Below are 67470 nucleotides of genomic sequence, written 5' to 3'. Positions count from 1 at the left end.
AATGACAAACCGTGGTTGTCCCCCCATGTGCAGTAGCACAAACGCACTTTTGCGCACTGGAAAAGAGCCCGTGGCGACAAAAGGGTTTGTCCTCTGGCAAAACTATGTAGCTGTGTGTGTGTGTGTGTGTGTGTGTGTGTGTGTGTGTGTGTGTGTGTGTGTGCGTGGGTGGGTGGGTGTGGCTGTATATGCTTCTCTCTCTCTCTCTCTCTCTCTCTCTCTCTCTGTCTCTGTCTCTCTCCCCTCTTCTCTCCTGAGTTACCGAAGCACATGTGTATTTGTGGTGACAGATACAGGCACAGAATACTTTATTTTCTCAAAAAGAGAAGTTTACTACATAAACAATGCACAGCATGAATACATTTATATATATATATATATAAATCCTTAGATGCTAAGATAGTTACGCCAATCTCATTATTCATTGAAGTCCTCTATGACAGGAACACAGAGGTAGATATGCATGCACACTCAAAGGGCGGTTGTGTTGTGGGTTTTGGTGAGGCATCTGTTGAGTAGAGGTGGGTTGGGTATAATTATATAATTATGGGTTTCGTGTTTGAACGCAGTGACACCCTCCTTGAGATACTGAAAAAGGAGACTGATACAGTGTTGAGTTGTGTTGTGTTGTGTTGTGTTGTGTTGTCTTGTCTTGTTTTGTCTTGTCTTGTCTGGTTTTGTGTTGTGTTGTGTTGTGTTGTCTTGTCTGGTTTTGTGTTGTGTTGTGTTGTCTTGTCTGGTTTTGTGTTGTGTTGTGTTGTCTTGTCTGGTTTTGTGTTGTGTTGTTTTGTGTTGTCTTGTCTTGTCTGGTTTTGTGTTGTGTTGTCTTGTCTGGTTTTGTGTTGTGTTGTGTTGTCTTGTCTTGTCTGGTTTTGTGTTGTGTTGTGTTGTCTTGTCTGGTTTTGTGTTGTGTTGTCTTGTCTTGTCTGGTTTTGTGTTGTGTTGTCTTGTCTGGTTTTGTGTTGTGTTGTGTTGTCTTGTCTGGTTTTGTGTTGTGTTGTCTTGTCTGGTTTTGTGTTGTGTTGCCTTGTCTTGTCTGGTTTTGTGTTGTGTTGCCTTGTCTTGTCTGGTTTTGTGTTGTCTTGTCTTGTCTGGTTTTGTGTTGTGTTGTCTTGTCTGGTTTTGTGTTGTGTTGTGTTGTGTTGTCTGGTTTTGTGTTGTGTTGTGTTGTCTTGTCTGGTTTTGTGTTGTCTTGTCTTGTCTGGTTTTGTGTTGCCTTGTCTTGTCTGGTTTTGTGTAGTGTTGTCTTGTCTGGTTTTGTGTTGTGTTGTGTTGTGTTGTGTTGTCTTGTCTTGTCTGGTTTTGTGTTGTGTTGTGTTGTCTTGTCTTGTCTGGTTTTGTGTTGTGCTGTCTTGTCTGGTTTTGTGTTGTGCTGTCTTGTCTGGTTTTGTGTTGTGTTGTGTTGTCTGGTTTTGTGTTGTGTTGTGTTGTGTTGTCTTGTCTGGTTTTGTGTTGTGTTGTCTTGTCTTGTCTGGTTTTGTGTTGTCTTGTCTTGTCTGGTTTTGTGTTAGTTGTGTTGTGTTGTCTTTTCTTGTGTTGTGTTGTCTGGTTTTTGTGTTGTGTTGTGTTGTCTGGTTTTGTGTTGTGTTGTGTTGTCTTGTCTTGTCTGGTTTTGTGTTGTGGTGTTTTGTTTGTGTTTGTGGATGTGGTGAGGTGTGTGATGTTTGTGTTGTGTTTGTGATGTGGTGTTTTGTGTTGTGTTTGTGGATGTGGTGAGGTGTGTAATGTTTGTGTTGTGTCTGTGATGTGGTGTTTTGTTTTGTGTTTGTGGATGTGGTGAGGTGTGTAATGTTTTGTGTTGTGTTTGTGATGTGTTGTTTTGTTTTGTGTTTGTGTTGTGGTGAGGTGTGTAATGTTTTGTGTTGTGTTTGTGATGTGGTGTGGTGTGTTGTGTTGTGTTTGTGGATGTGGTGAGGTGTGTAATGTTTGTGTTGTGTTTGTGATGTGGTGTGTTATGCAAAGTTTTGTGTTGTGTTGTGCTGTAATGTGTTTGTGATGTGGTGTGGTGTGTGATGTTTATGTTGTGTTTGTGATGTGGTGTGGTGTGTGATGTTTGTGTTGTGTTTGTGATGTGGTGTGGTGTGTAATGTTTTGTGTTGTGTTGTGTTTGTGATGTGGTGTGGTGTGTAATGTTTGTGTTGTGTTGTGTTTGTGATGTGGTGTGGTGTGTAATGTTTGTGTTGTGTTTGTGATGTGGTGTGGTGTGTGATGTTTGTGTTGTGTTGTGTTTGTGATGTGGTGTGGTGTGTAATGTTTTGTGTTGTGTTGTGTTTGTGATGTGGTGTGGTGTGTGATGTTTTGTGTTGTGTTGTGTTTGTGATGTGGTGTGGTGTGTAATGTTTTGTGTTGTGTTGTGTTTGTGATGTGGTGTGGTGTGTGATGTTTTGTGTTGTATTGTGTTAGTGATGTGGTGTGGTGTGTGATGTTTTGTGTTGTGTTGCGTTTGGGATGTGGTGTAGTGTGTAATGTTTGTGTTGTGTCTCCGTTTGTGTTGTGTTCTTGATGTGGTGTGGTGTGTAATGTTTGTGTTGTATTGTGTTTGTGATGTGATGTGGTGTGCGATGTTTTGTGTTGTATTGTGTTTGTGATGTGGTGTGTTGTGTAATGTTTTATGTTGTATTGTGTTTGTGATGTGATGTGGTGTGTAATGTGTTGTGCTGTGCTCTGTTGTGTTGTGTTGTGTTGTGCTGTGCTCTGTTGTGTTGTGTTGTGTTGTGCTCTGTTGTGCTGTGTTGTGTTGTGCTGTGCTCTGTTGTGTTGTGTTGTGTTGTGCTCTGTTGTGTTGTGTTGTGTTGTGTTGTGTTGTGTTGTGCTCTGTTGTGTTGTGTTGTGTTGTGTTGTGTTGTGCTGTGCTGTGCTCTGTTGTGTTGTGTTGTGCTGTGTTGTGTTGTGCTGTGTTGTGTTGTGTTGTGCTGTGCTGTGCTCTGTTGTGTTGTGTTGTGCTGTGTTGTGTTGTGTTGTGCTGTGTTGTGTTGTGTTGTGCTGTGCTGTGCTCTGTTGTGTTGTGTTGTGCTGTGTTGTGTTGTGTTGTGCTGTGCTATGCTGTGCTGTGCTGTGCTGTGCTCTGTTGTGCTGTGTTGTGCTGTGCTGTGTTGTGTTGTGCTCTGTTGTGTTGTGTTGTGTTGTGCTGTGCTGTGCTGTGCTATGCTGTGCTGTGCTGTGCTGTGTTGTGCTGTGCTCTGTTGTGTTGTGTTGTGCTGTGCTGTGCTGTGCTATGCTGTGTTGTGCTGTGCTCTGTTGTGCTGTGCTGTGTTGAGTTGTGTTGTGCTGTGCTCTGTTGTGTTGTGTTGTGCTGTGCTGTGTTGTGCTGTGCTGTGCTGTGCTGTGCTGTGCCGTTCTGTGCTGTACTCTGTTTTGTTGTGTTTTGCTGTGCTGTGCTGTGGTGTGCTGTGTTGTGCTTTGCTGTGTTGTGCTCTGTTGCGTTGCGTTGCGTTGTGTTGTGATGCGTTGTGTTGTGTTGTGCTGTGTTGTGCTGTGTTGCGTTGCGTTGTGTTGTGTTGTGTTGTGTTGTGTTGTGTTGTGCTGTGCTGTGCAGTGCTGTGTTGTGTTGTGTTGTGTTGTGCTGTGCTGTGTTGTGTTGTGTTGTGCTGTGCTGTGTTGTGTTGTGTTGTGTTGTGTTGTGCTGTGTTGTGTTGTGCTGTGCTGTGCTGTGCTGTGCTGTGTTGTGCTTTGCTGTGTTGTGCTTTGCTGTGTTGTGCTCTGTTGCATTGCGTTGCGTTGTGTTGTGTTGTGTTGTGCTGTGTTGTGTTGTGTTGTGCTGTGTTGTGTTGAGCTGTGCTGTGTTGTGTTGTGTTGTGTTGAGCTGTGCTGTGTTGTGTTGTGTTGTGTTGAGCTGTGCTGTGCTGTGTTGTGTTGAGCTGTGCTGAGCTGAGCTGTGCTGTGTTGTGTGGTGCTGTAGTGTGCTGTGTTGTCACAACAGATTGTGACAAAGCTACTGAATCACCAGAGTAGGTGTTTTGATAAGAAATGGGGGTTGGGAGACAGAAATGATAATAATCCAAATAATAATAATAATATCATTTATTTTCAGTCTAATTATCATCATCTTAGATGAACAGACTATATATAAATAAACGAACGGGGGTTGGGAGTGAGAAGTCAAAAGAAGAGGGGGATGGGAGGTGTTGGGGGTGGGGGGTTGCGGGGGGTGGATGGGCTGGAAGGTACAAAGTATGAGGCGAATGAGTCATCAGTTTCGTTCGAAGCATTTCGTTTTATGATTTAATTCTTCTCCCTCTTCTTCTTCTTCGTTCGTGGGCTGCAACTCCCACATTCACTCGTATGTACATGCGTGGGCTTTTACGTGCATGACCGTCTTTTCCCTGCCATGTAGGCAGCCATACTCCGTCAGTTTCGGGTGTGTGCATGCCGGGTATGTTCTTGTTTCCCGGTAACCCACCGAATACTGACATGAATTAGCAGGATCTTTAACGTGCGTATTTGATCTTTTGCTCAGTTGCGGTATACACATGAAGAGGTTTCAGACACTAATATCATCATCTTAGTTGAACAGACTATAAATAAGTGAACGAACGGGGTTTTTTTTCTTTCTTTCTCAAGGCCTGACAAAGCGCGTTGGGTTACGCTGCTGGTCAGGCATCTGCTTGGCAAATGTGGTGTAGCGTATATGGATTTGTCCGAACGCAGTGACGCCTCCTTGAGCTACTGAAACTGAAACTGACCTGGGAGATAGGAAAAAAATCTCCACCCTTTACCTGACCCCCACCAGGCGCCGTTACCGGGATTCGAACCCGGGACCCAACGCTTCAACCACTCGGCTATTGCGCCCGTCATTATAATTGAATGATACGAGATTAGAAAGAAGAAAAAAAAAAAAAATATATATATATATAGTGTAGGTTGCAGTTACACACACACACACACACACACACACACACACACACACACACACACACACACAATGCGCGCGCAATAGGAGGGGTGAGACAATAACATGGCGACAATGTACATGCAGTAACAGCAACAGAGCATTAATTAAAAGCAACCGGCTGACACAAGTTACTCCTGTGGACGTCTCAAGTTGAGCAAAATTACCCCTGTGAATTTACAAAATTACCCCTGTGAATGTAAGGAACAAAATTACCCCTGTGAACGTTACAAACATAATTACCCCTGTGAACGTAACGAACAAAATTACCCCTGTGAACGTAACGAACAAAATTACCCCTGTGAATTTACCAAATTACCCCTGTGAATGTAACGAACAAAATTACCCCTGTGAACGTAACGAACAAAATTACCCCTGTGAATTTACCAAATTACCCCTGTGAATTTACCAAATTACCCCTGTGAATGTCACAAACAAAATTACCCCTGTGACTGCTGTAACCGGCCGGAATAAAATTACCCCTGTGAATGTAACGAACAAAATTACCCCTGTGAATGTTCGTTAACGAACAAAATTACCCCTGTGAACGTAACGAACAAAATTACCCCTGTGAATGTAATGAACAAAATTACCCCTGTGAATTTACCAAATTACCCCTGTGAATGTAACAAACAAAATTACCCCTGTGAACGTAACGAACAAAATTACCCCTGTGAATTTACCAAATTACCCCTGTGAATGTAAGGAACAAAATTACCCCTGTGAACGTAACGAACAAAATTACCCCTGTGAACGTAACGAACAAAATTACCCCCGCGAATTTACCAAATTACCCCTGTGAATGTAACGAACAAAATTACCGGAACAAAATTACTTCTCACAGTAACAATGGATTGGAAAAGTAACAACCGAGATTACTCCTGCTGAACTGAAGTAACAAGCGAAATTACACACTTGTGGGAGTAACAATTAATTAAATGAAATCAACCCCTGTGCATGTGGAAGGGAAAAGAGAAATTAACTCCTATTTGAAGAAACACGAAATTGGAATTATCCCCCCTCCCGCACCCCCTGTCAGTGCGCAGCGACGCGCTCTCCCAGGAGAGAGCAGCCCAAATTTCACACGGCAGAGAAATCTGTATAAATTGTGACTGCAAAAACTGAAACTGAAGCCAGAGTATTACAAATACAAATAGAAATACAAATACAAATAAAAAGAGAGAAAAACCACCTCACGTGGAGATACTAATTAAACAAGCTGAAGTACCTCCCCCTTTTTTTTTGGAAGTAACACAAAAACCGGCAAACGAAATTATGCCTGTCCAAGTATTGTAACAATTTAAGCGATTGTCTGCAATTATACCTCGGTGAAAGTAACATTTAAAGCGATGGAAATTACGCGGGTAGAAGTACTACGCAACTGAATTAATTCACTTCGGTGGAAGAAAGAACTGAAATTACCCCCCTTCGAAAGTAACAAGTAAGGAAACCACGGTGGAAGTAAGACGTTCAATTACTTGATCCCTGTGGAAGTAACAAGCAAACTCACTCCGGTTTAAAAAAAAAAAAAAAAAAAAAAGAAGAAGTGTACGTGCGTGTGTGTTTATGGATAGAGATTGATTGATCGTTCGATTGATCTATTTATTGCCTCAAGTTATCACACGGATTAACCCCACACCTACCCACCCACATTCCCTGCCCTCACCTTAACTGAACCCGGTGCCCGGCCCAAAACATCACACTCACTAACCCGCCCCCCTCCCCTCCCCGCCCACAATCCTCCCAACAACCATGTGAACGGTCGTTAAACTGGAGAACCCCATGCACTTCGCACTGCATAATCATCGGACTATTACTGTCACCATATTTCCATCCTGTCACATTGTTTCTCGATCTATGACTCAAAGGAGTCATGGGGGGAAAAAAATCGTCATTGCAACCACTTCCTCACCCCCTTGCCCCGACGACGCAGACTATCACGTGATGTGAGACATGTGATAAGTCACGTGACTCGCTTGTGTCATCAACTTTCCGGCTGTTTCCTACAAGAGCAAGCCACTCGCTCGCTACAGCACGCACAGGTAATTTGGCTGCGAAAAGTTTGGAGGTAAGCCGAATTTCGCTTCACAGCGAGTATTATTTAGTAACTGACAACATTGCTGTTATTTTTTTCTGTGCATGTTCGGAGTTTCGACTGCGAAGAAATGGTGTAACTTGAAGATAACCACCTTTGTTAGTCGCAGCGATGATCGTTTTTATTTTTAACTTCCCGTCAATGCTTTCGACAAGGCCAGCAATCATGATTACATTTTGTCCCTTTTTCCATAAAAAAATTCAAATGCAGCATTTGTATAGCATTTGGTATGTATATATTGATTAATGGAATAATGTATTTGATTCTTCTTATTTTATTTTTCTTCACTAGAAGGAAAGACCATAGGTCGAGTTTCATTGTATACAAGAGTCAAACGAACGTTAGCATTGACAGTTTACGCCCTTGATTCACCCCACCCCCTTGCGGTACTCGATCGTCCCAACACACACACACACACACACACACACACATCGCAACATGCAATGCACCACACACAAACACGCACACACTTGTAAACACACACACACTTGTAAACATACACACACACTTGTAAACAAACACACACACACACACACACACACACACACACACACACAGAGTTAGGTACTGGGTCTACAATTTCATAACAAGAAAGACTGTGCAGTATATATATATATATATATATATATATATATATATATATATATATATATATTATGTACATTTGTTGAAGTTGAATTCCATTTTATAGATCTGTACATGTTCATTGTTTCTGGATATGCATATTATGTTCAGTCTGATTATGTTTATGCAGCAGTCTGTCTACTCAACTATCAGATCAGAAATATGATCATCCAAAAGATATTAGACAATAATCTAAAACCAAGTAGCTTATTAGAAGGCGAAGATTGTTGAAAATAAAAACCACTTCCATGTGTGTAATTGTCTTTTACTTATCGGTTTCATGGCAATAAACTATAAAGGAAGAAGAGTTAAGTCAAACACAAAATATTACAGGTACAACCATAAATTAAGACATATATGCATACACACACATAGACACATTTTATACACATACACCACACACACACACTCTCTCTCTTTCTCTCTCGCACACACACACACACACACACACACACACACACACACGCACGCACGTACGCGCACACACACACACACACACACACACACACACACACACACAAACACACACACACAGCCCCTCCACCACCAGCTTTACCCTTGCCCCATCTCTCCCCCACATTACCCACATAGTGTGATATAATACACACAGTCACTGATTCTTAAACACTGATTTACTGAGAAACAGATACCTCAAGAAGAGATTCATGAACTTCAGAATGTTCCTATTTCACCCACAAATTGCCTTGAACATTACTAAGGAGGTAGGTGGAAGAATGATTTAGATGCTTACCTGCCAATCCACTCAAATGTCCGTGAGGGTGTGGGTTTGAATCCTAGTCTCACCCAAGTGTAAGATAATGAGCCTTCCGTGGCTCCCTCATTGTAGATTAGAAATAATGACTGCTCCCGTAGAGTGCATGCTTGAGACAATAAACTACACTACAAGAACCCGACACCAGCCTGAAGACTGTTAAACCATTTCTACTCTTTTCTGTTAGGCAGCTCAGCTCCAGCTTAGATAGTACCTACTAACTTTACACCAAGTTTGACTGTGAAAAATCAAACTGGGCATCCAGTCATTGGAAGGAGACGATAAAGTGAGGTGCCATGTGCAGCACACACTTTGTGCACTGGAAAAGAACCCATGGCAACATTTATCAGTGTTGTCCTCTGGCAAGATTCTCTAGAAGAATATATATATATATATATATATATATATATATATATATATGGTTAGATATATAGATAGGTAGGTAGGTAGATAGGTAGGTAGGTAGGTAGATCATGCGCATGTATTCAAGGCCAAGGTGCATTCGGTTATGCTACTGATCAAGAATCTGCCTAACAGATGACTGTGGTGTAGCATAATTATATATATATATGTGTGTGTGTGTGTGTGTGTGGATCTGTCCGAACACAGTGATGTCTCTTTGACAGACTGAACTTTATGTGACCATTTTCCACTTTCTTCTTTTTTTTCTTTTAATTTTCCCCCCTCTATTATTAGTAGTAGTACTAGTAGTAGTAGTAGCAGTGGTAGTATAGGTAGTATTAGTAGTAGTACCATTACCACTACTACTGCTAAGTAAAAAAAATAAAATAAATAATAATAATAATAGTAAAATAAGAAAGAAGACAGAAAGAACAAAACAACACCACAGCCAGAAAAACAAATACACATGATAAAACGGACACTTCACACACACACACAAACAAATGCACTTGCATATATATGCACATGTGCACAGATACTGTTTCAGTGAAGTTCAGCAGAGATGTTAAATGCATATGTGGAGAATCTATTTCAAGCAAACACATACTCTTTGAATGTCAGAGTCTGAAATTGTTTTTACCAGACTTCTCGGAAAATTCTTTTGAATGTATTTTTGACAATTTCAAGATGTTATCTGCTGTTGCAGAAGGTTTGCTGCATAGTCCAATTGGACATTTGTTATAGTTGTTACAGTTGTTTGATGTTAGCGTTTCCTTCTATATTGTGCCTATGTCTCCCCTTTTAATGTCTTATTTTTTTCCAATGCGCTGTATCTTCCCCCCCCCCCCCAATTCCCCCACTCACACACACACACATACACACATATGCGCACACACACATACACACACATCATTCATCACCCTCTGCCCAATACCGTTCCCCCCCTCCACGCTCCACGCTCCGCCCTCCAACCCCCCACCCCCCCCCCCCACCCCCTTTTTTTTTTTTTTTTTTGTCTAATATCACTTAAAGTGGAAGACGTTAAACTGAAGACTACTACTACTACTGTTTCAGTGACCTCCACAAAGTGTTCTTCACCACAGTCGCTGTCCGCCTTCGTTCACCGCCAGACCAGGAGAATAATGACGCACGTGTCGTCGTTGCTGTGGGCAAGCTGCCTACTGCTGCTTTTCTCTGCAGCAACAGCAACACCCGGAACGACCGTTACGCCGGACGCACCAGCTGGAGATGAGATCCTGTCTCTGCCAGGACTGAAGAAGCAGCCCAGTTTCAAGCAGTATTCCGGTTACCTGCCAGCCTCTGGCAGCAAGAAACTGCATTACTGGTAATGTGGAGAATCTTTAAAAAAAAATATATCATTTGATTTAGAACAGAATAGACTATGTCTTTATTTCGAAGTGTATCGGGGTCACAAGGAATATTGGGGGTGGGGTGTGGGATAGTACATGAGAGTTACAAACATGAAATGAATCGGAAGGTGCGCATGCATGCACACACACACACACACGCACACACACACACACACACACACACACACACAGAGCATGCACATTATATACAGACTGGGCTGATGGCTAGATCTACAGTTAAGTGCTTTGCTGACTGCACAGTTCTATTTTACACCATTACAGGCTGCACATGTCTGTAGAACTTGGGAGTAGCGGCCTTGTGGTGGTGAACATGTCCACCAAGGAAGTGAGAGAATCTGAGGTTGTAGGATCGAACCCCACGCTGACAGCTGTCCCTGGGTTGGTGGAGGCCCAGAACTAATGAATCCACCTCTTTTTTTTTTTCTTTTTTTTTCTTTCTTTGTTTTTTTTTCCTCCTTTTTCAGTCCTTGTCCAGAACCATACATTTGCCGTCTTTGTAGCCCACATCAATACTTTTATTTGTATTGGTATTTCTCTTTTTTGTCACAACAGATTTCTCTGTGTGAAATTCGGGCTTTTTTTTTTTACTTTTTGCGAGCGTGCAGTTTTATTCATTTTCCCTATCAAAGTGGATTTTTCTGCAGAATTTTGCTAGAGACAACCCTTTTGTTGCCGTGGGTTCTTTTATGTGCACGAAGTGCATCCTGCACACGGGACCTCGGTTTATCATCTCATCTGAATGACTACTTGCTGTATCGACTCCTTACTCACTGCGACAGGTTTGTGGAGTCTCAGAACAACCCGGCGACGGACCCCGTGGTGCTGTGGCTGAACGGGGGCCCGGGTTGCAGTTCGGATCTGGGCTTTCTGACGGAGCATGGCCCCTTCCGCGTTCAGGACGATGGCGTCACACTACTGGACAACCCCTTCAGCTGGAACCTGGTGGGTGTGTGTGTGGTAGGGGGGCGGAGAGAGGCTGGGGGTGGGGGCTGGAGGGGGGGGGGGTGTGTGTGTGTGTGTGTGTCTATGTATGTTGTGTGTGTGTGTCTATGTGAGTGTGTGTTGTGTTTGTATGTGATGAGATTGTGTGTGTGTGGTTGAGTTTGTGTGTGTGTGTGCGTGTGTGTGTGTATGCCCATTGCAATAACATGATATTATGTATGAGTGTTTAGCCTTTAGGTCTGTGTGTGTAGATCTCTTTCTCTCTGTCTTTGTGTCTCTGTCTCTCTCTAGAGAACTCTCTCTCTCTCTCTTTCTCTCTCCCTCTCTCTCTTTCTCTCTCCCTCTCTGTGTGTCTCTGTTTCAGTCTCTCTCTCACTGTCTACATATATATATATATATATATATATATATATATATATATATATATATGTGTGTGTGTGTGTGTGTGTGTGTGTGTATGTATGTATGTATGTATGTATGTATGTATGTATATCTTTAGAGAGAGGGATCTATAGATCGAGATCTAGATAGGTGCATATACAAATACCCACGTTAAAGATCTTGTAATCCATGTCAGCGTTCGGTGGGTTATGGAAACAAGAACATACCCAGCATGCACACCCCCCCGAAAGCGGAGTATGGCTGCCTAGTACATGGCGGGGTAAAAACGGTCATACACATAAAAGCCCACTCGTGTATATACGAGTGAACGTGGGAGTTGCAGCCCACGAACAAAGAAGAAGAAGAAGAAGTTCTTTCATTCTGGTGTGGGGAAAGGTCTGGGAAACCTTTGGAAATATTGTTTAGTGTTTTCTTTGGGGGAGTGTAAAAAAAATTTTTTGACTATGAGTGTGAGTTGATGAAGTCTCACCGCACGAAAGTGTGTCATTACAAGTGACTGGATACATTGATGTGTTTTTTACTCACTTGTGTAAACAAAGTGAGTCTATGTTTTAACCCGGTGTTCGGTTGTCTGTGTGTGTGTGTGTCTGTGTGTCCGTGGTAAACTTTAACATTGACATTTTCTCTGCAAATACTTTGTCAGTTAACACCAAATTAGGCATAAAAATGGGAAAACTTCAGTTCTTTCCAGTCATCTTGTTTAAAACAATATTGCACCTCTGGGATGGGCTCAACATTTTTTTTAAATGAAGCCTAATTATATGCAAACTGCATTTACTGTTATATTTATATTTTTTGTATTCTCTAAACTTGGCACTTTGATCTGATATTCTGACCCAACAACAAGAGCAGTCATTATTATCACTTTTTTGTTCAAAAGGAAGTTCTTTTGCTAAGCATGGAAGTTTTGTTTATTTTGCAAACGTTTTGGCGCAGATAGTAAAAAAGGGAAATTACTCTGTAATTAATGCTAGGGGACTTAATTTGCTTTAAACTGATCTTTCTCATCTTAAACATTACATTTTGAAATTATACTCAATACATATCACAAGTGAATCTTGAAGGCCTTGCCTCTCTTGTTTTATTTGGGTTGATGAAGCCTTACTCTAGTTACTGCATGAAAGTATGCAGTGTTGGCCAAGAGGTAACGCGTCCCCCTAGGATTGGAAGCGAGAGAATCTGAGCGAACTGGTTCGAATCACACCGGCAGTTGCCAGTATTTTCTCCCCCTCCACTACTAGTACTAGACATTGAGTGGTGGTCTGGACGCTAGTCATTTGGATGAGATAATAAACCGCGGTCCCGTGTGCAGCATACATTTAGCGCACGTAAAAGAACCTACGGCAACTGAAGGGTTGTCCCTGGCAAAATTCTGCAGAAAAATCCACTTTGATGAAAAAACAAATAAAACTGCAGGCAGAAAAAAAAGGTGGCGCTGTCAGTTTTGTGATGCGCTCAGCCCAAATTTCATACAGAGAAATCTGTTGTGACAAAAAGTGTGATACAATGTCATTTCAAGTCACTGGGAACATTGATGTTTTTGACTGTGAGCTTACGAAGCCTTGCTCCATGAAAGTGTGTCTTTACAAGTCACTGACTGAGATGACTGAGAGAGCATTGTATAGATCTAAATTATTTGATGATGGGGAGTGTTTTTCACACAGAAACTTGGTGTTGAAAGAGTTAAACCTTTAAGTTTGTGGCATAACCGAAGCCTGTGTGTGTGACTGAGATGTCTGAGAGAGCATTGTGTCTAAATTGTTTGAAGTCGGGGAGTGTTTTTCACACAGAAACTTGGCATTGAAAGAGTTAAACCTTTAAGTTTATGGCAGAACTGAAGCCTTTGACTGAGATGTCTGAGAGAGCATTGTGTCTAAATTGTTTGAAGTCAGGGAGTGTTTTTCACACAGAAACATGGCGTTGAAAGAGTTAAACCTTTAAGTTTGTGGCATCACCGAAGCCTGTGAGTGTGACTGAGATATCTGAGAGAGCATTGTGTCTAAATTGTTTGAAGTTGGGGAGTCTTTTTCACACAGAAACTTGGCATTGAAAGAGTTAAACCTTTAAGTTTGTGGCAGACATGAAGCTTTTGACTGAGATGACTGAGAGAGCATTGTGTCTAAATTGTTTGATGTCAGGGAGTGTTTTTCACACAGAAACTTGGCATTGAAAGAGTTAAACCTTTAAGTTTGTGGCATAACCGAAGCCTGTGTGTGTGACTGAGATGTCTGAGATAGCATTGTGTCTTAATTGTTTGACGTCGGGGAGTGTTTTTCACACAGAAACTTGGCATTGAAAGAGTTAAACCTTTAAGTTTGTGGCAGAACTGAAGCCTTTGACTGAGATGTCTGAGAGAGCATTGTGTCGAAATTGTTTGACGTCGGGGAGTATTTTTCACACAGAAACTTGGTGTTGAAAGAGTTAAACCTTTAAGTTTGTGGCATCACCGAAGCCTGTGTGTGTGACTGAGATGTCTGAGAGAGCATTGTGTCTAAATTATTTGATGATGGGGAGTGTTTTTCACACAGAAACTTGGTGTTGAAAGAGTTAAACCTTTAAGTTTATGGCAGAACTGAAGCCTTTGACTGAGATGACTGAGAGAGCATTGTGTCTAAATTGTTTGAAATTGGGGAGTATTTTTCACACAGAAACTTGGCATTGAAAGAGTTAAACCTTTAAGTTTATGGCAGAACTGTAGCCTTTGACTGAGATGACTGAGAGAGCATTGTGTCTAAATTGTTTGACGTCAGGGAGTGTTTTTCACACAGAAACATGGCTTTGAAAGAGTTAAACCCTTTAAGTTTGTGGCATCACCGAAGCCTGTGTGTGTGACTGAGATGTCTGAGAGAGCATTGTGTCTAAATTGTTTGACGTCGGGGTGTATTTTTCACACAGAAACTTGGCATTGAAAGAGTTAAACCTTTAAGTTTAAGGCAGAACTGAAGCCTTTGACTGAAATGTCTGAGAGAGCATTGTGTCTAAATTGTTTGACGTCAGGGAGTGTTTTTCACACAGAAACTTGGCATTGAAAGAGTTAAACCTTTAAGTTTGCGGCAGAACTGAAGCCTTTGACTGAGATATCTGAGAGAGCATTGTGTCTAAATTGTTTGAAGTTGGGGAGTCTTTTTCACACAGAAACTTGGCATTGAAAGAGTTAAACCTTTAAGTTTGTGGCATCACCGAAGCCTGTGTGTGTGACTGAGATGTCTGAGAGAGCATTGTGTCTTAATTGCTTGAAGTTGGGGAGTATTTTTCACACAGAAACTTGGTGTTGAAAGAGTTAAACCCTTTAAGTTTGTGGCATAACCGAAGCCTTTGACTGAGATGTCTGAGAGAGCATTGTGTCTTAATTGTTTGAAGTTGGGGAGTATTTTTCACACAGAAACTTGGTGTTGAAAGAGTTAAACCCTTTAAGTTTGTGGCATAACCGAAGCCTTTGACTGAGATGTCTGAGAGAGCATTGTGTCGAAATCATGTGACGCTGGGAAGTGTTTTTCACACAGAAACTTGGGGTTGAAAGAGTTAAACCCTTTAAGTTTGTGGCATCACCGAAGCCTGTGAGTGTGACTGAGATGTCTGAGAGAGCATTGTGTTTTTTCACACAGGAGTTTGGTGGTGAAAGAGTTAAACCTTTGAGTGTGTCATGTCAGGTGGCCAACATGCTGTACCTGGAGGCACCAGCTGGGGTAGGCTACTCTTACTCTGACGACGGGAACTACACCACCAACGATGACTTGGTGTGTACGCTACCTGTGTGCTTGTGGTTGGTATTGGGGTGGAGCATTGTGGATCTGTGTGTGTGTGTGTGTGTGTGTGTGTGTGTGTGTGTGAGAAAGAGAGAGGGTGTGTGTGTTTGTGCATGTTTACAAGTGTCCACATATATATGTATGTGTGTTACATATGTGCACATGTGTGTGTACAGTTGTGAATTTTGTTGTGTGTGTGTGTGTGAGATAGAGAGGGTGTGTGTGTGTGTGTGTGTTTGTGTGCGAGAAAGAGGGGGTGGGTGGATGTGGGTGCGTGTGGGTGGTGCAGGTGTGTGTTTGAGAGAGAGAGAGTGTATGTGTGTGCGTGTGTTACAAGTGTGTATGTGTGCATGTGTGTGTATGAGAGAGATAGAGAGAGAGTAGAGAGAAATGTTACATGGTATTAATGATTGTAAACCTTTTTCCCCATTGGTCAGGATTGTTAATCGTCAGCTGAACTGTGCTTTCATATCCGTGAGACTGCACATTTGTTGCATATCTGTTGTGCATGTATGTGTGCATGTGTGCATGTTTATTTACATTTGCTTGTTAGTTTATTAATTATAATTAAATGTCTTTCTTTTTCTTTCTTTTTGACATTTCGTTTTATTACATTATCTATTTGCTTATTTATTTTATTTTATTCTTTGATGTATTTACTTATTTATTCTGGTTTATCTATTTGTTGATTTGATGACTTATCTATTTATTTATTTCCATAACCTTTCTTTTCTTTCAGGTTTTTTTTTTTTGTGTGTTTTTTGCCTGACTTAGGCCTGACAGCTGTAGTGTAGCTCTATCATCATCTACGTGGCCCAGTACAGTAGTAGCTGGCCAGATTTGTGGTTTGATGTCACCGCCTGCTCTGTCTGTCTGTATGTCTTCATCTTTCACTTTGTCTCAGTGGAGGAAGTTGACAGAATGGTTAAGACGCTCATCTGCCAATACAGAGAGTCCGTGAGGGTCTGGGTTCAGATCCCGCTCTCGCCTTTTCGCCCACGTTTGACTGGAAAATCAAACTGAACGTCTGGTTGTTCGGGTGTGACAATAAACCAACGTGCTGTGCGCAGCATACACTTGGCGCACTGAAAAAGAAACCATGGCAACGAGAGTGTTGTCTTCCGGCAAAATCCATGAGGAGAAATCCACTCTCACATTTATGTACACAAATATTTGCATGCACTCAAGGTCTGACTAAGCGCGTTGGGTTATGCTGCTGGTCAGGCATCTGCCCAGCAGATTTGGTGTAGCGTGTATGGAATTGTCCGAATGCAGTGACACCTTGAGAAACTGAAACTGAAACTAAGCACGTCGGGTTACGCTGGACAGGCATCCGCTTTGCAGATACGGTGATTGGATTTGTCCAGCTGCTGTGATGCCTTCTTGAGTAACTGAACTGAAGTAATTAACAAATAGTAAAGCGTGGTAAGTCTCTCCATTCACAAGGTACACAACTTTTAAGTCAGTGCTGCTTACGCTACCGATTCAGCTAGCACACAGGTAAATAAAGGGTACATTGGAACAAACCCAGACACTTCCTCAAAAAAAAAGAAAGCGCCGGGCCTGTCCTTATACCGATCATTTGACATGTGCACACAGCAGCAAAGGCAGAAGAAATGTGCAAACACTTTTATTCAAGACTGGCATAGCCTCTTTAATCCTGAACAAGCCACACAGAACACATGGACAGTACAGAACAAACACATGGTTGCCACGGTGGTTTTTCAACTGGAAATTAACAAATAATGAGGCCAGGAGATGAAAAGACTAACAAATAGTAAAGCATGGTAACTCTCTCCATTCATTTGAACTGAATTATTATTATTATTATTTTATTATTATTTTCATTACTACTATTTTATATCATAATTATTATTTATTTATTTATTTATGTAAGCTTATCTATATATATATATATTTTTTTTTTTTTTTTTTTTTCCTCAAGACCTGACTAAGCGCGTTGGGTTACGCTGCTGCTGGTCAGGCATCTGTGGTGTAGCGTATATGGATTTGTCCGAACGCAGTGACGCCTCCTTGAGCTACCGAAACTGAACTGTGAACTGAACATTACACAGGTGGCCCACGACAACTACCTGGCCCTCAAGCACTTTTTCCAGGCCTTCCCCAGCTTCACGGGCAACGAGTTCTTCATCACCGGCGAGAGTTACGGCGGGGTCTACGTCCCCTCTCTGAGTGCTCTGGTGGTGGACGACAGCAGCATTAACTTCAAGGTGATGTCCTAAAAAAAAAACGTTTATTTATAATTGGAATCAGGAGGGGTGGGGGGGTGGGGTGGCGGAGGGGGTGAGGGATGGGGGTTGGGGATATATGTGTGCGTGTGCGTGTGTGTGTGTGTGTGTGTGTGGTTTGAATCTGATATGAATACTGTTCCAGGTAAGATATGATTCTAATTTTTAACTAGCTGGGTTTTTTTTTTGTTTGTGCTGTTTATTTTTTCTGTTTTTCTTTTTCTTTCTTTTTTTTTGATGATGGTTGTAAAAGGGCTATGAGTCCTTTGATTTTACCATTGAATTGATGATGGCACTTTTCTAAAAAAAAACAAGAAAAAAGGTTGTGGTATGGCCATGGAAAATGGTCAGTTCAGTTGAATTCTGATGTGTTACAGATCTTGTTTAGGTCATTGTGCGTGTCTGTGTCTGTGTGTGAATTTGTGTAGAACTTTGTAAATTGTTGTGACATCTTAATGATTTACATGGAATGATATAAGAACTATATATATGTGTATTGCTGAGGAATCATGATTTTTTCATGAGGAATTACACACAGATGACACATACAAAAGGGCAGTTCTCTCTCTGTCTGTCTCTCTCCTCTCCTCTCCTCTCCTCTCCTCTCAGTCGCTCTCTCTCTCTCTCCCCCCTCTCTCTCTATCTCTCCTCTCTGTGTCTCTCCTCTCTCTGTCTCTCTCTCTGCCTCTCCTCTCTCTCTCTCTGTCTCTCTGTACCTCTTCTCTCTCTCTCTCTCTCCTCTCTCTCTGTGTATGTCTCTCTCTCTCTCTGTGTCTCCTCTCTCTCTCTCCTCTCTCTGTCTCTCTCTCTGCCTCTCTGTACCTCCTCTCTGTGTATCTCTCTCTCTCTCTCTCTCTCTCTCTCTCTCCTCTCTCTGTCTCTCTCTCTTCTCTCTCTCTCTCTCTCCTCTTTCTCTGCCCCTCTCTCTCCCCTCTCTCTCTCTCTCTCTCTCTCTCTCTCTCCCCTCTCTCTCTCTCTCTCTCTCTCTCTGCCTCTCCTCTCTCTCTCTCTCTTTCTCTCTCTCTCCTCTGTGTGTGTGTGTGTGTGTGTGTGTGTGTCTCTCTCTTTCCTCTCTCTCTCTCTCTCTCTCTCTCTCTCTGTCTCTCTCTCTTCTCTCTCTCTCTCTCCTCTTTCTCTGCCCCTCTCTCTCCCCTCTCTCTCTCTCTCTCTCTCTCTCTCTCCCCTCTCTCTCTCTCTCTCTCTCTGCCTCTCCTCTCTCTCTCTCTCTTTCTCTCTCTCTCCTCTGTGTGTGTGTGTGTGTGTGTGTGTCTCTCTTTCCTCTCTCTCTCTCTCTCTCTCTCTCTCTCTCTCTGTGTCTCTTCTTCTCTCTCTCTCTGCCTCTCCTCTGTCTCTGTCTCTCTCTCTGTCTCTCCTCTCCTCTTTCTCTGTCTCTCTGTCTTTCTCTGTCCATAGATGATCAGTGACAAGTTTGTTTTGTTGTTGGTTTTTTTTTTCTTCTGCGAAATGTTACTGTAACTTTGTGTAGTTTCCTTTTTTGATGAAAGAAGTTTCAGGTTTTTGTTGGGTTGAGTGAATTTCTTAGTGTAGTTACATGCCTTGTAATATGTACGTTTTGTAATTATATATATGTATGTGTGTGTGTGTGTGTGTGTGTATAAAAAAACATGTGTTGAATAATCCCCTAGATTGGAAGATATAATGTGTGTGTGTGTGTGTATAAAACATGTGTTGAATAATGCCCTAGATTGGAAGATATAATGTGTGTGTGTGTGTGTGTGTGTGTGTAAAAAACATGTGTTGAATAATCCCCTAGATTGGAAGATATAGTGTGTGTGTGTGTTTGTATATATATAAAACATGTGTTGAATAATCCCCTAGATTGGAAGATATAATGTGTGTGTGTGTGTGTATAAAACATGTGTTGAATAATCCCCTAGATTGGAAGATATAATGTGTGTGTGTGTGTGTGTGTATAAAAAACATGTGTTGAATAATCCCCAAGATTGGAAGATATAATGTGTGTGTGTGTGTGTATATATAAAACATGTGTTGAATAATCCCCTAGATTGGAAGAGTCTAAGCTATAGAGAAAGAGAGAGGAGAGGAGAGAGAGAAGAAAAACGAGGTAAGGAGAAGTACACAGTAGGACAAATAGGAGCACCGAGTAGGACAGAGAATAGGACTAGGAGAGCACTGTTTTAGGAGAAGGAGCAGGAGCACTGTCCCAGGAGCCAGGTAGGAACACTGTGTAGGAGAAGCCAGTAGGAGCACTGAGTGCGAGAAAGTGTAGCAACAGTGACGAGGAGAAAGAGTAGTTGCGCCTGAGTAGGTGAAAGATCAAGAGCTTGTATGTATATATATATATATACAGTATATATATTATGTATTCATGTATGTCAGTGTACCAACATATATCTTTATATACCTATATCATTTATATCTATCTGTATATGTATTTATATCTGTACCTTTCTATATATATACATGTATATTTGTAGCGTGTATGGATTTGTCCAAACGCAGTGACGCCTCCTTGAGTAACTGAAATATATCTATAAGCTTTTTTCATTTATGTAGATGATTATTAGTTGCTTTTATGCTAAACTTAGGAGCCATTTTTATGCACATATATACATGTATCAGCTTGTGTTTGGATATATATATATATTTTTTTTTATTATATATATATATATATATATATATATATATATATATATATATATATATATATATGCTTAAGTTATCATACAAGTTTGCGTATGTACCTGTAGACATGTGATTATGCAAAAGAGACTTTAGTATACATTGTGAACATTTGGTTACGTGAACATATGTGGAAAGATGATTTGTATGTATGTGTAGGTGTATTATTGGGGGGGAAAATAAGCCCCACCCCTTCCCATAGCTTCTTCCGTAAAAAAAAAAAAAAAAATTTTTTTAAAGTTTTTGTTGTTGTTTTGTTTTGGAGATACACTCTTTATTTCTGGTTGTTTCAATAACAGTACACATACTCGGCTTATATCACAGATTGACATAAGTTTACATTTGGGCCAACAGCAAAGTGGGAGCTGTATTATCAATGGTTTCTCCAGTCAGTGGGAAACCATTTGCAGCTTAGTCTTTTGTGAAGGACTATGACTCTCAAACTAGGAGGCAAAATTGCACTGGCTCTTAGTGCTGCAGCCTTGTGAGCTAGTTGGCCTTTGGGAACCATCCCAACGCCGACTGTCCTAAAACCCTCTTGGCTGAGAGAGTGGGGATGTACTTGAGCAAGACACTCTCCACTATAATCAAATTCTAGCCCAAATAGTCGGAACAGCAGTTGCCTCCTCTGCTGTTTTGATGGTCATAGTCAAACACGACTGACTATCATATCTATATACACATACATTCATCTCTTTTTTTTCTTTCTTTCTTTCTTTCTTTCTTTTTCTTTCATGTTTTTTTTTGTTTTTTTGTTTTTTTGGGTTTTTTTTTGCACTTGTTGCTTCTCTTCCCCCCCCCCTCTCCCCCCCCCCCCTCACCCCCCCTCCCTTTTTTTTTCAATTTTCCTATAGCAGCTAGAGAGAGAGACAGAGAGATAATGCTTTGCTTTTAATTATAAGCAAGGAGCTTTCTTGTGTATGTAGGCAATTGCTTTTTATTTATTTTCAGCAAGGGGTGTTTGTTTGTTTGTTTGTTTTTCAGATGATTAGCAGCTGTTTTGAATAAGAAGGAAGGAGGTGGGGGGCGGGGGAGGGGGGGGGGGTTGTGTTTTTGTTTTTTTGTTTTTTTTATCTTGTGGATCATTAGCGGTTGCTTTTGATGTTAACCAATGTGCTTTTCATCATATAAAATTATATATATATATATATATATATATATATATATATATATATATGTATATATATATATATATAGAGAGAGAGAGAGATGATTGGCAGTTATTCTTAATCTCACCCAAGGAGTTTTTCCTTGTGGAGTGATGGCCTAGAGGTGACGCGTCCGCCTAGGAAGCGAGAGAATCTGAGCGCGCTGGTTCAAAGCACGGCACAGCCCCCAAAATTTTCTCCCCCTCCACTAGACCTTGAGTGGTGGTCTGGACGCTAGTCATTCGGATGAGACGATAAACCAAGGTCCCGTGTGCAGCATTGCACGTAGCGCACGTAAAAGAACCCACGGCAACAAAAGGGTTGTTCCTGGCAAAATTCTGTAGAAAAATCCACTTCAATAGGAAAAACAAATAAAACTGCACACAGGAAAAAATACAAAAAAAATGGGTGGCGCTGTAGTGTGGCGACGTGCTCTCCCTGGGGAGAGCAGCCCGAATTTCACACAGAGAAATCTGATGTGATAAAAAGAAATACAAATACAAATAATTGTTCATGTAATTGTGTTCAAACATTCCATTTTGTCGTTGTTTTTTTTGTTTGTTGTTGTTGCCTGAGGACATTTTGCTCTCTGTATTTTCACGATAAAGGTGGGGTGATGAATGTGCTGCTTTCGGGGGTCCATTTTGGGTTTGGGACTTCTGGACTTGGCTATACTCTCAGTGAGACATAATATTATAATAATAATAATAATAATAATGATAATGGATACTTATATAGCACACTATCCAGAAATCTGCTCTAGGTGCTTTACAAAAAACGCTTTTGTTAACATAAAACATCATATCTATGTTACGTACACACACCAAAATGTGACTACACACACACACACACACACACACACACACACACACACACACACACACACACACACACACACACGCTGCATACATACATTTTAACATACATGTGTATCTAACAGTTACCCTAACACATACACACACACAGGCAGGCACAAACTTACATAAACACACGCACACGCACACACAATACACATTCATATCCATGCATGTAGTTATGTACACATACATATGTATACACACATAGTCAAGCACAGCTAACACAAAGGAAGTGGACCTGCCACATTTGAACTTATTGCTGAGGGAAAAGGTGAGTTTTGAGACGAGATTTAAAAGATGCGAGGGAATCAGAATGACGGAGGTTATCAGGGAGCTTGTTCCACGTCTTTGTATATACACATGAAGGGGTTCAGGCACAGGCAGGTCTGCACATCTGTTTGGCCTGTGCGATCCGGAAAAATCACCACACGTTAGCTTACCTGCCAGGGAATTGAACCTAGGACCCTCAGATTGAAAGTCCAACGCTTTAACGCTCTCGTCTGTTGTTGTGTCCGTCACTCCACGTAATAGAAAAACGTGTATAATATAGTGAGTAAAGTGCATGCGTGATGAAGGCAGATTAAATTTGCCTTCCTAACCTTATTTTCTTGTTCTCAGATGCTTTTCTCAAAATATTTGCAGCCGCTCGTGAGATTAAAAGTTTGACTGGTTGCGTTTCAGTATGAACAAATTGATCCCTGGAGTAATGGAACGAGACTGTTCTGAAAATTTGGAATACATGATAGATTGATGTGTTTATTTTCCTTCTTTTTTTTTCTCTTTCTTTCTTTTCTTTCTCTCTCTCTCTCTTTCTTGATCTCTCTATGTATATGTATAATATAAATTAAGGGGTGCGTGGAGTGATGGCCCAGAGGTAACGCGTCCACCAAGGAAACGAGAGAATCTGAGCGTGCTGGTTCGAATCACGGCTCAGCCGCCGATATTTTCTCCCCCTCCACTAGACCTTGAGTGGTGGTCTGGACGCTGGTCATTCAAATGAGATGATAAACCGAGGTCCCGTGTGGAGCATGCGCTTGGTGCACAGAAAAGAACCCACAGCAACAAAAAGATTTTTCCTGGCAAAATTCTGTAGAAAAATCCACTTCGATAGGAAAAGCAAATAAAACCGCACACAGGAAAAAATACAAAAAAATGGGTGGTGCTGTAGTGTAGCGACATGCTCTCCCTGGGGAGAGCAGCCCGAATTTCACACAGAGAAATCTGTTGTGATAAAAAGAAATACAAATACAAAATACAAACAAGACGCTATGAGTTAACATTGATATATAATATGTATATGTTTGGGTTTTTTGGGTTTTTTTTTTTTCTTTTGTGCCATGCTCTTGTATTGTAACACAAAATAAGGATGATGAAAAGAATTTGGCTGAAAGCAAGTACATCACTTTCTGTTGTTGTTTTTTGTGTGTTTTTTTCTATACAAATCAAGGCGTTAGATGAAGGGAAGTATTACAGCAGCTCATTCAGATCAGTTTGCGTTGCTCATTTTATATGGTCCCCCGTTTGCTGTCTGTTTTCAAGTTTGTGTTTGCTGGTAGTTTGATGATAACGGCTGTTATCTTGTTTTCGTTTGGTCATTGGGGAGGTATGACCGAGTGAGTTCACAAGCATGATGATGTTATTTTCCAGAACCTTTCTCAGCATAGAGCGTAGCAAACTGTGTCAACGATGAGAGGGTTAATACCTCGTTGTGAAATTTTGTTTGCCAGTGAGTTGATAATGTTTAAATACATTGTTTTATAGTCTTGCTTGTTGGTTAGTTCATGACACCTAATAGTTAACACATGTTTTGTTTGCCAGTGATAATGTTTAACACATTGTTTCTTTGCATTGCTTGTTGGTAATTTCATGACACCTAATGCATGTGGAGTTTTGGCCTAGAGGTAACGCGTCCACCTGTGAAGCGAGAGAATCAGAGTGTGCTGGTTTCTTCTTCTTCTTCTTCTGCGTTCACTCGTATGCACACGAGTGGGCTTTTACATGTATGACCGTTTTTACCCTGCCATGTAGGCAGCCATACTCCGTTTTCGGGGGTGTGCATTCTGGGTATATTCTTGTTTCCATAACCCACCGAACGCTGACATGGATTACAGGATCTTTAACGTGCGTATTTGATCTTCTGCTTGCATATACACACGAAGGGGGTTCAGGCACGAGCAGGTCTGCACATATGTTGACCTGGGAGATGGTAAAAATCTCCACCCTTTACCCACCAGGCGCCGTCACTGTGATTCAAACCCGGGACCCTCAGATTGACAGTCCAACGCTTTAACCACTCGGCTATTGCGCCCGTCAGTGTGCTGGTTTCGAATCACGGCTCAGCTGCTGATGTTTTCTCCCCCTCCACTACACGCTAGTCATTCGAATGAGACGATAAACCAAGGTCCCGTGTGCAGCATGCGCTTGGCACACGGAAAAGAACCCACAGCAACAAAAGGATTGTTCCTGGCAAAGTTCTGTAGAAAGATCCACTTCGATAGGAAAAACAAATAAAACTGCAGGCGGGGAAAAAAAAAAGAAAAAAAAAAGGGTGGTGCTTTCAGTGTAGCAACTGCTCTCCCTGGGGAGAGTGGCCCGAATTTCATGTAGAGAAATCTTTTGTGACAAAGAAAAGATAAATACAAATGCAAAAATGTTCTGTTTGCCAGTGATTTGATAATGTTTACTTTAATACATCATTTTCCTGTCTTGCTCGCTGGTAATTTCATGATACCGAGTACATGTTTTGTTTTGCCAGAGGTTTGATAATGGTTAATACATTGTTATCTAGTCTTGCTTGTTAATTGTTTAGTAATTTCATGACACCTAATAAAAAAGTTTTATGTTTAAGATTTGCTTGCTGGTAATTTGACAATGGCTATTGCCACATGTTCTTGTTTTGGTTGTTGATGATTTTGTCAGTGCTCAATACTTTGTTGTCACGTTTTTGTTTGTTGGTAGTTTGACATTGCTTATTGAATTGTTTTTAAGTATTTCTTGCTGGTAATTTGACAGCGCTTATTACTTTATTTTCAAGTCTTTTTGCAGGTAATTTGATGGTGCTTATTGCCACATTTTCAGGTTTTGGTTGTTGGTTATTTGATTGCCTAAGACTTTGTTGCCAAGTTTTGGTCATTGGTAAATTGACAGTGCTTACGGGTTAGGGTTACTTTGTTGTTCAGTTGTTGTTGTTTTTTCCCTGGGTGTTTGGGCAATCCTAATTTTCGTCTTTTATGTGACAATGCTTATGGATTACTTTGCCATTCAGTTTTGTTTTGTTTTTTCCTGGGTATTTGGACAATCCTAATTTTCTTCTTTTTGGTAATATGACACTGCTTATAGATTACTTTATCATTCAGTTTTTTATCCTGGGTATTTGGGCAATCCTAATTTTCTTCTTTTTGGTTATATGACACTGTTTATGGATTACTTTATCATTCTTTTTTTATCCTGGGTATTTGGGCAATCCTAATTTTCTTCTTTTTGGTTATATGACACTGTTTATGGATTACTTTATCATTCTTTTTTTATCTTGGGTATTTGGGCAATCCTAATTTTCTTCTTTTTGGTTATATGACACTGTTTATGGATTACTTTATCATTCTTTTTTTATCCTGGGTATTTGGGCAATCCTAATTTTCTTCTTTTTGGTAATATGACACTGTTTATGGATTACTTTATCATTCAGTTTTTTGTTCCTGGGTATTTGGGCAATCCTAATTTTCTGTTGTTTGCTGGTCATTTAATGTCACATGATACCTGGTGGTGGTGGTGGCGGTGTGGTGTTTTTTGTTTGTTTGTTGTTGTTGGGTTGTTGTTTTTTTGCAAGGTATTTAAAAAATGAGGGGTGAATCTTATGACATTATTATTCAGCAGTGCATTACAGATCTAAAAGGTATTGTAGATGCCATTTTGGACAAGAACTTAATCTTTATCTGTTAGTATATTTTGCGCACGAAAACTTTAAAACTTTTCATCCTTAACTTACACACATTTTTTGCTAGTATATCCAAATGTCCAACAGCTAATTAACTGTTAGTATTTTAATCTTTGACTCTGTCAATTTTTATGGGTCAGCTGATTTTAGTTGATTTGGTTCTTTTGCGTCCACAAATTTTCCTTGAGCATTTTACATTTCTCTTTTGTGTCTGATAAGTGATTGTATATATATAGTTTGAGCATGTTCTCACACACATACACATCACACTTCCCCCTCCCCCTACCCCTCCCCCCAACATCTAAAATCACTTTAGTGAACAGACATTACATTAATGACCAACACAGTCATTCATTTGCTGTGACTTTTTTCACACATCGCTATGTTGGTTTTCAGGGGTTTGCAGTGGGCAACGGGCTGTCGAGCTATGATCTGAACGACGACTCACTCATCTACTTTGTTTATTATCACGGACTCATCGGGGAAGAGTGAGTAACCCGACGCGCTTAGTTACTCCTTGAGGGGAAAGTAAAATGAAATGAAGTGAGGGGCACATAAGACCGTATGGCTGTGTCTGGAGTGGCACTGCCTTCATCTGTCTGCAGGCAGGGTCGGTTTGGTCTGTGGGGTGAGCTCAGCAGTTGGAGGGTGGTGTGTCTTTTGCCGGTGGGCTCTGCAGTCATGAAATACTGGCTGGTACACCCATGGGGATACTTCTTTTAAGGCTGTCGCGAGTTGCGTCCTGTGGTCTCTTTTGCCTCTTTTCGGGAGCAGTTATATCCCTTGAATTCATTTCTAAATGGAGTGTCCTGTGCGTGCCTGCACCCATCGTGAACACAGCGCAGGCCTCCTAGGGTGGGTGGTGCAGGATTGTTCCAAGGGTGGGTGGAGACAGTGCTTCTCTGGGTCCTCCCCAGCACCTACGGGTGTTTCTTTCTTCTGAACGATGACTCACTAATAATAATAATAATAATGGATACTTATATAGCATACTATCCAGAAATCTGCTCTAGGTGCTTTACAAAAACGCTTTTGTTAACATAAAACATCATATCTGTGTTACATACACGCACCAAAATGTGACTACACACACACACACACACACACACACACACGCGCTGCATGCATACATTTTAACATACATGTGTATCTAACAGCTACCCTAACACGTACGCACACATAGGCAGGCACAAACTTACCTAAACACATGCACACGCACACGCAATACACATTCATATACATGCATGTAGTTATGTACTCACTCATCTACTTTGTTTATTATCACAGACTCATTGGGGAAGAGTGAGTAACCCGACACGCTTAGTTACTCCTTGAGGGGAAAATAAAATGAAGTGAAGTGAGGGGCACATAAGACCGTATGGCTGCGTCTGGAGTGGCACTGTCTTCATCTGTCTGCGGGCGGGGGCGGTTTGGTCTGTGGGGTGTGCTCAGCAGTTGGAGGGTGGTGTGTCTTTTGCCGGTGGGCTCTGCAGTCATGAAATACTGGGTGGTACACCCATGGGGATACTTCTTTTAAGGCTGTCGCGAGTTGCGTCCTGTGGTCTCTTTTGCCTCTGTTCGGGAGCAGTTATATCCCTTGAATTCTAAATGGGGTGTCCTGTGCGGGCCTGCACCCATCGTGAACACAGAGCAGGCCTCCTAGGGTGGGTGGTGCAGGATTGTTCCAAGGGTGGGTGGAGACAGTGCTTCTCTGGGTCCTCCCCAGCACCTACGGGTGTTTCTCTTTCTTCTGAACGATGACTCACTCATCTACTTTGTTTATTATCACACACTCATTAGGGAAGAGTAAGTAACCTGACGGGCTTAGTTACTCCTTGAGGGGAAAATGAAATGAAACGAAGTGAAATCAAACACACAAACGAATAGATAGATAATTAAATGAATGAGCTGGTGGAATGATGAATAGAAACATAAATTTAAAATGAAATGGAATAAGATAAATGAACAAACAGATAAATAAATGAAATGAAATGAAAAATTAGAGGGAAAAAAAAATGCTACCTTTATTCACACTTCACTGATGGTTTATTTATGTATTCACACAGCCGCAGTCGTTTATTTGTTCACTCAACACCGATGGTTTATTTATTCACACTGCACAAATGCTGTGTTTAATTCACACTTCACCAATGGTTTATTCATTTATTCACACAACACCAATGGTTTATTTAGTCACATGACACCAGTGGCGTATCTATTCGCTCAGCAATGGTTTATTTACAGCACCAGTGGTTTATTGAATAAACACAACACCAATGGTTTATTTAGTCACATAACACCAGTGGCCTATCTATTCGCTCAACAGTGGTTTATTTACAGCACCAGTGGTTTATTTATTCGCACAACACCAACGGTTCATTTGTTTATGCACACAACACAAACAGTTTATCTGTCGACACAGCACCATTGGTTTAGTTATCCACACTGCACCAGTGTCTTATTCATTCACAGTTTACAAATTGTTTGTTTATTCACACAGTACCCACGTTTCTTTTTTTTTCTTTTCTTTCGTTTTTTTTTTATTCACACAGCACCAATGGTTTATTCACACAACACCAATGGATTGTTTGTTCACACAACACTGATGGTTTATTTATTCACACTGCACAAATGCTGTGTTTATTCACACTTCACCAATGGTTTATTTATTTATTTATTCACACAACACCAATGGTTTATTTAGTCACATAACTCCAGTGGCATATCTGTTCGCTCAACAGTGGTTTATTTATTCACACAACACCAATGGTTCATTTGTTGTTTATTCACACAACACAAATAGTTTATCTGTCGACACAGCACCATTGGTTTAGTTATCCACACTGCACCAGTGTCTTATTCATTCACAGTTTACAAATTGTTTGTTTATTCACACAGTACCCACATTTCTTTTTTTCTTTTTCTTTTTTTTTTTAATTCACACAGCACCAATGGTTTATTTACTGAATATTCACATAGCACCAACAGTTTACTTATTCACACAGCACCAATGGTTTATTTACTGAATATTCACATAGCACCAACAGTTTACTTATTCTCACAGCACCAATGGTTTATTCACACAGCACCAATGGTTTATTCACACAACACCAGTGGATTGTTTGTTCACACAACACCGATGGTTTATTTATTCACACTGCTCAAATGTTATGTTTATTCACACTGCACAAATGGTATATTTATTTATTCACACAACACCAATGGTTTATTTATTCACAACACCAGTGGTTTATTTATTCACACAACACCAGTAGTTTATTTTTTCACACAACACGAGTGGCTAATCTATTCGCTCAACAATGGTTTATTTACATACAGCACAAGTGTGTTTTTTTTTATTCACACAACACCACTGGTTCATTTGTTTATTCACACAAGACGGGTGCATTAGCTGAGTGGTTTCAGTGTGGGACTTTCAGTCTGAGGATCCCGGGTTCGAATCACGGTAACGGCGCCTGGTGGGTAAAGGGTGGAGATTTTTCCGCTCTCTCAGGTCAACATATGTGCAGACCTGCTAGTGCCTGAACCTCCCTCCTGTGTATACGCACGCAGGAGATCAAATACGCATGTTAAAGATCCTGTAACCCATGTCAGTGTACGGTGGGTTATGGAGACATGAAAATACCCAGCATGCATGAACCACAACAGAGTCATCGGAAAGTTGATGTTGGTCGTGTAACAGAAAGAAGAAGAAGAAGAACACCAATGGTTTATCTGTTCACACAGCACCAGTGGTTGGTTTATTCACGCACCACGTATGGTTTATCCATTCACACATTACCGGTGGTTGGTTTATCTATTCACACACTACCTAGTTGTTTGTTTATTCACACAGCACCACTGGTTTCTTGATTTGTCTTCAGTCTTTGGTTCAAGATGGTCAAGAGCTGTTGCCATGGTGACGCAAACAACTGCAGTTTCTCACAGGCGGCTCGCCTCAGTACGGAGTGTATGTCCTATGTGAGTTTTTTTTTTTTTTTTTTTTTTTTTTTTTTTTAAGTTTGTTTGTTGTTGTTGAAATAATGGTTGTTTTTTTTGTTTTTGTTTTTGATTGTTTTATTTCAGAATGTCACACTACAAATACAGTGATGAATTTGACAGATTTGCAGTTGCTGTTATTGTTAAATTTCACACACACACACACACACACACACACATATATATATATATGTCTATCTATCTATCTAGAGAGAGAGAGGTCTTTACTCTCCCTGCCAGACCTTACCAGTCCTTACAAGTTCTTACCAGATCCTTCCAGACCTTACCAGTCCTTACAAATCCTTACCAGTCCTTACAAGACCTTTTTTTCTGTGTGTGTGTGTGTGTGTGTTTACCAGACCTTACAAGTGGTTGCATTGACACCAATCCTTACCAGACCTTACCAGTCCTTACCAGACATCACAAATCCTTACCAGTCCTTACCAGACCCTACTGGTCCTTACCAGAAATCACAAGTCCTAACCAGACCTTACCAGTCCTTACCAGACCTTACCAGTCCTTACCAGAAATCACAAGTCCTAACCAGACCTTACCAGACATCACAAATCCTTACCAGTCCTTACCAGACCTTACCAGTCCTTACCAGACATCACAAATCCTTACCAGTCCTTACCAGACCCTACCGGTCCTTACCAGAAATCACAAATCCTTACCAGTCCTTACCAGACCTTACCAGTCCTTACCAGACATCACAAATCCTTACCAGTCCTTACCAGACCCTACCGGTCCTTACCAGAAATCACAAGTCCTAACCAGACCTTACCAGTGGTTACCAGACCTTACCAGTCTTTACCAGACCTTTCGAGAACTCACCAGTCCTTAACAGACATCACAAGTCCTTAACAGTCCTTACCAAATATAACAAGTCCTTACCAGTCATTACAAATCATTACCAGTCCTTACCGGTCCTTACCAGACTTCACAAGTCCTTACCAGACCTTAGAAGTCCTTACCAGACCTTACCAGACCTTATCAGACATCACAAGTCCTTACCAGTCATTACCAGACCGTACAAGTCCATACTAGACATTACCGGTCCTAACCAGACCTTAGAAGTCCTTACCAGACATTACAAGTCTTTACTAGTCCTTACCAGACCTTACCAGACCTTATCAGACATCACAAGTCCTTACCAGTCATTACCAAATATAACAAGTCCTTACCACTACCAGTCCATACCAGACCTTACCAGACCTTACAGCTTCTTACCAGTCCTTACCAGACATCACAAGTCCTTAACAGACCTTACTAGTCCTTACCAGTCATTACCAGTCGGTACCAGACGTCACAAGTCCTTACATGTCCTTACCAGTCCTTACTAGTCCTTACCAGTCCTTACCAGACCTTCCCTACAGTCCTTACCAGTCCTTACCAGACCTTCCTTACAGTCCTTACCACACCTTTCCTACAGTCCTTACCTGTCCTTACCAGACCTTCCCTACAGTCCTTACCTGTCCTTACCAGACCTTCCCTACAGTCCTTAACAGTCCTTACCAGACCTTCCTTACAGTCCTTACCGCACCTTTCCTACAGTCCTTACCAGACCTTACCAGATCTTCCTTACAGACCTTCCTTACAGTCCTTACCAGACCTTCCCTACAGACCTTACAAGTCCTTACCAGTCCTTACCATACCTTCCCTACAGTCCATACCAGTCCTTACCGGACCTTCCCTACAGTCCTTACCAGTCCTTACCAGACCTTCCCTACAGTCCTTACCAGTCCTTACCAGACCTTCCCTACAGTCCTTACCAGTCCTTACCAGACCTTCCCTACAGTCTTTACCAGTCCTTACCAGTCCTTACCAGACCTTCCCAACAGTCCTTACCAGTCCTTACCAGACCTTCCCTACAGTCCTTACCAGTCCTTACCGGACCTTCCCTGCAGTCCTTACCAGTCCTTACCAGATTTTACAGTCCTTACCAGACCTTCCCTACAGTCCTTACCAGTCCTTACCAGACCTTCCCTACAGACCTTACAAGTCCTTACCAGTCCTTACCAGACCTTCCCTACAGTCCTTACCAGTCCTTACCTTACCAGTCCTTACCAGACCTTCCCTACAGTCCTTACCAGACCTTCCCTACAGTCCTTACCAGTCCTTACCAGACCTATCCTACAGTCCTTACCAGACCTTCCCTACAGTCCTTACCAGTCCTTACCAGTCCTTACCAGACCTTCCCAACAGACCTTAACAGACCTTCCCTACAGTCCTTACAGACCTTACTGGACCTTCCCCACAGTCCTTACCAGTCTTTACCAGTCCTTACCATACCTTACCAGACTTGCCAGTCTTTACCAGTCCTTACCCGACCTTCCCTACAGTCCTTACAGACCTTACCGGACCTTCCCTACAGTCCTTACCAGTCTTTACCAGACCTGACCAGACCTTCCCTACAGTCCTTACCAGTCCTTACCAGACCTTACCAGTCCTTACCAGACCTTCCCTACAGTCCTTACAGACCTTACCGGACCTTCCCTACAGTCCTTACCAGTCTTTACCAGACCTGACCAGACCTTCCCTACAGTCCTTACCAGTCCTTACCAGACCTTACCAGTCCTTACCAGACCTTCCCTACAGTCCTTACAGACCTTACCGGAGCTTCCCTATAGTCCTTACCAGTCTTTACCAGATCTTACCAGTCCTTACCAGACCTTCCCTACAGTCCTTACAGACCTTACCAGTCCTTACCAGACCTTCCCTACAGTCCTTACAGACCTTACCGGACCTTCCCTACAGTCCTTACCGGTCTTTACCAGTCCTTAACGGACCTTCCCTATAGTTCTTACCAGTCCTTACCATGCCTTACCAGACTTGCCAGTCTTTACCAGACCTTACATACCTTACCAGTTCTTACCAGTAGTAGTCCTTCCTTACAGTCCTTACAAGTCCATACCAGACCTTCCCTACAGTCCTTACCAGACCTTCCAGTCTTTACCAGACCTTCCCTACAGTCCTTACCAGACCTTCCAGTCTTTACCAGACCTTCCCTGCAGTCCTTACCAGTCCTTAGCAGACCTTCCCTACAGTCCTTACAAGTCCTTACCAGCCCTTTACAAATCCTGAGCAGTCCTTGCAAGTCCTTACCATTACAAATACCAGTTCCTTCCAGGAACAACAGAAAGTTGGATTGATGCTTAAACATCTCCCAGGTGTTGAGTCTTTGCAGATCTTTGCTGTGTACCTTTTTTTCTTCTTTATCTATTTATATTTATTTATTTTGTTTTATTCGTGTTTTTATCCCCAGGTGAACGCTGAGGAGGGGGAGGGTGGGGTGGGTGGGGGGATGGGGCAGGGAAGGGGAGGGGGGGTGTTGAGCCTTTGTGGATCTTTTGTATCTATATATCTTGCCCCCCCCCCCCCTTTTTGATCTGTTTATTGTATTTGTTTCTTCTTTGTTTGTTCATTTATTTATTTATTTATTTATTTATCTATTTATTTTATTTTATATACCCAGGTGAAGAGTGAAAGGGGGGTTTGGCGGGGGGGGGGGGGGGGGGGTTGTGGACCTTTTGTATATGTATATTTTTTTTTACTTTTTATCTGTTTACTTGTTTGTTTGTTTGATTATTTATTCATTTATTTGTTTATTCATTCTTTTTTCTTTTTTTTTAATCTATTTGTGTATCTATCTATTTAATATTATTTATTTATTTATTAATTATTTCTATGTATTTATCTATTTTCAACCCAGGTGAACACCGTGTCCAACCTGGTGTACGCAGGGGGGCTGAACATCTACAACCTGTACGGCCCATGCGTGAAGAACTCCGGCAGGCTGGGGTACGGCTTTGGTGGCCAGAGCCTGGTCACGGCCAACTTCGGCTGGGGTTTCGCCCATTCCCCTTACATCAAGGCTGAAAGGAAGGTTGGTTTTTTTTTGTTTCTTACTTGATTTGCTTCTTCTTTTTTTTTTTTTCTTTTTTTTTTTGCCATAGATACATGTTTGTTTGTTTATTGATTGGCACCCCCGAAAGCGGAGTATGGCTGCCTACATGGCGGGGTAAAAACGGTCATACACGTTTAAAAGCCCATTCTTGTACATAAGAGTGAACGTGGGAGTTGCAGCCCATGAACGCAGAAGAAGAAGAGGAAGAAGAAGTTTATTGATTGGCGAGTTCATTGATTTAAAAAAAATATTTTTATGGGGTTTTTTGGGGTTTTTTTTTTACCTATTTTTATTATCGGTCTTTAATCATTTCTTTTCTAGAAACAAAAAAAACAACAAAAACAACAACAACAACAACAAAAAATCATCGTTTGGCAAATAGTTGACACTGAATGTAAAATAGGCTTGGCACTGAAAGGGTTAACCAAGTGGACGAGCATGTAAGTAAGTCAATAAAAAAAAAGATATGTGCACAGAGCAGTGTCCCAGTAGTAATACCCCCCCCCTCCCCCGCCCCCCCTGCACACACTCACACACACACACACACTCACCCCTCTCCCCCATCCCCAACCCCCCAAGCCCCCAACCCAATGAGGAAGCGAGTGTACACGAGTTTTGAGTCCTATATATGTTACGCAGCATGCGAAAAATCTGGCTTAAGTTGGAATTTATTGTTTTTGACACTCGTATACTTTCAGAAAGCTTAAAAAACACAGAAAACAGAACTGATCTATCTCTCACCTACTGCTAGGTCACATAACGTCTGGGATTTTTTTAATTTTTGCTACCTACTTCCGGGAGGTTATCGGCCGTAGTACTTTCATTTTCTCCGCATAGGCGGATAGTAGTTTGCACGGGACAGGAATGTCAGACCCCTGCCGGAGTCTGCACTAGTTGGGTCACAGTAAGTATGTTATTTAAATGTAATTTTAGATAGAAAATTTCCTTTTATGCTGCTTTTTTTTTCTTTTTTTTTTATACTAATTTATTTGCAAAAAAAAAAATGTTTTAAAATGCTTATTCATTCAAAAGAATTTTTGGAAATACTAATTTATGCAAAAACTTTTGAAACGCTAATTTATGCTTTTTTTTTTTTTTTTTTTGTTTCTTATCTGCTTGTAGTTCATTGAGAACCTGCGAGGTGGGCGGTCCAACGCCAGACTATCCCTGACGCCCCCCTGCATCAACGCCAAAGGGGCCATAGCCTACATGAACTCCAAGGACGTCCGCAAAGCGTTGCACATCCCCTCCAATCTTCCGGAATGGCAGCCGTGCAGGTGGGGGGGGGGTGGGGGGGGGGGGGGTGGTGTTTTTAGTGTGTGTGTGTGTGTAAAGTGTGTACGAAGTGTGTCTCTTTTGTGAGTGTGTGGGGGCCGGGGTGGAGTTGGGGGGGGGGGGGTGGGGGTGGGGATTGTTCAGGACCAGTAGCTCAAGGAGGCATCAATGTGCTCGGTCAAATATATAAACGCTACACCACATCTGCCAAGCAGAGATGCCTGACTGACCAGCAGCATAACCCAATGCGCTTTGTCAGGCCTTGAGAAAAAAAAAGATAAATAAATGAATAAATAAATGAATGATAATAAAAATAAATTAAAATGAAATAAATAAAATAAAAGATAACCAAAAATGAAAATAAATAAATAAATAAACAAATTAAATAAAATAGAATAATAAAAGAATAATAAAAGAATAAATGAATAAAAGTAAAATAAAATAAATTTTGAAAAAAAAATTTTAATAAAAAAAATAAAATAAAAATAAAAAGATAAATACATAAAAATACTACTACTGATAATAATAATATTTAAAAGGCACAAGGTTTAAAAGGTTCATGTTTGTGTGTGTGCGTGTGTGTGTACATAGTGTATCACTGTATGAGTGTTTGTGTGGGTCTGTGTTTTTTGTTGTTTTTTTCTTTCGTTTTCTTTTTTTTTTTTTTTATACTGAAATTCTGTAGATCTATATCAAGATTGATCTATATGATTTCAGTTTCATTTCATATTTAATTCAGTTTATGTTCATATCTCACACAGTTTCTTCCTTTTTAGCGGCCATTTGGAACACCACTTTGTGATTTTTTTTATGAATGTTCCACAAGCATTTGTATTTGTATTTGTATGTCTTTTTATCACAACAGTTTTCTCTGGGTGAAATTCGGGCTGCTCTCCCCAGGGAGAGCGCGTCGCTACACTACAGCGCCACCCATTTTTTTGTATTTTTTCCTGCATGCAGTTTTATTTGTTTTTCCTATCGCAGTGGATTTTTCTACAGAATTTTGCCAGGAACAACCCTTTTGTTGCCGTGGGTTCTTTTACGTGCGCCAAGCGCATGCTGCACACGGGACCTCGGTTTATCGTCTCATGCGAATGACTAGCGTCCAGACCACCACTCAAGGTCTAGTGGAGGGGGAGAAAATATCAGCGGCTGGTCCGTGATTCGAACCAGCGCGCTCAGATTCTCGCGCTTCCTAGGCGGACGCGTTACCTCTAGGCCATCACTCCACATTTTGGTAGTGGTTGTTTTTTTATGATTATAGAATGTTATATTAAAGCCAGAAAGTTATGGGGGGGAAAAAATGACATGACGAGGTTGAAATGCTGATAGATTTTGTTTGTATATTAAAACAGAGATATGCTGAATGATGCGGAATGCCTTGATTAAGTGGAAATACACACAACTTTCTTTAACTGGAGTGATGGCCTACAGGTAAAGCATCCGCACACTAAAAAAAAAAAAAAAAAGAATAGAACAGAATAGAATATGTCTTTATTACCAAGTGTACCGGGGTCACAACAAGGAATACTGGAGGGTGGGAGGGGGAGGGGGTATAGTACGTAACAAGGTACAAATATAAATCGAAAATCATACACAGATACAGTTAGAAATTAGGATACATACAAGTGCGTATCAATATAAAAACTTGTGCGTACTCACACATGCATGCACTGCACACACACACGCACACACACACACACAAACTCTCTCACACACACACACACACGCGCGCGCGCACTCACGTTTGAACAGAAGCTGCATATTATATGTGGATGGGGCTGATGACTAGATCTTCATGGCAACAAAAATGTTCTCCTCTTGCAGAAATTCTTCTGAAGAGATCCACTCTGATAGGCACGCAAATCATGCAAGCACTCAAGGCCTGACTAGCACGCTGAGTTATGCTGCTGGTCTGGCCTCTACCTGACAGTAACAGAAACGGTGTGGCCTGTATATATATGGACTTGCCCCAACACAGTGACGGGCGCAATAGCCGAGTGGTTAAAGCGTTGGACTGTCAGTCTGAGGGTCCCGGGTTCGAATCACGGTGACGGCGCCTGGTGGGTAAAGGGTGGAGATTTTTACCATCTCCCAGGTCAACATATGTGCAGACCTGCTAGTTCCTGAACCCCCTTCGTGTGTATATGCAAGCAGAAGATCAAATACGCACACGTTAAAGATCCTGTAATCCATGTCAGCGTTCGGTGGGTTATGGAAACCAGAACATACCCAGCTTGTACACCCCCAAAAACGGAGTATGGCTGCCTACATGGCGGGGTAAAAACGGCCATACACGTAACAGCCCACTCGTGTGCATACGAGTGAACGTGGGAGTTGCAGCCCACGAACGCAGAAGAAGTAGAAGAAGCCCCAACACAGTGATGCCTCCTTGAGAAGTTGAATCTGATCCCACAGTCACCAGTTTTTTTCTCCCCTTCCACTGGACCTTGAGTGGGGGTCTGGACGCTAGTCATTCGGATGAGATTATAACATGAAGTCCCCTGTGTGCAGCATGCAATTAGCACCCGTAAAAGAACCCACGGTGACAAAAGTGTTGTCACTGGCAAAATTATGTCGAAAAATCAACTTTGATGGGGGGGGGGGGGGGGGGGATTGTTGGCAGAAAAAACTTTTTTTTTTTTCAAAAATAGGTGGTGCTCTCAGTATTGTGATGCACTGTTCCCGAGGGGGGAGTAGCACGAATTTCACACACAGAAATCTGTCGCGACAAAAGAGGAATGCAGTACAGTAGAATACAATGCACAGAAATGCCAACTGTTACGATCTCGCTGTATTCCGTTATGGGCGATCGCAGGTTGTTCCAACGTTACGCTAATGTCACAGTTGTTCCAGTGAGTTCATTTTCGACTGCATAGCACGGTCACATGCTTCCCTGTTGTAACATTACCCAGACGCCTCTGGACCTATCGATCATGAAGCCAGGGCAGTCACTACTAACCTTGGTCTCACATGATGATGCTCAGCTAATCACATGGGTGTTAACATCGAGATAGCATTAATTGAACCAGTCAGCTTAATCGCAGCAGTTACACTGTGCTGCAGGTAGGCCCAAGTGTTTGTACGCCTTAGAAAAAAAATGTGCGTTTGCTGATGGGGCTCAGAGTCCGAATGTTCCAGCCAAATTAAAAATGTTCCTTCCACAAATTTCCTGATTGCTCCTACAAGCACTTGACATGGGTTGGTATCTGTGAATACAATGCAGTACAATACAGTGCAGATATTAAAAAAAAAAAGAAACTACAATACAATACAATACAATGTGGATTTTTGACTCACTTGTGTAAACAAAGTGAGTCTATGTTTTAACCCGGTGTTCGGTTGTCTGTGTGTGTGTCTGTGTGTCCGTGGTAAACTTTAACATTGACATTTTCTCTGCAAATACTTTGTCAGTTGACACCAAATTAGGCATAAAAATAGGAAAAATTCAGTTCTTTCCAGTCATCTTGTTTAAAACAATATTGCACCTCTGGGATGGGCACAAAAAAATAAATAATGAAGCCTAATTATATGCAAACTGCATTTACTGTTATATTTATATTTTTTGTATTCTCTAAACTTGGCACTTTGATCTAATATTCTGACCCAACAACAAGAGCAGTCATTATTATCATTTTTTGTTCAAACAGGAACTTCTTTTGCTAAGCATGGAAGTTTTATTTATTTTGCAAACGTTTTTGGTGCAGATAGTAAAAAAAGGGAAATTACTCTGTAATTAATGCTAGGGGACTTAATTCGCTTGAAACTGATCTTTCTCATCATAAACATTACATTTTGAAATTATACACAATACATAAAAAGCTTGGATTTTTTTTTTTCAGTGTATCACAAGTGAGTCTTGAAGGCCTTGCCTCTCTTGTTTCCATTGTTATGGACATTTCTGTACAGCTGTGTTATGTCCCATGCTTTCTTGCAGCGACCTGGATTACCACAGAACTTACAAAGAGATGAGTGCCCAGTACAAGAAAGTGCTGAACAGAGGGGTGAGTATGTGTGTGTGTGTGTGTGTGTGTGTGTGAGTGAGTGTCTGTGTGTGTGTGTGTGTGTGAGTGTCTGTGTGTGTGTGTGTGTGTGTGTGTCTGTGTGTGTGTGTGTGTGTGTGTGTGAGTGTCTGTGTCTATGTGTGTGTGTGTGTGTCTGTGTGTGTGTGTGTGTCAGGCAGCGTGAGTCTCTCCTTGTGTGTGCTGTCTGTTGATTTCTTGGGGTTTTTTTTGTATATTTGTTTTTGGGGATCATTTTTGCAGGTTTCTTTTGTGTGTTTGTGTGTGTGTGTGTGTATGTGTGTGTGTGTGTTGATTGATTGAGGACATATGATATTCTAATATATATACTTGTGTATGTATGCGGGTGATTGAATGACTCCGGAAGTTTCAGTTCCAGTTTCAATGTCTCAAGGAGGCGTCACTGCGTTCACACAAACCCACGTAGACACCTACATCAGCTAGGCATGTGCCTGACCAGCAGCATAACCCAGCACACTTTTGTCGGACTTTGAGTGCTTGCTTGTATACTTGTGTACCTATCAGAGTGGATTTTTTCTGCAGAATTTTTTTTCCAGAGGACAACACGATCAATGCCATGGGTTCTTTTTCAAGTCAAGTCAAGTCAAAATGATCTTTATTGAGGGTAAAAGAATAAGCTTTTACAGCTTTTTTTTACATCCTGCCCTCATAAAAAAAAAAAAAGCGAAGAATTTTTTTTTTTTTTTTAATTAAAAAAGGAAGAAATGGGGGAAGTGGGGGTCTGGAAAGGATAATATGGAAATAAACAATTACAAGAAACACACAAAAATTCTACCGAGAACAACAACAACAACAACAGAAATAATACAAGCGTAAATAGCAATAAATTTACATATGATATTGACACGATTACAACACACAGTGCGTAATCTTTCTCTAACATACCTTCTACTATCAACCCCCCCACCCCCCAGTGTGCCAAGTGCGTGCTACACTCAGTACCTCGGTTTATCGTCTCATCCCAATGACTAGACACTCAGTTTGATTTTTCCAGTCAAAACTTGGGAGAAAGGGCGAGAGCGGGATTTGAACCCGCATCCCCATGGACTTGAGTGCTACGTTGGTAGTTCAGTGTCTGAACCATTCAAATCAAATCAAATCAAAAATACTTTATTAATCCACATGGAAATTAAGTTGTGCAATCACAGGCTCATTGTAAACACTGGCATAAAATCATGCGCAACATAAGAAGAGATTAAAACTCGTCAAATAAGAATTCCCAATAGCTGACGATATACTAACCCCCCCACACACATACTCATGTTAAGACAATAGGGTATTGCACAACAATATTAACAAATGAAAACATCCAACAAAAAAAGGGTATAGATTACTAAAAATGATACGCACGCACGCACACACACACACATGCACACACTGCCAACCCAAGAAAAAAAATTGAATGACTCAAAATATTTGGGAGACAAAAAGGGGTGGCACTCTCCTAGTAAACAACTCCCTTTAACAATACAAAATGTGTTGTATTGTATTGTATAGTATTGTATTGTATTGTATTACTCTTTTTGTCACAACAGATTTCTCTGTATGAAATTCAGGCTGCTCTCCCCAGGGAGAGTGCTTCTCTTTACACTGAGAGTGCCACCTTTTTTTTTTCTTTTTTTTTCCTTCCGCCTGCTGTTATATATTTGTTTTCCTATCTTATCTACCACATGGCCAGTACTTCCTTGTTTTGGGAACGGTATGGAATGTATTTCGTTTAGACTTGTCGTAACCCCAGAATAGGAAGACATGTTTTATTATTTGGGGTTTTTTTTTGTTTGTTTGTTAGTTGTTGTTTTTCCGTTGTTTTTCTTTTGGGGGGTTTGGGTGGGGGTGGGGGTTGATAGTAGAAGGTATGTTAGAGAAAGATACGGTTGTCATTTGTACACAAGAATGTTGTGCTTTTTTTTTTTTTTTTTTTTTTTTTTACAGAAGCGTGTGTTGGTGTATAATGGAGACGTTGACATGGCGTGCAACTTTCTCGGCGACGAATGGTTTACCGACAGCCTCGGACAGCAGGTAAGGCATTGTGTTGTGCTGTGTTGGGTTGTAGTGTTTGTGTTGTATTGAGTTGTGTTCTGTTGTGCTGTGCTGGATTGTGTTGTGTTATGTTGTGTTGCGTTGTATTATTGTGTTGTAATTGAGTTGTGCTGTATTATGTTGTGTTGGATTGTGTTATGTTGTTTTGAGTCGTATTTTGTTGTGTAGGATCGTGTTTTGTGTTGTGTTGTATTGAGTGATGTTGTGTTGGATTGTGTTGTGTTGTGTTGTGCTGTGTTATATTGAGTGATGTTGTGTTGGATTGTATTGTGTTGTATTGAGTGTTGTGTTGGATTGTGTTGTATTGAGTGATGTTGTGTTGGATTGTGTTGTGTTGTATTGAGTGATGTTGTGTTGGATTGTGTTGTGTTGTATTGAGTGATGTGTTGGATTGTGTTGTATTGAGTGATGTGTTGGATTGTGTTGTATTGAGTGATATTGTGTTGGATTGTGTTGTGTTGTATTGAGTGATTTTGTGTTGTGTTGTATTGAGTGATATTGTGTTGGATTGTGTTGTGTTGTATTGAGTGATGTTGTGTTGGATTGTGTTGTGTTGTGTTTTGTTGTATAACTTTAGTTGTGTTGTTTTATGTATTATTATTATGTTGGATTGTGTTGTATCGTACTTTGTTGTGTTGAGTTGTGTTGGATTATGTCGTGTTGCATTCAGTTGTGTTCCTTTATGTCGTGTTCCGTGGTGTTGGGTTGTGGTGACTTCTCTTGCGTTGTGTTGCCGTCCGTTGTGTCGCATGTATCGTGCTGTGTTGTGTCGTGTCGTGTCGTTAATAGAGCGGGAGAGTGGGACCGGACGTTGGGGTTTCTGATCCAGCGTTTACCACTGACCAGGGTTCGATACCCCATTTCAGCTTGTTCATTAGATTGCGTGTTTTTCCTCAGTACCACCCAGGGTTAGTATTTATTTGTATTTGCATTTGTATTTCTAATTGTCATAACAGATTTCTCTGTGTGAAATTCGGGCTGCTCTCCCCAGTGAGAGCGCGTCGCTACACTGAGAGCACCACCCTTTTTTTGTATTTTTTTCTTGCCTGCAATTTTTTTTGTTTTGTTTTTCTTATTGAAGTGGATTTTTCTTAAGAATTTTTTGCCAGGAACAACCCTTTTGTTGCCCTGGGTTCTTTTACATGCGCTAAGCACATGCTGCACACGGGGCCTCGGTTTATCGTCTCATCCTAATGACTAGCGTCCAGACAACCACTCAAGATCTAGTGGAGGGGGAAAAAATACTGGCGACAGTGCCGGGATTCGAACCAGCGTGCTCAGATTCTCTCGCTTCCTAGGCTGATGCATTACCTCTAGGGCATCACTCCACTAATGGCTGTAACTGACTTAGGGTTTGGGGGAAGGTTGAAACGACAGCTGGAGAGAATTGGGGCCCACCCGCCCTTCCTGTGCCGAGCCCTGGACACAGTGGATATAAATTCACCTGCCCCTATGAAAAGCCTCATTGACCTTTCGCCTTTAACTGACAGGCGCAATAGCCGAAGTGGTTAAAGCATTGGACTTTTAGTCTGAGGGTCCGGGGTTTGAATCTTTTTTTTTTTTTTTTTTTTTTTTTTTTTTTTTTTTTTTTGCTGCCCCATCATCTGCGCCGTTTCAGTGGCATTACTCCCACGCTGCTCATTTAGATTCCCCCATACACGGCCACACCCAGGTTCATCCATCGCAGTTCCAGCGTCGGCAGTCCACAGGGAACCGTCGATGTTAGGTCGCCTGGAGGCCACACACCAGAGGAGACCCTGCACTGCTGCTGAGTCACTTCAGTGGTGTTCAGTGGTGCCTGTTCTGTTTTAACGTACTTAGGACACCACCTACTAAGCCCCCTACTAACGACAATAATGGCTTAGTCGCGGAGCCAGACTGAGTGAGCGTCTCTCCCAGAGTGGAGACCGCCACCACGTCCCTCAAACAACAGCCCCCCCATGAGTCTGCCGACACTGACGACATTGACAGGACTCACCCCAGGCGGAGGGGTATCGAAACTGAGGTCACCATGAGAGCAGGGCATGAAAGGTCACAGACTTTGAGAGACTATTTTGTTTATATTGATGACGATGAAGGAGAAGGAGGATGACGATGATGATGACGATGTTGCAATGGAGGTCCATTTTGGTTTGGGACTGCGTGACAAGGCTGTACTCTACGCTTCGCGAGGTTTGAATCTTGGTAACGGCGCCTGGTGGGTGAAGATTTTTCCGATCTCCCAGGTCAACATATAATGCGCAGACCTGCTTAGTGCCTGAACCCCCTTTGTGTGTATAAGCAAGCAGAAGATCAAATACGCATGTTTAAGATCCTGTAATCCATGTCAGCGTTCAGTCGGTTGTGGAAACAAGAACATACCCAGCATGCACACCCCTGAAAACAGATTATGGCTGCCTACATGGCGGGGTAAAAATAGTTATCTATGTAAAAAATCCACTCGTGTACATACGAATGAACATGGGAGTAGCAGCCCGCAAACGAAGAAGAAGGAGAGAAAGCCTTTAACTCACTCAGTACGGCCAGTCCTCTCTTCTCCTCTGCACAGACCCCTCGGATGTCCAGTGGGTGTCTCAATGACCCAACCTTTAGCTTCCATCGTCAGAACTGTGGTATTCTTTGTCAACATTCACCTCTTCAGTATAAGAGCGTTCCGCTTGCAATATTTTGATGATGGTAATTGGGATGAAACACTGTTAACGTCATCTCTTTCGCCGTTCGTATGGAGAGAGTTAAACTTTAATTATGTGCTTTATTGATGTGCAGGTTGTGAAGACTCGATCTGAGTGGACCTACACAGATGAAGTGGGAAGCACTCAGGTGGCGGGTTTCGTCAAAGCGTTTGACAAGCTTACTTTTGTGACCGTCAGGGTGAGTAGGGTTGTTTGGTTTCTTTTTTTTCTTTTTTTTTCTGCGTTTTTGACTCACTTGTGTAAACAAAGTGAGTCTATGTTTTAACCCAGTGTTCGGTTGTCTGTGTGTGTGTGTGTCGTGTGTCTGTGTGTCCGTGGTAAACTTTAACATTGACATTTTCTCTGCAAATACTTTGTCAGTTGACACCAAATTTGGCATAAAAATAGGAAAAATTCAGTTCTTTCCAGTCATCTTGTTTAAAACAATATTGCACCTCTGGGATGGGCACAAAAAAAAGAAGCCTAATTATATGCAAACTGCATTTACTGTTATATTTATATTTTTTGTATTCTCTAAACTTGGCACTTTGACCTCTTATTCTGACCCAACAACAAGAGCAGTCATTATTATCATTTTTTGTTCAAACAGGAACTTCTTTTGCTGAGCATGGAATTTTTATTTATTTTGCAGACGTTTTGGTGCAGATAGTAAAAAAGGGAAATTACTCTGTAATTAATGCTAGGGGACTTAATTTATCACAAGTGAGTCTTTAAGGCCTTGTCTCTCTTGTTTTTTTCCGTTTTTTTTTTTTTTTTTTTTTTTTATTGTTTTTTAAGGCAAATTTAGGGTTCCATGAATCCATAATTGCAAAACATATTTCAGGAAAGGATAAAAAAAAAAATAAAAATTCAGCAAAGGCAAAAAACCTGTTGTAATCACATAATTTTGTAAAGTGCTTAGAGCTTGGTCTCCAACCGGGGATAGGTGTTATATATTGTATTGTATTATACTGTATTATATTGTATTGTATTACTCTTTTGTCACAACAGATTTCTGTGTGTGAAATTTGGGCTGCATGTCGCTACACTGAGAGCACCACTTTTTTTGTTCGTTTTTTTTTTTTTTTTCAGCCTCCAGTTATATTTGTTTTCCTATGGAAATGGATTTTTTGTACAGAATTTTGCCAGCGGCAACATTTTTATTGCTGTGGGTTCTTTTGCATACTCGTGGCACAGTCACCTATGGCAGTGCACTGTCTAGTCAACTAAAGTCACCCATGGCAGTGCACCGTCTAGTCAACCAATGACGACCCATGGCAGCGCACTGTCTAGTCAACTAAAGTCACCCGTGGCAGTGCACTGTCTAGTCAGCTAAAGTCACCCATGGCGGTGCACTGTCTAGTCAACTAAAGTCACTTATGGCGGTGCACTGTCTAGTCAACTAAAGTCACTTATGGCGGTGCACTGTCTAGTCAACTAAAGTCACCCATGGCAGTGCACTGTCTAGTCAACTAAAGTCACCCATGGCAGTGCACTGTCTAGTCAGCTAAAGTCGCCCATGGCGGTGCACTGTCTAGTCAGCTAAAGTCGCCCATGGCGGTGCACTGTCTAGTCAACTAAAGTCACCCATGGCAGTGTACTGTCTAGTCAGCTAAAGTCACCCATGGCGGTGCACTGTCTAGTCAACTAAAGTCACCCATGGCGGTGCACTGTCTAGTCAACTAAAGTCACCCATGGCGGTGCACTGTCTAGTCAACTAAAGTCACCCATGGCGGTGCACTGTCTAGTCAACTAAAGTCACCCATGGCAGTGCACTGTCTAGTCAACTAAAGTCGCCCATGGCGGTGCACTGTCTAGTCAACTAAAGTCACCCATGGCAGTGCACTGTCTAGTAGGCTAAAGTTGCCCATGGCGGTGCACTGTCTAGTCAGCTAAAGTCACCCATGGCAGTGCACTGTCTAGTAGGCTAAAGTTGCCCATGGCGGTGCACTGTCTAATCAGCTAAAGTCGCCCATGGCAGTGCACTGTCTAGTCAACTAAAGTCGTTCATGGCGGTGCACTGTCTAGTCAACTAAAGTCGTTCATGGCGGTGCACTATTTAGTCAGCTAAAGTCACCCATGGCAGTGCACTGTCTAGTCAACTAAAGTCACCCATGGCGGTGCACTGTCTAGTCAGCTAAAGTCGCCCATGGCGGTGCACTGTCTAGTCAACTAAAGTCGCCCATGGCGGTGCACTGTCTAGTCAACTAAAGTCACCCATGGCGGTGCACTGTCTAGTAGGCTAAAGTTGCCCATGGCGGTGCACTGTCTAGTCAACTAAAGTCACCCATAGCGGTGAAAGAGTCGGCGAAAAAGAAAGGAGGATGGGCATGACAAATGATGATGATAATGAAGATGCTGATGATGATGATGCTGATGACGCTGTGGAGGTCCAGTTTGACGTGAGCTGCTCTCTTGTGTCCTTTCAGGGGGCTGGTCACATGGTGCCCACAGACCGCCCTCGGCCCGCCCTCAAGATGTTCATCAACTTCATCACCAACAAGCCCTTCAACTGAGCCCAGCGCGGCGTCGCCATGGATACAGTGACAAACACACACACACACACACACCAGCACTGCTTTATAATGAAAATATTCAAAATCAATGAGAATAAGAATAATGATGATGGAGTACTCTTCTCTAGTACTGTTCCCTCGGAGTCACAGAGAGAAGGCACTTCACACAAATTGAATATATCAATGAAGAAGCAACAGCTCTCAAGAAAATTCAAATATAACAAAACATCACTCTTGATCAGTCAATCAATCGAAACGAGGAAATTTCTCGTGTGGGTGACGAAATAGCATGAGAACATCTCAAATAGTGAAAATGACGTTTTACATGATATGAATTTGTTAAAAGTTTTGTACATTCAAAGAGAGAGAGAGAGAGAGAGAGATAGCATAATATGTAAAACCACTCAAAAGTGTTACTTGTTTCTCATATGAAACTCTCCAACTTCCTTCTCCACACACCCCCACACCCAATCGCCCTCTCCCTCCCCTTCCCCCTTTTAACACCACACACACACACACACACACACACACACACGCCAGCTCCCCCCCCTACCCCCCATTCCCTTACAATCTCTCACAACTCCCACTCCTACTCCATCCATTTACATCACAGCATTTTACAAGTTTTGATTAAAAACAGCAAACACTGATGATTTATAAGCATTAGAAATTGACTAGACTTAATAAGCAAAACCGACCATCACAGTAGTTCTGATACTGAATGCAGACATCACAAAAATACTGTAGTTATAGCGCATGCAGGCATGCACCTTTTTAACTCACACCTGCCTGTGAGCAAAAATGAGCCATCACGGTAGTTCTAATGTTGAATGCTAGACATCAAGAAAATGATTGAACGTAGTTGTAACGCATGCATGCATGCTCGCACCCAAACTCGCACTCACCCTCTCCAACGCCACACTACACACACACACACACACACACACACATGCACACACACACATACACACACACACACACACACACAAATAACGATAATTATGCAGATTGATGCTCACACCTTTTATGCAGGGAGATGGTGGCATATTATGACAGAACATTTTACTTACATGATAAACATACATGCATCACGTATATCACACAGGAATACATGTGTGTACACACAAGCAAACGTACACACACACACACACACACACACACACACACACATACACATACATGACCAGCTGAAGCCGAAGAAATATGATTATCAAAAAGATGGTTGGCAACACTGTAGAACTGTATTTTGAGAGACTTTTTTTTTTTTTTAGCCATATATGTTTTTATATACATTCCTTTAAAAGACAGGGTTCCCACGGGTTTTTGTTATGGTTTCTTTTTGTTTTTTTCTCTTTTCACGGTGATCCAAACCTTTCCGAAAGAAAATATCTGAGAACATCACTCCTATTTCACAACATCTCCATTGGCTCTCTGTCTCACACAGAACAAAGTATGAGATCAGCATGTTATAAATGTATCCACAAATCTGCCCCTTCCTATCTTTTGTGGCTGCTTTCACCTCTACACTCTATCTCGCTCTCTACGATCGGCTTCAGATCCACTCTGTTTACGCACACCCAGATTCAAACTCTCTACTGTTGGACGCCGTTCTTTCTGTGGCTCTGGACCTTGCATTTAGAATGAACTTCCTCTTTCGCTTCGTCAGGTCTCCGCACTCAGCTCTTTTAAGTTTGGCCTTAAAAGCCACCTCTTCAGTTTCTTCAGTTTTAGAGTTGTGCATGCGTGTGAATGACGGGTGTGAAAGCGCTTAGATTTGTCTCTGCACAAGATTCAGCGCTATATAAATACTATCATCATCACTATAATTAGTATTTCTTTCTTTTTGCTGCTCTCTTTCTTTTTTTTCCAGTCTGTTTTCCTGCCACTTACGCTTTCTCTGTGTGTAAGTAGCAACCCACCCATGAAGCAACTAGAAAGGGAGAGAATGTCGCTCAGGGGCAGTTACTCTCTGCTCCTTTTTAGCAGACAACATAATCATGAGCATGCAAGAGTGTCTAATGACCGCAAAACAGGAGAGGAGATCACTGTCTTGGGAATCGCAACTCTTCAGTTGGGTTTTTTGGGTGGGTTTTTTTTTTTTTTGTTATCTCCGACTTCCTCTTCTCCTACTTATCTGAAGTTCTTCTGATTTATTGATTTGGGGAAATTTTCTGCTGATGATGATTCCAGAAAATTCCAGATTTTCTCAAATTGCTGCTGATATTCCCCCAGACTTTCATAACCTGGAAAGAAATTACCTCTTCAGTTTTCCCAAACATTCTCCCCCCCTGAACAATGGGAAACTGTCTCATTTTTAAGGAACCCAAATTTCATCCCCAGAGTTTTGTTGTTGTTTAATGCAAGATCTTTCATACATGAAACATTTTTCAGGATAAAAAAAATGCAACAAGAAAAACAAAAAAAACCAACTAAAAACCAGCATACAAACATACAGACAAACAGTGAAGACAGATTTGGTATCGGATGATGGGTTTTTTTTGTTTGTTTGTTTGTTTTTCAGTAGTTAGTTTATTTTGCTTGCTCATTAACCAGAACTGACACAGTCTGTTTGGTATATCATAGTGCCAGAGGTTTGTTTGGTATATCATAGTGCCAGAGGTTTGTTTGGTATATCATAGTGCCAAAGGTTTGATTGGTATATCATAGTGCCAGAGGTGTATATCATAGTGCCAGAGGTTTGTTTGGTATATCATAGTGCCAGAGGTTTGTTTGGTATATCATAGTATAGTGCCAGAGGTTTGTTTGGTATATCATAGTGCCAGAGGTCTGTTTGGTATATCATAGTGCCAGAGGTTTGTTTGGTATATCATAGTGCCAGAGGTTTGTTTGGTATATCATAGTGCCAGAGGTTTGATTGGTATATCATAGTGCCAGAGGTTTGTTTGGTATATCATAGTGCCAAAGGTTTGTTTGGTATATCATAGTGCCAGAGGTTTGTTTGGTATATCATAGTGCCAGAGGTTTGTTTGGTATATCATAGTGCCAGAGGTTGGTTTGGTATACCATAGTGCCAGAGGTTTGTTTGGTGTATCATAGTGCCAGAGGTTTGTTTGGTGTATCATAGTGCCAGAGGTTTGTTTGGTATACCATAGTGCCAGAGGTTTGTTTGGTATATCATAGTGCCAGAGGTTTGATTGGTATATCATAGTGCCAGAGGTTGGTTTGGTATATCATAGTGCCAGAGGTTGGTTTGGTATATCATAGTGCCAGAGGTTTGTTTGGTATACCATAGTGCCAGAGGTTTGATTGGTATATCATAGTGCCAGAGGTTTGTTTGGTATATCATAGTGCCAGAGGTTTGATTGGTATACCATAGTGCCAGAGGTTTGTTTGGTATATCATAGTGCCAGAGGTTTGATTGGTATATCATAGTGCCAGAGGTTTGTTTGGTATATCATAGTGCCAGAGGTTTGATTGGTATACCATAGTGCCAGAGGTTTGTTTGGTATACCATAGTGCCAAAGGTTTGATTGGTATATCATAGTGCCAGAGGTTTGATTGGTATACCATAGTGCCAGAGGTTGGTTTGGTATATCATAGTGCCGGAGGTTTGTTTGGTATATCATAGTGCCAGAGGTTTGTTTGGTATATCATAGTGCCAGAGGTTTGTTTGGTGTATCATAGTGCCAGAGGTTTGTTTGGTATATCATAGTGCCAGAGGTTTGATTGGTATACCATAGTGCCAGAGGTTTGTTTGGTATATCATAGTGCCAGAGGTTTGTTTGGTATATCATAGTGCCAGAGGTTTGATTGGTATATCATAGTGCCAGAGGTTTGTTTGGTATATCATAGTGCCAGAGGTTTGTTTGGTATATCATAGTGCCAGAGGTTTGTTTGGTATATCATAGTGCCAGAGGTTTGATTGGTATACCATAGTGCCAGAGGTTTGTTTGGTATATCATAGTGCCAGAGGTTTGTTTGGTATATCATAGTGCCAGAGGTTTGATTCATGCTACCCATTACAGCTGAGGCTGACATCTCCCTTAGCTGAGCTGAAAATAACATGACCAAGAATCTTCTTTGTTATCTCCACTTTCTTTTGTTGTTGTTGTTGTTGTTGTTGTAATGGATGCATGGTTATTATTCTTGAAAATCAATTCTAGTATTGTGCTCTTTGAGATTTTTTTTTTTTTTTTTTTTTTTTTTTTTCGTGCACTGCACATCATTTGTGAAATGTGAAGTTATTGATACAGTTTGTTTTGTTTCACTTTTGAAGCATTACAGTGTGTGTGTTTTTTTGTGGTCGGTTTTTGTTTGTTTTGTTTTTTGTTTTGTTTTTTTCCCAGTAGTGACGTAAGGTGCGTAGTCTACCAAACAGACATGTACACATGCACAGAGCTTATTTTGTAGGACTCGAGTTGCAGATCAAGATAAACCTTATGTTGTTGTTTGTTGTGTTTGATAAATGTCTTTTTTCTGTTCTTTTTTTTTTTTTCCCTGGCCCCCCCCCCCCCTCCCCCGCCCCCTTGTTTTCCTTTTTTTCTTTTTTTTTCCTTTTTATATATACATACAGAGAGAGAGGGACAGCAAAGAACCAAACGTATAAGGAAGACAGCAGATCATGGTTGGCATCAGATTACAAAGACCTCACCGTGTGACAAAAATACACGGGCTGAAAATCATAACTCCTTGAAAAAAAAAACAGTCCACATCGTTTTTTTTGGAGGGGGAGGGGGAGGGGGGGGGGGGCATCAAATAAATACCCATGATAGATGTTGGTTGGCTGCATGAGAAATGGGAGGTCCCTTTTTTTTTTGTCAAGAAGCTAAAGTAGGGAGGATGGAGGGGGTGGGGTTGGGGGGGGGGGCGGACATTCTGCAGTGAACATTATGATGTTGTCAGTTCAGAAAGGCACGGTGGTTGCAGCATGGACCAAGAGAGAAGTACATGTACTGAGATAATGATACCGTAGTTGTTCTTGCCATCAGCGCTGTTGCCGTTTATTGCTGTTGTCTGTTTAGTTCACATTTAATTAATTAATTGCCAGCAGCAGTGGGTGATGATAAAAGATACTGAAGAAGAAGAAGAAGAAAAAGAAATTAAAAGAGAGGTACGGATGATCTGTTCATGAGGCCATAGCCTGTATGATGGGGTAAACAAAAAAACATCTGTTGTGTTTGCATATGTTTGAATAAACACAAGAAAAAACGAAAATCACATGAAACGCAGATTCATTAGCATGAGAGATTACGTGGTTGCAATTTCTCTAAATTTAAAAGAGAGAGAGAGAGAGAGTCCATTTCCTGCTTTGTAAAGTGGTGTCATTGATGTTGTTGTTTTTCTGATCAAAGCAAGGCACTCCCAAGAGGAAAGGGTCCAGATAGATGTCAGGGACTGACGGGCGCAATAGCCGAGTGGTTAAAGCGTTGGACTTTCAATCTGAGGGTCCCGGGTTCGAATCACGGTGACGGCGCCTGGTGGGTAAAGGGTGGAGATTTTTACGATCTCCCAGGTCAACATATGTGCAGACCTGCTAGTGCCTGAACCCCCTTCGTGTGTATATATGCAAGCAGAATCATGTGTTCCGCAAGCAGAAGATCAAATACGCACGTGAAAGATCCTGTAATCCATGTCGGTGTTCGGTGGGTTATGGAAACAAGAACATATCCAGCATGCACACCCCCGAAAGCGGAGTATGGCTGCCTACATGGCGGGGTAAAAACGGTCCTACACGTAAAAGCCCACTCACGTATATGCGAGTGAACGTGGGAGTTGCAGCCCACGAACGCAGAAGAAGAAGAAGATGACAGGGACTGACACCCTCTGTGTGCTGTACACGGGACCTCAGGTTTATCATCTCATCCAAATGACTAGATGCTTAGTTTGGTTTTCCGGTCAAACTTTGTGGGGGGGGGGAAACGACAAGACTGGGTATCGAACCCAGATCCTCATGGGAATATGCATTGGCAGATAAGGATCTTAACCACTCTGCCATCTTCCACTTGGAACATCAATCAAATCAAATCAAAAAACACTTTATTAATCCGCATGGAAATTAAGTTGTGCAATCACAGGCTCGTTGTAAACACTGGCATAAAATCATCATGCGCAACAAAGAAGAGATTAAAACTAGTCGAATAAGAATTCCCAATAGCTGACGATATACTAATCCCCCCCCCCCCCCCCCCCCACACACACACACATACTCATGTTAAGATTATAGGGTATTGCACAACAATGTTAACAAATGAAAAATCCAACAAAAAAGGGTATAGATTACTAAAAAAAAAAAAAAAAAAATGACATGCGCGCACGCACACACACACACACACACACACACACACACACACACGTTAAGACCATATTGTACAACAATACATAAATAAAAACATCAAGGGAATAAATCGTATATATAAGTAAAATGCACACGCACACACACACACACGTTATCAGTCTTTTTTTTTTTTTTTTTTTTTTCATTTGTTTCAGGTTTGTTTGCCATATTGTTGGTGTTCTCGTTTTCATAGATATGTTGCTTTTTTAGATTCCATGTCTTGTTACTCAGATACATATTTTGCTACAATGTTGTTGTGTTGTTGTTTTTTTGTTGTTGTTGATTTTTTGTTATATGCATTTTGCTTTTTAAAAGGAGGGAGCTTTAAGAGTTAAGATTATGTGACGGTTTTAGCTGTGTGTCTCAGTTATGTTTGTTTTTTTGTTTTGTTTTGTTTTGGGGGCTTTTTTTGTGTTAATTTCTAGACTTAAGATTGACCTTTCATGCTTAAAAAAAAAAAAGGTGTTGTTTTTTTTGTTTTGTTTTATTGGGTGGGTTGTTGTTGTTTTTTTTTGTTGTTGTTTGTTGTTGTTGGTTTTTTTGTTGTTTTTTTTTTTGTTTGTTTGTTTTTTTGGGGGGGTGTTAATTTCTAATTTTAAGATTTACCTTTCATGCTCAAAAAAAAAAAAAAAGTTCGTCAGAAAAAAAAAAAAATAGTTGGATGCTTGCTTCAAAGACACAGTAATAAATAATTTTTTTTCGTTTTTCATATTTTGTTGTTTTGTTGTTGTTTCCAGGCTTTATCTGATTGTTTGATTGAAGAGCAACGAATCGCTCTCTGTCTGTCTCGTTAACCCCTTAACTGCTGACTTGAGGAAATGAGAGCACCATGAATGAAGATTATTTGAAGTGCACCTGGTACTTTTTTTTTTTTTTTTTTTTTGAGGGGGCGGGGGGGGGGGGGGTACGTTTAAATGACCGTCACTGATTTATGTATGCGCATGTGCAAGATCCGAACCCACATGGCGGAATTGGGAAGAAGAAAACTAGAACTGAAGCCGTGGAAACAAGGTGTGCTATCGCAAGACCCTGTCAGTATCACATCGCCAATGGACATGTCTTTATTACCAAGTGTACCGGGGTCACAAGGAATATTGGGGGCGGGGGGGATAGTACATAACTAGATACGAACATAAATCGAAAATCATACACAAACACAGATACAGTAGAAATTAGGATACGCACAAGTGCGCCAAAGCGTCAAGCAGCACGTTAGACTATGTAATAATAATGATAATAATATTAATAATGTACATTTATACAATGCCCTCTCTCTCTGAGAGCTCAGGGCGCTTTACATGAAAAGAAAAATATTACCAAGTTACACAAATCATTCATGACCACTCTTTCTCAACCCCCACGCTCCACGCCCCCTCCACACACACACATTCTCTCTCTCTCCCTTTCCCACTCTTCATACATCCAAAGTGGGCTGACATGGGTGGTGCTGGAGAACAATGAAGCCGAGAGTGCTTATAGTTAAGTGTTAAAAATATGAGTTTCTAAGGATGAGCGAAAAAGCAGAAATAGAATCGGGTGCACGGATATGATGAGAAAGGTTGTTCCAGATAATGAGGAGCAGCAAAGAAGAAAGAACGTTCACCATAGGTTCTTGTATTGACACGAGAAAGTTTCAAAAGGTAACAGGTGAGGAAGAGCGGAGAGTTAACTCTCTCCATACGAACGGCAAAAGAGACGACGTTAACAGCGTTTCACCCCAATTACCATCATCAAAATATTGCAAGCGGAAGGCTATTATACTGAAGACGTGAATGTTGACATAGAATACCACACTTCTGACGACGGAAGCAAAAGGTTGGGTCATTCAGACACCCACTGGACATCCGAGGGGTCTGTGTAGAGGAGAAGAGAGGACTGGCCGTACTGAGTGAGTTAAGGAAAACAAAGCTAAGCTGGTATGGCCACGTAAGAATATCCAGTGGCCTTGCTAAAACAATCTTCCAAGGAGGGAAACGGAGCGAAGGGGGATGGGGGGGTGGGGGGGGGGGGGGGGTAGACAAACAACCAATAGACCTGAAGGAGCGTGGTGAACAAGTCTTTTTTATGGTGACCCAGTGACTTCTCACAGAGTTGAGGAAGACAAAGACAAAACAAAATCTTTATTATCGAGGGTAATAGATAAGCAAGCAACATGCTTTTTTTTTTTTTTTTTTTTTTTTTTACATTCAGCCCTCGCCCTAAAGAGGGAATAGAGCTATAAAAAAAAAATTTTAAAAAAGCGAAAATCAGGGAAAAAAAACAACACAAAAAAACAAGGAAAAAAAAACCACAATGAAAATACACCATTATTTCACCATTCACAGCCATTCCACTTTAAAAAAAAAAAAAAAAGAGGTAGAAGAAAAAAAATCATGAAACACACACACACACAACACCAAAACAAAACACAAAAAAAACACGGAGAATACAACAGTCCTTCCGTCGCAAACACCATCCCACCAGTTCACACACACACACACACACGCACACGCACACAAATACACCCACTCAAGAGAGTGAGAGGGAACCCACAAATTGTCGAAAGCAATGTTGGATTTCAGGTGACGTCAATTTTTGTGAATAGGTACATTTTTAGATTTTGTTTAAAGTTGTTGTGGTTAGTTATATTTTTTTTTAATGTGATGGTAAACTATTCCAATACGTTCCCCTGCTGTATGTTAGACTGGACTTAAAAAGATCAAGACTGGCTTCAAGACGGCTGCAATAACCGAGTGGTTAAAGCGTTGGACTTTCAATCTGAGGGTCCTGGGTTCGAATCTCGGTGCACCTGGTGGGTAAAGGGTGGAGATTTTTCCGATCTCCCAGGTCAACATATGTGCAGACCTGCTAGTGCCTGAACCCCCTTCGTGTGTATGCGCACGCAGAAGATCAAATACGCACGTTAAAGATCCTGTAATCCATGTCAGCGTTCGGTGGATTATGGAAACAAGAATATACCCAGCATGCACTCCCCCGAAAACGGAGTATGGCTGCCTCCATGGCGGGGTAAATAAAAAAAACAAAAAACGGTCATACACGTAAAATGTTACATGTCTGTCTGAGTGTGTATGTGTGTGCGTCTGAAATCTGATTGAATGACACAGGAAACGAATGATGAGCGCCCAGTGGCAGCCGTCAATCGGCTCTACCCAGGTAGGCAGCCTGTGGTGCAAATGTCCCCGTGTATGTAAAGCGCTTAGAGTTTGGTCTCTGAACGAGGATAGGTGCTATAGAAGTATCCACATCAATCAATCAATCAAGAGGAAGTAAGAACAAGAACTGATTTAGCTGAACAAAATGCAATCCGAAATAAAGAATGGTGACTCAAATCGTGAGCTGTAGGCTCAATCTGATCTCAGTTCAAGCGACAACCCCATTTCTGATGATTATACAAGGAGGAAGGTGGCAGAATGGTTAAGACGCTCGTCTGCCAATACAAAGTCTGTGAGGGTCTGGGTTCGAATCCCGCTGTCGCCCTTTCTCCCAAATTTGACTGGAAAATGGAACTGGGCGTCTAGTCCTTCGGATGAGATGATAAACCGAGGTCCCGTGTGCAGTACGCACTTGGCGCACTGAAAAAGAACCCATGACAACGAGACAGTGTTGTCCTCTGGCAAAATTATGTAGAAGAAATCCACTGTGATGGGTACATAAATATATATATATATGTATGCATGCACTCAAGACTAAGACGGGTTATGCTGCGGGTCAGGCAGGTGTAGTGTAGCGTATATGGATTTGTCTGAACGCGGCGACGCCTTCCTGAGAAATTGAAATCGAAAATTTGATGATTATACTCGTTAGTTAGGCTCAACACTCAGCTTACATTAGATATTGACACAAACTTACAGTTGGTCCAACAATAAAGTGATATCTGTATGATAAGTGGTTTTCTTCACGGCAATGGGAACTCGTTTAAAACTTAGTCTTTTGTAAAAGGCTATGACTCTGAAACTAATTGCACTGGCTCTTAGTCATACAGTCCTGGGAGGGGAGGGGAGGGGGCTAGTTGGCCTTTGGTAGATAATCTCAATGTCGACTTTCCTTTAAGTTCAAATTCTAGCCCACATAATCGGGGACAGCAGTTGCCACCTTTGCTGTTTGAATGAACATAGTCGCACATGTCTGATCATCATACTTCGTATTTGTCAGGAGCAGTTATGGAGTGAATGGTTTGTTTGTCTGTCTGTCTGTATGCCTTTGCATGTCTGTCTGTCTATCTGTCTGTCTGTCTCTGTCTGTTTGTCTGTCTGTCTGTCTGTCTGTCCGTCTCTGTCTCTCTCTCTGTGTCTCTGTCTGTCTCTGTCTCTGTCTCTCTCTCTCTCTCTCTCTCTCTCTCTCTCTCTCTCTCTCTCTCTCGTCTGTCTCAGTGTCTTTCTGTCTGTGAGAACTATCTATATGCATCTTGGATCGGACTCCTTTCTTTTGAACACACACACACACACACACACACACACACACACACACAGACATACGTTCAACTCCAAGGTAAAAATGCATACAGATGTAACGTCCCCAAATCGCCCCCCTTTCTGAAGGTCCCCCCCCCCTCCCCAGGGGATATATCAGTGTTTTAATCACCCCCCCATCGGGGAATGTATCATTGTCCTAAATCGTCCCGTGTGTGTGTGTGTGTTCGCGCATATAAATAAACACGCACGTTAAAATCCCCGTCATCCATGTCAGCTTTCGGTTGGTTATGGAAACAAGAACATAACTGGCATGCACACACCAGCAAACGGAGTATAGCTGCCTACATGGCGGGAAAAGCGAACCGTCACACTGGCGTAAAAACCCATTCGTGCATAAGAGTGAAGATGGGAGATGCACCCCACGAACGAAGAAGAAGAATGTATAGATATGGATACTTATATAGCGCCTGTCTTCGGTCGGAGACCAAGCTCTCCTCATACCTCATACCTCATTACCTCGACCGCTGGGGTCGTTGGGAGGACATGAGGAAGATGCCATAGCTCGCCACGCCGTTCTGTTGGCAGCTGTCGTGAGGAGATCTGGCATCGTCATTTTTGGTCCATTCCTTGACGTTGTCGGACCAGCTCTTCCTCTGCCGTCCAAGCTCTAAGCGCTGTAAAAACTCGGGGGTCGTTTACGTAACAGGCTGCCTACCTGGGTAGAGCCGACTGACAGCTGCCATTGGGCGCTCATCATTCGTTTCCTGTGTCATTCAATCAGGTTTCAGTCACGCACACATATACTCACACAGACATGTAACATTTTACGTGTATGACCATTTTGTTTATTTTAGCCCGCTAATAAACCAGCCATACTCCGTTTTCGGGAGGAAGAGGGGGGTGTATGCTGGGTATGTTCTTGTTTCCATAACCCACCGAACGTTGACAATGGATTACATTATCTTCAACGTTGCGTATTTGATCTTCTGCGTGCGAATACACACGAAGGGGGTTCAGGCACTAGCGGGTCTGCACATAATGTTGACCCGGGAGATGATCGGAAAGATCTCCACCCTTTACCCACCAGGTGCCGTTACCGAGATTCGAACCCGGGGCCCTCAGATTGAAAGTCCCGGCAACGCTATAATATAACCACTCGGCAAGAAGAGGAAGAAGAAGAATGATGAACGTTTCGAAGCCCAGGCAGCAGACAGGTGCTTGCAACAACCTGGTACAGGAGCTTGGTTCTGATGGAGATCTCTGAGATCTCTTTAAGAAATACGTGTGGTAAACCCAACAAGGAAGCGAGAGTCGAGACGGTGGTGTGGTTGTTTTTTTTTGTTTTTTTTTTTTTTTTTTGTTTGTTTGTTTCTTGTTTTTTTATTTGTTTTTTTTTGTTGTTTTTTTGTTGTGTTTTTTGTTTAGTTAGTTGGTTGGTTGGTTTTATTTTATTTTATTTTTTGTTTGTTTGTTTTTTGTTTGCTTTTTGTTTGTTTGTTTTTTTGTTTGTTTGATTTTTTCGGGAAACCCCGTTGTGGTAGCTGAACAGTCTCACGTAAAAAAAATAAATAAAAAATTTTAAAAAAGCCCTTCGTGCATAAAAGTAAACGTGGGAGTTGCAGCCCACGAACAAGAAGAAGAAGAAGAGGAGGAGGAGGAAGAAGAAGAAGAAGAAGACTGGTGCATGTTTCGAAGCCCGAACAGCAAATGGGTGCTGATCTAGGAGCTTGGTTTTGGTGGAGATGTCTCCAAGAAATACGTGTGGTAACAAGGAAGCAAGAATCAAGACGGTGTTTATTTCGGGAAAACCCGTGGGGGCACACTAATGACATTGTAACATACCATTTCATGTAACTTATACAAATAATTATAAATAGCATTTGGTATTGTACTCAAAACAATTCACAATGGCAGAAACCAGCTGCTTGGTTAAGACATACATTTGGAGGAAGAAAAAAAAAAGTTACTTGAAACATGCAAGAGATCGATACAGCATTGATACAATGGATATACCAATTTAGAGTACAAAATTCCCTTGTTGTATAAACACAGAAAAGACAGTGGCTAAGAATAGCTGGGGATTCCCCCTGCGATGTATAGAAAATACGGCCTATCTTACCACCGAACATTAAGAGCAGTAGGTTCATGGATAACAGACCAATGAATGGTCACCTTTCAGTGACATGGGTCCTCTACCACGCCTGTGCATAAATGCGAAGTTGGCGGTGAAAGGGTTAAGGTCTCGACGTTCAGACTGCATAAACACGGTCTTCATGGGGGATGTTTTATAATCTCCCTTTTATTTTGAATAGGCAGTTTGTGATTAATTTTGTTCAACAAGTAATGGGTCTCAGACTGCATAAACACGGTCTTCGTGGGGGATGTTTTATAATCTCCCTTTTATTTTGAATAGGCAGTTTGTGATTAATTTTGTTCAACAAGTAATGGGTCTCAGACTGTATAAACACGGTCAAAATAGGCAGTTTGTGATTAATTTTGTTCAACAAGTAATGGGTCTGGTGGATGGGGAATCTCCGCGAATACTGCCTCTGTCGAGAATGGATCTGTCTAAAGATAATTAGTAGTCGTAGTAGTATAGGGACTGGCAGTCATCTGCCTAGACCTCTCGGCGTTTTTATGTCCCCATCGAATCTTCATCTTTACTTCTTCCATTTTATTTTATTTATTTATTTTCATCTTTTGTTTGTTGTTGTTGGGCGGTGTACGCAAGTACACTTCTGCAAGAAACTTTGTTTTATTCATCATAGTCTTTTTTTTTTTTTTTCTTTTTTTTTCTTTTAAGATGGTGTTGGTGTCAAGGAGATTTTTGAACGTGTTTATATTTTGTGCAAGTTTAACTTCGATTGGTAGTGCATTCCATGTTTGTGCAATTCGGTTAGCCAATGAATTTTTTCTAATGTTGGTGTTGCAGTGTGCGAAACTATCTATCTATGATTATATATATATATATATATATATATATATATATATATATTTTTTTTTTTTTTTTTTTTTTTTTTTTTTTTTAATATATATATATATATATATATATATGGGGGCAACCAGACAAAAAAAGTTTTCAGCAATTTCATGTTCGCACGTGAATTTATGGAATTCATACAATATTCCCAATGACTGGTTTGACGTGGTGAGCTGGAGAAGGTGTGGAGGTGTTTTTTTTGTTTTTTTACGTCATACGAAGTAAACGTCATAACTTTTTTTTTAAATGCGTAACTTTTGTTTCTGCCTCGCAGTGGAAACAGGCTGGATCTGTTTCTGTTCTGACCAGTTCGATAAAATAGAAAAAAAAAGCAAGAACAACAAAAGAACCTCTGAGCATCCAGATCTCCAGCAGATTGTCGCTTCGCCCACGAGTTCCAAGCAGCGGCAAGTCAGCCATGGTCTGAATATTTGCTGTCCAGAACAGTTGTGACTTGTGTGCACAAGCAGTGATTCTATTTGGAAGCATGTTTTCAGTTTGGGGCTGAACCAGAGTCTGTCTGAATGTATAGGATTCTGCTGATTTCCGCTTTGCTGATCATCGCTTCAGCTGAAAGCTTGACTCAAGGTGAATATTTTAATCTATTTTTCTTTATCATTACTCTTGATGAGCATAAATTTATATATGTGTGTGTGTGTGTGTGTGTGTGTGTGTGTTTCGCGGAACCTATTTCCATGCTTGATCAGTTTATGATGCAAAACTAAAACGCAGTTGTTCTAGTGACATATCACCCCCTCCTCTCCCGCCCCCATTCTTCTGGCTTCGTTAGGGACGGTGGGGGAGGGGGGGGGGAGGTAAGGGGGGGGAGACCCCATTTTTGACTTGGCAGTTATCAAAAGTTGAAATCTTCGAATAATTATCAATTATCAATTATTTTCAGAAGACTGAAATGAGTTGCCATTTGATAATAACATAGTTTTAGGAATAGTTTATGTGGTCAACTTTGACGAGTACAAACCTTTCTGATGATAATCAAATTAGATAACAGATAGACGATTAGTCCTAAGAGACCTAGTCATTGTGAAAAAACAACAGCTAAGAATACTAACCTTGAAATTAATATTTTACTAGTGTCGATTATGATGAACTCGAAGCCAGTGATACTGACGGTGAAGAATATTACATATCCAGTCCAGTATAATTCGCGTTTTATTTGTCATGGCATTGCCCTTTCACCGCCAAGCTCGCATTTATGCACAGGCGTGGTAGAGGACCCATGTCACTGAAAGGTGACCATTCATTGGTCTATTATCCATGAACCTACTGCCATACACCGCAGGGGAAATCACCAGCTATTCTTAGCCACTGTCTTTTCTGTGTTTATATCACAAGGGACACAGCACAGAACAGCACAGCACAGCACAGAACACCACAACACAGAACAGCACAACACAGCACAGAACATCCAGCACAGCACACCACAGCACAGCACAGCACTCCAAATTGACTGGCGGTGAAAGAGTTAAGATGCCATTTTTGATTCTAAATCTAGAGTATACACCGATGCTTTCTCTGTGTGTTTCTCGTGAGAGAGAGGTGGAGGCGGGGTGGTATGTGCGTGCGTGCGCGCGAGCATTTAGCACGTATATTTGTAATGGATAAAGTCCTGTTTTAGCGTCTTCATCGGCAATTTTCTTGCATCGACGAAACGACATTCCCATTAGTAGATGGTGTAACCCATTTTCAGTGCTTTTTCGACTCCGTGTCTTAACCGTGCCGCTATCTTGCTCTTTCCCTGTTTCGGTGGACCCGCAGTTTTAGTTTCAGTTTCAGTAGCTCAAGGAGGCGTCACTGCGTTCGGACAAATCCATATACGCTACACCACATCTGCCAAGCAGATGCCTGACCAGCAGCGTAACCCAACGCGCTTAGTCAGGCCTTGAGAATGGTCACCTTTCAATGACATGGGTCCTCTACCACGCCTGTGCATAAATGCGAGCTTGGCGGTGAAAGGGTTAAGATGCCATTTTTGATTCTAAATCTAGAGTATACAAAAAAAAACAAAAAAAAAAACATGGCCACGGGCGTGAGACTGTCGACAAAGTGTCGGATGGGGTTCATGTCATGGGTCCACTGATATCACGTTTGTATTATGCCTAATCCATGATCAGAAGGATCGATTACACGCAGCATATCATTTCTCGTGGGCATTCATGGTAAATCACAGGACACTGTACGTTTGATTTAATAGGTCCCCAGAATTTTGGTCGCTAATTACCTTTGTATTGTATCATTTTACTGTGTTACATTTTTCTCACAACATAACCCCGATGTCTGGAACTTGGACTGACTGCTTTCTATGGGGGAGAGTGTTGTCACAAAATGAATCTGTGTAATCACACGGTCTCGGTTGTGTGTGTGTGTGTGTGTGTGTGTGTGTGTGTGTGTGTGTGTTCGCGCGCGGGCGCGCGCGCGCACACCTGCGTAAGTGCAAAGGACAGTTACCCTGACCGATGCCGTGGGTTCTTTTACGTGCGCGGCTACGCACATGGCTGCACACAGGACATCGGTTTATAGTTTCATCCATAAGACTAGCACCCAGATCACCAGTTAAGTAAAGCCACGGAGAGGGGGAATAAAAAAGAAGGAAAAAAAAACAAACAAAAAAAACAAAAACAAAACAACAAAAATCTGGGTCCGTGCAGGAACCGAACCCAGGACAGTCGTTTCCTCGTCAGGCAGACTTTACCACCGGGCCACCACTGCGTGTATAGAAAATGAATAAACAGATAAACAAACAAATAAATAGATCATAATTATGATAAATAATTCGATAGATAAATGAATTAAGAAAAGGAAGAGGGGTGGTGGGGGTGGGGGGTGGGAATCACAACCAACCAAGCAACCAAACAAAACAAAATAAAACTAAACAATAATGCGATGCCTTGCTTCCCACCCCACCCGCTCCCCCCCCACCCCCCGCCCTCACCCCCCGCCCCTACCTCCTCCCTCTCTCTCCAACCCCACTACTAACCCCCACCCAACCCCAACCCCCAACCCCTACCCCACATCCCCCATCCCCTTCCAGCAGAGCAAGAACCACCACCGCCCACCACCACCACCCCACCAACACCAGACCCGGCAACACAACAACACCAACACCAACAGCTAAGCACCACCACCACCACCACCACCACCACCGGCCAAGTTGGCCGCGGCGACCCGAGAGAAGAGAGACCACCCCCCGCCGCCACCCAAACCACCACCCTGACCTGCGGCGTTCCGGAAGGCACACAGCAGCTGCCCGTCTGTCGGATCTCCCTCACCTACTACGCCCCAGATCGCCAGAGAAGCCAGGAACTCGCCCGAAAGCTCCCCCCTCCTTCGAGAACCGTCACCCCCCTTCCGAACCCGACAGCGCCGTCGCCAGCGCCGCCTCTTCGGGACCGCTTCGCCGCAGGACTCGACATCCGGGTCGACCCGGAGTCGCCGGAAATCCGGCTAAGCGTGGCGGAAGTGACGTGCCAGAACGCCGGAAGTTACGTGTGCGACGTCGTTCAAGTCCGATCTGAAGAGCTCGACGGAGGAGAAAGAGGAGGACGAGAAAGAGGAGTAGGAGGGGGAGGTGATGGTGGCCCCAGATTTGGAGGGGAGGAGGAGTGTGGGAAGGCTGTGTGGATCTCGGACGACGAAGATGGCCTGAAGGAGAAGAACGAGTCGGGATTTGTCTGGCAACGGTCTTCAATCCGTGTGGACGGTATGGGGAATGGTGGGATAGACGTGAGAAACAACGTTGTGTTTGTGACAGAACAGACAGAAAGACACACACACACACACACACACACACACACACACACACACACACACACACGCACACAGACTGACTGAACGACTGACTGATTGACTAACTGAACGACTGACAGAAAAAAAAAAACAAAGAGAGAGACCGAGTGAACGACTGACTGACTGACTGACAGATAGATCGACCGACCGACAGACAGAGAGACAGACAGACTGACTGAACGACTGACAAACAAATACACAGATAGACTGACTGACCGAACGACAGACAGACTGACAGACCGAAGACAGACTGTCAGACTGATCAACCGACCCACAGACGGACTGTGGGTGACTTTCTTTCTTTCTTTCTTTCTTTCTATCTTTCTTTCTTTCTTTCTTTCTTTCTTTCTTTCTTTCTTTCTTTCTATCTTTCTTTCTTTCTTTCTTTCTATCTTTCTTTCTTTCTTTCTTTCTTTCTTTCTTTCTTTCTTTCTTTCTTTCTTTCATTCTTTCTTTCTTTCATTCTTTCTTTCATTCATTCTTTCTTTCTTTCTTTCATTCTTTCTTTCTTTCTTTCTTTCTTTCTATCTTCATCGGTTTTCTTTCCGGCCTTCCTTCTTTTACTTCCTTGACCTCAGTGAGTAAAACGTGGCTATGCCATTCGAATCAGCTAGCTAGCCGACTAGCCAGCCTGTAAGATGATAGCTGTAATAGTGGCTTAACTCTCTCCATACGAACGGCGAAAGAGACGACGTTAACAGCGTTTCACCCCAATTACCATCATCAAAATATTGCAAGCGGAAGGCTCTTATACTGAAGAGGTGAATGTTGACAAAGAATACCACAATTCTGACGACGGAAGCTAAAGGTTGGGTCATTCAGACACCCACTGGACATCCGAGGGGTCTGTGTCGAGGAGAAGAGAGGACTGGCCGTACTGAATGAGTTAACTAAACTAACTTAGTCAGTAGTCTTTTTGTTTGTTCGTTAGATTTCTCCAACGACGGTTGTGTTGTTGTTAATTATTCTGTTGAATGGCTTTCTTGTTGTTTTGATTTCTTTGTTTGTTTTTTCTGTTTGTTTATTTATCATTCAAGACATCAATTACCTGTTGATTGATTGATTTATTTATCCATTTATTTGTTTATCAATTGATAATTCATTTATATATTCACTTATCTCTTGGCTTCTTTATTTCCCTATTCATCAGCTCATTCATTGCTCCAAAAGACAAATGACCACTGGTGGATGAATGTGTCGGTTGACTGCACGGTCAGTTAATTCGCTGATTATTAAACTGACTGACTGACTGACTGATGCATTGACTGATTGACTGACTGATTGATTGGTTCGGTACCCCCACTCCCCTGTGGTTTCTATGGTTACAGTGTTTCCGAACCACACCAGCGTAGAAGTGGTCAAGGACCCTGGGAAACCGGACCTGACGGTCATCCACTGTAGCGTGGTCACCAGTCTGGAGGTGAGGGTCACGCCGCCCGTGCACAGGCACTGTAGAGTCCGTCAGAACAGCGGTGCCGGAGCACAGTGCAGTATAGCACAACGTATTTTGTATTTGTATTTGTATTTCTTTTTATCACAACAGATTTCTCTGTGTGAAATTCGGGCTGCTGTCCCCAGGGAGAGCGCCTCGCCACACTACAGCGCCACCCATTTTTTTTTTGTATTTTTTCCTGTGTGCAGTTTTAGTTGTTTTTCCTATTGAAGTGGATTTTTCTACAGAATTTTGCCAGGAACAACCCTTTTGTTGCCGTGGGTTCTTTTACGTGCGCTAAGTGCATGCTGCACACGGGACCTCGGTTTATCGTCTCATCCGAATGACTAGCGTCCAGACCACCACTCAAGGTCTAGTGGAGGGGGAGAAAATTTCGGGGGCTGTGCCGTGATTCGAACCAGCGCGCTCAGATTCTCTCGCTTCCTAGGCGGACGCGTTACCTCTAGGCCATCACTCCACAGTACAGTAAAGTACAGTACAGTACAGTAAAGTACAGTGCAGTAAAGTACAGTGCAATGCAGTGCAGTGCAGTGCAGTCTAGTACAACATAGTGGTACAGTACAGAACATTATAGTACAGTATAGCACAGCACAGCACACGACAGTGCAGTATAGCACAACATACTTGTACAGTACAGTGCAGTATAGCACAGCACAGCACACCACAGTACAGTGCAGTATAGCACAACGTAGTTGTACAGTACAGTAAAGTACAGTACAGTACAATAAAGTACATTACAGTACAGTGCAATGCAGTGCAGTGCAGTGCAGTCTAGTACAACATAGTGGTACAGTACAGTACACTATAGTACAGTATAGCACAACACAGCACAAGACAGTGCAGTATAGCACAACATACTTGTACAGTACAGTGCAGTATAGCACAACATACTTGTACAGTACAGTGCAGTATAGCACAACGTAGTTGTACAGTACAGTAAAGTAAAGTGCAGTGCAGTAAAGTACAGTGCAGTACAGTGCAGTATAGCACAGAACAGTACAGTTCAGTGCAGTATAGCACAGGACAGCACAGTTCAGTGCAGTATAGCACAGGACAGCACAGTTCAGTGCAGTATAGCACAGGACAGCACAGTTCAGTGCAGTACAGCATAGTACAGTTCAATGCATTATAGCACAGGACAGCATAGTTCAGTGCAGCATAGCACAGGACAGCATAGTTCAGTGCAGTACAGCACAGTACAGTTCAGTGCAGTATAGCACAGGACAGTATATTTCAATGCAGTATAGCACAGTACAGCTCAGTGCAGTATAGCACAGGACAGCATAGTTCAGTGCAGTATAGCACAGTTCAGTGCAGCATAGCACAGCACAGTACATTTCAGTACAGTAGAGCACAGTACAGTTAAGTGCAGCATAGCACAGCATAGTACAGTACAGTACAGTACAGTACAACCTAGGCCCAGCAAAGTTCAGTACAGCATAGCACAGTACAGTGTAGTTCAGTGCAATATAGCACAACACAGTTCAGTACAGTATAGCACAGCGTAGTACAGTACACTACAGTAGGGTACAGTACAAAACAGCATAATACAGTACAGCACAGCACAACACAGAACAACACAGCACAGCACAGCACAGCACAGAACACCACAGCACAACACAGAACACCACAGCACAGAACAGCACAGCACAGCACAGAACACCACAGCACAGCACAGAACACCACAGCACAGAACACCACAGAACATCCAGCACAGCACAGAACACCAACCACAGCACAGAACACCACAGCGCAGAACACCACAGCACAGCACAGCACAGCACAGCACAGAACACCACAGCACAGAACACCACAGCACAGCACAGCACAGCACAGCACAGAACACCACAGCACAGCACACCACAGCACAGCACAGAACATCCAGCACAGCACAGAACACCACAGCACAGAACATCCAGCACAGAACATCCACAGCACAGAACACCACAGCACAGAACAC

The 67470-nt window shown here is 41.9% G+C and overlaps 1 protein-coding gene and 1 long non-coding RNA gene across 2 annotated transcripts; both read left to right on the top strand.

Annotated features, from left to right (window-relative positions):
- Window positions 1-6863: 6863 nt before the first annotated feature.
- On the top strand, window positions 6864-50021 carry LOC143277694 (lysosomal protective protein-like). The gene is made up of 13 exons (XM_076582614.1): window positions 6864-6956; window positions 9856-10126; window positions 10952-11114; window positions 15167-15253; window positions 17338-17493; window positions 26511-26602; window positions 29999-30095; window positions 33826-33999; window positions 35143-35297; window positions 39233-39299; window positions 41271-41357; window positions 44145-44249; window positions 46480-50021. Exons 2-13 carry the CDS (start codon window positions 9924-9926, stop codon window positions 46564-46566), a joined length of 1473 nt encoding a protein of 490 aa, XP_076438729.1. The 5' UTR covers window positions 6864-6956; window positions 9856-9923; the 3' UTR covers window positions 46567-50021.
- Window positions 50022-50042: 21 nt separating this feature from the next.
- LOC143277695 (uncharacterized) lies at window positions 50043-51267 on the top strand. The gene is made up of 2 exons (XR_013053770.1): window positions 50043-50471; window positions 50528-51267. It is a non-coding gene; the product is annotated as an uncharacterized LOC143277695 (long non-coding RNA).
- Window positions 51268-67470: the final 16203 nt, after the last annotated feature.

Source organism: Babylonia areolata, chromosome 34, assembly GCF_041734735.1.
Source record: "Babylonia areolata isolate BAREFJ2019XMU chromosome 34, ASM4173473v1, whole genome shotgun sequence".
NCBI classification, from domain to species: domain Eukaryota; kingdom Metazoa; phylum Mollusca; class Gastropoda; order Neogastropoda; family Buccinidae; genus Babylonia; species Babylonia areolata.
This window is presented reverse-complemented; position numbering and strand designations above follow the sequence as displayed.

Coding starts and splice junctions, on each gene's coding strand:
- LOC143277694 (XM_076582614.1), top strand. CDS start 9,924: ATGACGCACGTGTCGTCGTTGCTGTGGGCAAGCTGCCTACTGCTGCTT. Junction 34,000..35,142: donor ACATCAAGGCTGAAAGGAAG/GTTGGTTTTTTT, acceptor ATCTGCTTGTAG/TTCATTGAGAACCTGCGAGG. Junction 39,300..41,270: donor AGAAAGTGCTGAACAGAGGG/GTGAGTATGTGT, acceptor TTTTTTTTACAG/AAGCGTGTGTTGGTGTATAA.